General features: G+C 40.5%; 4 protein-coding genes across 5 annotated transcripts; all 4 read left to right on the plus strand.

The window, feature by feature from the left end:
- Positions 1-6,288: 6,288 nt before the first annotated feature.
- Positions 6,289-32,804, plus strand: LOC4331423 (callose synthase 9). The gene is made up of 51 exons (XM_066308540.1): positions 6,289-6,676; positions 7,927-8,024; positions 8,500-8,663; positions 8,819-8,942; positions 10,057-10,167; positions 10,264-10,389; positions 11,944-12,033; positions 12,284-12,381; positions 12,473-12,590; positions 13,927-14,052; positions 14,141-14,217; positions 14,304-14,382; positions 14,893-15,009; positions 15,504-15,606; positions 15,718-15,841; positions 16,085-16,262; positions 16,369-16,421; positions 16,511-16,568; positions 16,645-16,729; positions 16,999-17,048; positions 17,812-17,898; positions 18,279-18,364; positions 18,439-18,463; positions 19,387-19,481; positions 19,570-19,651; positions 19,766-19,926; positions 20,038-20,158; positions 21,288-21,385; positions 21,496-21,586; positions 21,698-21,858; positions 22,664-22,773; positions 23,011-23,145; positions 23,434-23,502; positions 23,586-23,766; positions 23,940-24,054; positions 24,442-24,561; positions 25,006-25,121; positions 25,213-25,296; positions 25,381-25,493; positions 26,044-26,096; positions 26,959-27,135; positions 28,505-28,552; positions 29,145-29,303; positions 29,701-29,814; positions 29,900-29,988; positions 30,064-30,222; positions 30,309-30,411; positions 30,951-31,070; positions 31,331-31,381; positions 31,472-31,654; positions 32,308-32,804. Exons 1-51 carry the CDS (start codon positions 6,478-6,480, stop codon positions 32,542-32,544), a joined length of 5,721 nt encoding a protein of 1,906 aa, XP_066164637.1. The 5' UTR covers positions 6,289-6,477; the 3' UTR covers positions 32,545-32,804.
- Positions 32,805-33,363: 559 nt separating this feature from the next.
- LOC4331425 (pentatricopeptide repeat-containing protein At3g56030, mitochondrial) lies at positions 33,364-36,570 on the plus strand. The gene has a single exon (XM_015775140.3). The coding sequence runs from the start codon at positions 33,390-33,392 to the stop codon at positions 34,662-34,664; it is 1,275 nt and encodes a 424-aa protein (XP_015630626.1). The 5' UTR covers positions 33,364-33,389; the 3' UTR covers positions 34,665-36,570.
- Positions 36,571-37,980: 1,410 nt separating this feature from the next.
- Positions 37,981-38,511, plus strand: LOC4331427 (histone H4). The gene has a single exon (XM_015773075.3). The coding sequence runs from the start codon at positions 38,050-38,052 to the stop codon at positions 38,359-38,361; it is 312 nt and encodes a 103-aa protein (XP_015628561.1). The 5' UTR covers positions 37,981-38,049; the 3' UTR covers positions 38,362-38,511.
- Positions 38,512-39,249: 738 nt separating this feature from the next.
- On the plus strand, positions 39,250-50,899 carry LOC9270943 (NAC domain-containing protein 54-like). 2 transcript variants are annotated; one of them, XM_066308309.1, is made up of 12 exons: positions 39,250-39,395; positions 40,061-40,103; positions 42,374-42,482; positions 42,643-42,744; positions 42,976-43,522; positions 45,647-46,383; positions 46,473-46,791; positions 48,282-48,559; positions 48,745-49,101; positions 49,205-49,618; positions 49,720-49,801; positions 49,928-50,899. In XM_066308309.1, the coding sequence occupies exons 7-12, from the start codon at positions 46,635-46,637 to the stop codon at positions 50,590-50,592; spliced, it is 1,953 nt and encodes a 650-aa protein (XP_066164406.1). In that variant the 5' UTR covers positions 39,250-39,395; positions 40,061-40,103; positions 42,374-42,482; positions 42,643-42,744; positions 42,976-43,522; positions 45,647-46,383; positions 46,473-46,634; the 3' UTR covers positions 50,593-50,899. The 2 variants fall into 2 exon arrangements, with proteins under 2 accessions (XP_066164406.1, XP_025879980.1); XM_026024195.2 differs by lacking the exons at positions 39,250-39,395; positions 40,061-40,103; positions 42,374-42,482; positions 42,643-42,744; positions 42,976-43,522 and having other exon boundaries at positions 49,921-50,899.
- Positions 50,900-51,123: the final 224 nt, after the last annotated feature.

Below are 51,123 nucleotides of genomic sequence, written 5' to 3' on the forward strand. Positions count from 1 at the left end.
AAAAATTAGATTGTAGTCTTTTTTTTAAAAAAAATTACAAATAGGTCCTAAGCGCTAATTTCTTAGGAGCTAACCCTTCTGTATCTCGGCTTATGGGGATGAGAGTGTCGTCACTAATATCGTTGATGCTCAGACGTTAGATCTCGGTGCCAGGATCACTGGCGGCAAGAAAAATATCTATTCCTAAAATAAGTTTTTTATGAATACATTTGTAAAATAATTTTTTAAAGAGAGCAAAATATATTTTAAAAAAATCCAGCATTTCCATTTCTCCCGTCTTCATCTCTTGCGCGGCGAGAGCTGCTTGTCGCTTTCACGAGCATCGATCTTGCATGCCCATCCTGTCCTGGAACAGCCGTCAGATGGAGACGCCCATACGACAAATAACGTCTGTCTACGAAAAACCATTCCAATTCAGCGGGGGTTGCTCGGTCATCAAAGACGGGAATGGAAGGCTGCCTACACTGCCAAACGCCAATGCAGCTGGCTAGCCATGCATCTGCTTGTTTGGTTGCGACTTCTTTTTCTATGCATGCGTGCCTCTGCTTTGGATGTGCATATCTTCATATGCATGCCCCGAATCGATCAAGCCGTGCAATATAATTGCACAGAAATTTACCGTGCCTCAAGAGGTAACATGTTCGGTTGTTACACTAAAAGTAACTTGGAGTTCATTTTCGGGAAAAAAAAACAGCTTGGAGCACTTCTCCTGGTACCAGAGGTAAATTACGATTTACTGTTTGTAAGTTGTATCGTGTCAGTCATGATGAAGAATAAAGGGGATGCTGCTGACGACGAGCGTTGCGTTTATCCATGCGGTTCTGTAGTTGCTTTCGCCACCTGAAAAGCTGTGTTAACTTTCAGTTTTTTGAGGAATGAATCGCTATGATTCAGACAAAAAAAGCAATTAATACTCCTACTACGAACTTTAAGCTACTATCTGTCCAAACAACGCCATTGTCGTCCAGCATCAGCTACTACTCATGAATCATGATCAGCTCCGTCGATTGATGCTTATAGTGCAAGAGGCCCACTGCATAGCGGAACGATATGCAAGGGGAGAAGACAGACAGACAGAGTCGCCTTCGCCAGCATTATGGCGATTCATCAGAAGAAATATACATTTGATGTCACTGCTCTCATAACTGATCACATTTTCGCGTCACAGTTGGCAGTAGTACAATACGGAGTACTACAGAGCAATAGTACTAGCTAGCAAAGTGACTGAGTTGAGTAGGGGTGTGGGACTTGCAGAAACTATCTTTGCAACTCTCCTACTCTCTCCGTCCTGAAAAAAAAACTCAATCCTGAGTTTGAATCTGGACATAGTGTACTCCCTTCGTCTCAAAAATAACTCAATCCTGTATTTGAATCTGGATTGGGTTTTTTTGGACGGAGAGAGTAGTCCTTTAGCTATGGAGCATGAGTGTTTGTTTGGGTTATTATTGGGTAAGGGCCAGTGTAATTTTCTTTCTGAAGTGACCATCGTCGAGATTATTGTGCATATCCTTTCAGGGTGTTCGATACTTTGATGTATATACGATAATACGACTTGGGGCTGTAGCATTACAACACCACTGCTCTAAGCTTGCTGCACTCGTGCAGGTTAAGCCAATAAGACTGCACCGGTAAACAGTTGTCTGACAGTAACTGAATAATTATTCTTTGGACACAATCAAGCGGTCAACTGTCTGTACAGCTTAATTGGTGTCCGAGAAGGAGAGTGTGTCATACTGTCATGTCATTATACGTCACAATGTGGGGTTTGAATCCAACGCATAAACGAGTAGAGTCCCATTGTTTGCTCATATTTTCTAGTAATAAGTTAAAATGGCTTATTAGAAAACAAAAATAATTTTATAGGTAAAACTTTTATATAAGTGTTCATGATAACTTAAAAATTAATGATAAAAAATAATGTTAAAAATATATTAAAATTAATATCAAAATTAAGTTTAAAATTCAAAATTTGACTTTTCCTTTAACTGAATAGGGTATCCGATGGGAGCCGTAGTCTGTAACCATGAAAATGGCTGTACCATACGTTTGCTACTCAACCATAAGATGAGCGGGTACAAACTGGCTAATAGTAGCCAACCTTCGTCTACGTGAAAGAGAGAGAAAGAGTGTGTGTGCTGGAGAGAGACGCTATGATCGAAGGTGTTTTCCCTTTCTTCTTGGACACCCCCGGCCCCAAGTCCCACTAACGCATATAAGAGTACTGTCCCTGTTGAGATTATAGGCATATAATGATTTAATATATTCCATAAATAAATCATGACATTACAGACGAAAACTAGCATGAACGCATTATTAGATCTACACATGTAAACTACACAATATAACATGAACAGATCAAATATGCGCAACATATTGAACACGTACCGAGGTGGCGGAAAGACCGGCTGTTCGGTCGAAACTTTTCGCAGGCGTCTACGAAGGCACGCAGCACGCGAGCGAAGAGGAAGACGAGCCGTCACGGACGAACAGGGAGCAGTCGCGCAAAGCGCTTCCCAAAAACCTTATTGCCGCCTTCTCTCGGTGCAGGACGTCGAAGGCAGAGGTTCCGGAGACCTGCTCTCCCAATCGCAGGTGCACGCCGGCGAGCAGGATGGAGTAATCTACGAGCGATGGCGCAGCACAGAGTAGGAGGCAAACCCTAGATTGATTTCGCGTGTGTTGCGTGAAGACGGCGGGTCGGTTTATATAGAGAAGGGTCGCTTGATCAGGGAGCCCGCACGATCTCCACTGCGCGTAACCGAACCGGATAAGTCACGCGTAACTTATCCGGACTCCACGCCGTTTGTACGCACCGGATTTTTTCGGAACGTTTCCAAAAACAAAAACGAATCCGAATTTGCAGCAAAACAAAACTGCAAAAGGAGGCTGCATCTGCGCAAGGTGAGGGACCAATTTTGGCGGACCATTCGACGCTTACGTCGTGCACGCGCGCCGCCTGCCCTGCGAGGTGAGCGAGCGCGCGCGTGTGTTCCCCCTCTTCTCTCCACCACACATGCTTCAAGTGGCTAGGAGGGCATCCTCCCTTTTAAGGAGGTTCCCCTATCCTAGAATAAGTAAGGTGGTACTAAACTCCACATGCATGTCATCCTACGAGGTGGGCTTTTGTGATTTTCCAAAGAATTAATTTTCAAGTGGGCTAAGGCCCATTCATTAATTCCAAAAGTCCCATGTATGAGTGATGATCTCTCGTACGGTAAGAATTTTTTGTTCCCAAAACCCTAATTTCTCCATCCCATGAAAACGTTTGAAGAAACTCGAAGGACAATTTCAAGCCCATTACAGGATGATCCACAACCAACTACCGTCGATGTCTTCGGCATCACTGGCAGCCAAGGAGGTGAAAAATTACGGCTAAGAGCGTAAGGGCTTCATGTTCTACATCCGGTCATTTTTAACCGCCAAGTTTCAATTAGATTACAGTTGGTGATCGGAGATCTTGAAACTCTCCGAATGCCACACACCAAATGGAACCTACCCAATTTTTTCCCTACAATGATAACGATATGTACTACAATTTTTCTTAGAATTTGTTATGATTATTTTTATTGGTGTAGATGAATTGTGCACCCAAAACTTTGCATAGGATGTGTTCCTACTTATCTGAAGGTCTAACGATAAGACTGGTCAACATTTGGAATAAGTCTACTTTGTCTCCCTCAACTCTTGCGCCTGGTTGAATCGCACCCCTCAACCGCAAAACAGGTTATAACCCATCCCTTAATTTCCAAAACCGTTGCAAATCGACTCTCTCGGCAGTTTCGTCCTACGTGGCCCTTATGTGGCGGGTTGACTTAGTCTTCATCCCATGTGGCATCGACATGGTATTAAAATAAAAACAAACCTGAATGGGAACCACATGTCAGTGAGTAAAATAATAAAATAAATTTTGGGCCCATCTGTCAGTCACCTTTCTCCTCCCTCTTTATCCCTAGCGGCGAGCGAGATGGAGAGAGTTGCGCAAGCTCGGCGGCAGAAGCGATGGAGCGGCGGGACCTGGAGTAGCAGGAGCTCGGCGGGAGCAGCAGGATAGTGGAGCGGCGGGGCGACGGGAGCTCGGCGGGAGCGGCGGGACGGCGGGAGCTCAGCGGAGCGGCAAGAGCTTGGCATGAGCGGAGAGAGAGAGAGAGAGCAGAGGTGAAGAAGCCTCGCCACCTCATCCCCATCCTCGCCTCCTCGGCATCGCCGTGGCCTCTTCTTCTCCCTCCCTGCCACCGCCGCCTCCCTTCTCACGCCTCTCCTCCGCCACCTCATTCACGTCATCGCCTTCTCCTGCGCACAAACCGGCATCCCGATAGAGACTGCCACACCAACATGTCCAACATAGCCTCGACGACGGCGGTGGGGTCACCTCCTATACTCTATCTGGGTCGATGAACCCTGACTCAGCATTGTTCGCCGCGCCGATGTTGTTGTTGTCGTCCTCCACCGCCTTGCCTCTCGCTTGTGCCGCGACCGCCACTTGCTGGAGCTGCGTGTGGAGCGCCGCCGCGGTGGACCGATTAGGCAAGCGCCTTCGTCCGTAGCCACGTCACACCGCATTCGAGGCCTCCGCCTCCTTCTCCCTCATCCGGCGTGCCTCCGCCGCGACGAGCAGCGACCGGTAGTGTCGCCACCTTACCTCGCCCAGCGCGCGGATGCGGTAGTGGACTGCGCATCACTGTTCCGACGCGGACGGAGCCGGAACACCGCCGCCGCAACCTCCCCGAGCTTTGGCGTCCTCCATCCGGCATTCGGCGCTTGTCTCGCTGCCGCCACGAGGGATGGAAAAGAGAATAGAGGAAGAGGCTGGTAGATGGGACTCACAAGCTGACTCAGCTAGTCATCGAAGTCAGCTGCCACGACATATGAAATCGCCCTCTAAACCACCAAGGGAGGTGATTTGCCCTGGTTTCAAAGCTGAAGGAGGTATTATACATGGTATTTCGGTTGAGGGACGTGATTCAACCAAAGACAAAAGTTGAGGGAGTACAAATAGACTTATTCCCCTAGCTTTTCCCGGTCGCCAGCCCACCGGGAGGAAAGCCTTGACGAACGAACTGTCTCGTGTTCCCATGATCCCATCCACCACACGACTTTTACGCACTCAAAATCCGCGTAGCTTTGGTCACGTCTTTATTGCGTGCCAATTATTTCGTACACTAGTCGCGGAAACACCACAAGTCCACAAGACACGCGTCATAGGTGGCACTGGCACAGATACACCACCTCTAAGAGCAAGTTTAATAGTATAGCCCATTACTAACTCCAATTTATCTATAGTCAATCTAATAGCTAATTTATACAATAGTTGCTTACTATACTATTAATATATGGTCCCACATGTCATACACACACTGTGTCTTGGAGTCCGTGCTGCAGCTGGCTACAGATCTGTAGCCCGCTGCTCTTCTCTCTTATCTTTTATCTCATTAAAATATGCTTATAGCTGGCTAATAGTCTGCTATTGTACCTGCTCTAAGAGCAAGGTCAATAGTATAGCCAGTAGTTGGCTCTAATTACATCCATGTCATTTTACAGTTAATAATAGAGCCAACCTATACAATAGAATGGCTATACTATGCTAATTACAGTTTCATAATCCGGGAATTAATTAAGCATGCACATACTTGCGTATGATCAAGAGTGAACTCTGTCTATGTAGGTAGTTGTGTTGTCGCCTGAAAATAAGTACCAGTGCCGCGCCATGGCATGAATCTGGCGCATGGGATCAAAAGGGGTGGTGATGAGGCCCACAATATGTGTTTTTAATCCGTGAGATCGACTGCACGCGAGCTTTCCGCATGGGAACTTGTGCTATCGCCGGGCTGCAGATATGTCGCTCGCTTTATTCTCTCTCCTTCGTTTTTCTCTTCTCCATGTAAGAATAGCATGACGTGGAAATTTTTGCAGCCTGCTGTGTCAGCTTATTGTACTGCTCTAATCGTCACGCGTCTAGGTAATCAACGATAATTCTACTAGTATACTGTTTATAAAGAACCTGTGAAGATTACATTACATTAATTAACCATATAAAAATTCCGCAAAACTCTTGCGCCCTAGACCCATTCTCGTGTGGGGACAGTTGACAGTGGGAGCGGGCTGCCCTGTGCGACGCGCGATGCGGCATCACATGCTGACACGCCCCCCGTTCCAGATCGCAGTCGCATCAAAAGGTTTCAAACCGTCTCGCGGTCTCGCCAAACGCGAAAAGGGCACTCTCAAAAAAAAAGGAGAAAAAAAAGTAGTCTCGGCATATCCCCAGTTCCCCACGCTTTCTTCCTCCTCTTCGTTTGAGCCCCTGAAACACGGCCACCTCCCTTCCCTGCGCGCCGAGAGCGGAAAACCCTAGCTCCGAATCTCCGATCTCCCATCCGCTTCGACGCGGAGGTCGATCGCAAGCAGCTTGGTGAGCAGGGGCTATGACGAGTGGCCTCTGAGTGTGCGAGCGAGCGTGTGGTTAGATCTGAGGGCCTCGTGATGGCGAGGGCGGCGGCGAACTGGGAGCGCCTGGTGCGGGCGGCGCTGCGGGGAGAGCGGTTGGCAGGCGCCTTCGGGGTGCCCGTCACCGGCATCGCCGGGAATGTGCCGTCGTCTCTCGGAAACAACGTCCACATCGACGAGGTGCTTCGCGCCGCCGACGAGATCCAGGATGAGGACCCTACCGTCGCCAGGATTCGTAAGTTTCGTTACCATTTCTCGCTCCGTTAGGCTTGTGAGCTGTATGGGTCGCCGCGGCTCAGAATTGCCCTACCTATACAGTTATTAGTAGTGTTCACTTAGTGGTGTTTTTCCTGGTATTTTCTGCAGTTAGCATCGGCTACACGAATTGATTATGCTAGTCCATTAGGAGTACTTTTGCTTTTTTTTTTGCTTGTTACAGCCTTTTGTACTACTAAATTTCGTCAACCGTTATGATCAGGCTTAGTACCATCTACCGTATTTAGGCCCTGTTTCTTTCAGCTTGGGATTATTATAATCCAGATTATTGGGAGCAAGTTGAAAGAAACAGACAACTTATTGAAGTAGCTTATTATAATCTGGAGTCCAGCTTATTATAATCTGATAAGCTCATTTAGGTGAGCTTTTTCCAGATTATTGGGTGAAAAATTACCCACCATGCCACCCCGCTCCCTCTTTAGACTTGCAAACCCAATAATCTATGCTCTAATAATTTAGGAAAGAAACAACTAACCGCTTATTCTACTACAGATTATAACAATCTAGCTTATAGTAATCTGACTCAATAATCTAGATCATAATAATCTTAAGCTGAAAGAAACATGGCCTTAGTTGTTACAGTCGGACTAATGCTTTACTGGTTTCGTGCTCCTACTCGCCTGAGTTTGCTATCAATCAACTCGTTGACATGGTTAAAGTGACTTTTCAAACTTGATTTGCTCTGATTGGATGTACACTGACCAATGTATGCTAGTGCCTTACAATCCGGCATTCTGCAATTAGCAATCTGCATCACCTGTCAGTCTTTAGTTCTTTTCATTAAGCTAAATTGAAAATCAGTCAACTTACTGAATCTGCTGCAAACAACCCATAATTAGTCCAGCTATGTTCTGAAATCTCTGTACTGGGATACTACTGCCTATGCTTTTGGCAATTTCTCCAGTCAGTTATTAATAGTAAACTTTTACTAACTCAAAGGAGATTAGTTAGTATTTATCCCTGTTTAGGTAAAAACCGATGTTAGCTTAAGGTTGTTTTATCGGTGAACTGTGCTTGGTTGCTTAAGGTTTTTTCCTGTTTTCAGCCACTAATCTGGCAATGAATTTTTTTATGGCTTTTGCTCCACAAAATCGAAGGGTATATCAACGATATGAATTGAGTCAGCTTTTAGCAACTGAATTCACTTTCCCATATGAAGTTTAAATGCAGTTCGGTGACAATTTCTTGTGTTTATACTTCAATGTGCAGTATGTGAGCATGCATACACACTAGCCCAAAATCTGGATCCAAATAGCGAAGGGAGAGGTGTACTGCAGTTCAAAACAGGTTTAATGTCAGTTATCAGGGTATGTTCATACTGTTCTATATGATTTATTATTATTTTTCATAATCACATGTTATTTTGTACATCTGGCACAACCTCCAAGATAGAACCTTATTGAGTTTCATATATACAGTCAAACCATGTCGGTAAAAGCCATACATAGAGAATACAATACAAATAAGTGATTTCACATCTTTGTTTTTTAAGAAGTAGAATGATAGTATGGACCTATGGTGTCAACCGCCACAATCTTATGCTCTACCAGCGCTACAAAAGTATATCATTTTGAACTGTTCTTGTGATGGATTTACAATGTTTATTTCATATGGCCAGCGCTCTAGTGTTTTAACATACAATATCGCCTTGTGAGTCCTCCTCATTTACAACACGTCACATCTCCGGAACCATGGCTTGTTGAATTATACAAATTAAGCAGATGGGTTTGACATTTAAATTTTATTTTTCTAAAAGTGATTATTTCTATCTCAATTTTTCAGCAAAAGCTAGCAAAAAGGGAAGGTGGTGCTATAGATCGAAGTCAGGATGTTGCTAAACTGCAGGAATTTTATAAGCTATACAGAGAAAAGCATAAAGTTGATGAATTGTGTGAAGATGAAATGAAGTTGAGAGAATCTGCTGTGTTCAGCGGTAACCTTGGAGAGTATGTATTTCTCTATGAAATTATGTCTGTCACTTAGCTAAAATGCTGAATTGGTAGTTTAATTTTTTTTCAAGATGCTTGTTTTTCAAGCACAATTGTTGAACATTAAATGTCACCCATAGTATGTGATTTAACCACCCTGATTGTTTGAGTAGGTTGGAACGCAAAACTCTGAAGCGCAAGAAAGTCCTTGCTACTTTGAAGGTCTTATGGTCAGTTATAGAGGAAATAACAAGGGAAATTTCACCTGAGGATGCAGAAAAGTTGATATCTGAAGAGGTTTTTGTTGCTCACCTTGATAATATATAGTTCATGCTATTTTTTTCCTACTAAATTTCAATTATGTTAAAAAAAAAGGAAACAAAAATAGGTCTGCTCTCCATGCCATGTATTTTGGTATTATGGTTGAGTGGTTAGTATGGAATGGGTTTTAACTACTGGTCTGCAGTAAGATACTGGTAAAGTGTTAGTGTATCAATGTATTCACTAAAATTATAAGAGTGAAGTGATGTACTTTTATGTGTATATAGATTTTCTTTTGAATGGAAACAGTGAGGGAGGCCCCCATGGTATTTTTTTCTTTATTCAAGCCTGAAATTCGCTCTCTTGGGGAGCCGAACCCAGGACCAGAAGTGCTACTTGAGCACTGTAACCGCTAGGCTATAGCCACTTTCGCATATGTATAGATTTTTTGTCATCATAGATAGTCTCCTCCGTCCCAAAATATAACATCTTTTAGCCTTTAGAATTTGTCCCAAAATGTAACAACTTCTGCAACATTCTCTTCCCAACCAATCACAACCCTCCATCATTCAATTTTCTCTCCGACCTCCACTTCTCATCTAATCACAACCTTCCCCCATTTAATTATACCTACTTTCTTAATAATTGTGTTCAACCCTAAAAATCCTTATATACTGGGACGCAGGTAGTAGCTTTTACTAGAAGACTATTGTAGTATTGTTCTAGTTGCAAATAAGTAAAATTAACAAGACAATTGCTCTGACAATCGGAATTCAACACGTTAGTATATTTACTGTCCATGCTATTTATAGAACATTCTTTAATAACACAACCCTTATGGACATAATGTTGTTTGTTGGTCAAAGTTGTATCTTCTGGTCTCTGAACAGTAAAAAGTAATAATTTCTGTCTGGCAAGGAATATTATTCTTTCTGACATTTTGTTGCTAGTATGATGTGTTGAATGCAAATAACCTCAGGTCCGCAGGCAGTAGTACCTTTTCTCGAATGTTTTGTTACCAGTTAACAGTGAGTTCAAACAGCACTGTTGAATGAATTCGTTTTGCTCCTTTTTTAACCCATTTTGAGATCAATAAAATGTTTCATATATTTTTTTGTGCATAAATAACATCCCTTTCTGTTATATTCAGATGAAAAGAGTCATGCAAAAAGATGCAGAAAGAACAGAGGATGTTGTGGCTTATAATATTATTCCTCTAGATGCTTTGTCTACAACTAATGACATTGTGAATTTTCCAGAGGTAAAATTTAGAGTCGATCCTTTTCGTTAGTATTTACCATTTTTTAGATATAACCGTGGTCTGTGGTTGTACTACTTCCATGTCGTTTCATCTCAGGTAAGGGCAGCTATATCAGCTTTGCAGTACCATAGGGAACTTCCAAGGCTCCCTGCCACCTTCTCTGTCCCTGATGCTAGGAATTCCGATATGCTGGATCTCTTGCACTGTGTATTTGGTTTTCAGGTCTGTACCTTTATGACGCACCTACTGTAGTAAACTATATGGATTGTGGTTTCAACCATAACCACAATCATATTGTAGGCTTATAACTTAGTGAGTCCATTGATGATACTGCTAACAGAAGATATGTTTTAATCACAAACTTAAGTGAAAAAGTTTCTGTTAGTATTAGTAATCACTACTGTATGTTATGCTGTTACTGACTTACTATCATGCATGATTCAGTTTGTTTTAATTGTAAATATGCTGTTCAATATGATTGAGGAAGTGCAGGTTCTCTCTTTTTTTGTAATTGAGTTTTGCCATTTGCAAAGTACTTCCTCCGTTTCATATTATAAGACTTTCTAGCATTGTCCACATTCATATATATGTTAATGAATCTAGACATATATGTGTGCCTAGATTCATTAACATCTATATGAATGTGGGCAATGCTAGAAAGTCTTATAACCTGAAATGGAGGTAGTAGTTTTATATTTGGATGCTCTGACTAACTGTTGGAGCATAGGTACCCCTATCCCCTAGACCTAGAGTGTTGGGAGTAGGCTAGAAACCCAATGGGAAATGTCCAAAGAGTATACTTGGAGGATATACCGATGGAGCATGCCCTGTATTTCGTACGATATACGAAATTATCCTTGCTTGGGCTGTGTAGTCAAGGGGCAGAAGGGGGATTTCCCCTTATGCCAACCTCTCTATGAATATAGGATGGTCGAACCCTAGAATGGGACACTCTCTCACTTTCCACATGACTTGGCTCTGTTCTTTCCCCTAAGTCCAAGGATACATGTACCCATCTGTTGTTTTATGTTACAACAGTAACCATGAAATTTATGTAGAAATGTGCAGCATATACATTTGAGATAGTTGAAACTGTACATTTCAACTAATTTCCTACCTGTAGTTTCTTCTTTATTTTGCTCCCTGATCTTGGATATTACATTCTGTCAACCAATATTATAATGTGATAGAAAACATAATGTAAGTTTCAATAAACCAGACTGTTGTAGAATGTGGTTTCTGAGCATGCCATTCTATATGGTCAGAAATGCTAAGAGCTAATAAACATCCATGGATGTAAACTCACATTTAGTTCAAGATTATGACCAAGATTTTATTAGACTGTTGAAGATGAGGGGAAAAGGAAAAAGAAAGAACATTTGCCGTAATTTCCTTGATCTTGATATTTTTCTTTTATTTTGTTCTCTGACTTGGACAATACATTCCAGCAAGCATTTAATTTTGATATAAAAAGAAAACATAATGTAGAGCGTTCTATATGGTCAGAAATGCTAAGAAGTAATAAAGATCCATGGATGTAAACAGCATCTAGTTAAAAATTATGATTAATATTACAGACGGTTGAAAATGAGGGGAAAAAGACAATAGATGTCAGCCTGTGTTATTCTGAAAATATTTAAGAAGGAAATGCGTCATGGGAGACAACCTTTTAGTGTGGATCTGCAGTTACAACTTCCTGGGTCATTCTTGATACATGCTGCAGTATTTCAGAATCTTGTTGCCTTCATGGAACTGAAATGTCACAATTGGTTGCAGAAAGACAATGTGACTAATCAACGGGAGCATGTTGTTCACCTGTTGGCAAATGAACAGTCCCGACTGGGGAAACTACCAGGGAATGAACCGGTATGCATACTTTGCACCCTAATTTTTTATGTCGTACAATATTTTTTTTGGGGGTAGAATTGGTTCCATGGCATAGAGTGATCCCTATTCTAGATATTTACTGGCAAAAGTTCTGGGTACTTTTTAATACCACTGAAATATTGCACCGTTTAATACCAGGCCTGGTGCAAAGAGTACTCAATTGCATGTTGCTTTATGTTGTTAATATTTTCATCCTTAGTTCGTTAGCATTGTTGTTATTTGTTGGCAGAAAATCGACGAGGGAGCTGTGCATGTTGTTTTCTCCAAGTCCCTTGATAACTACATCAAATGGTGTAATTATTTGCCGCTTCCCCCTGTCTGGAACAAGTATGATTTGTCATGTTGATCAACATATTTAATTTCTTATTCCTGTCTATATCTTATTTATCACCAAGAGATTTACCTGATTTTCTCTTAGCACCGAGTCATTGACGAAAGAAAAGAAGTTGCTATATGTGTGCTTATACTACCTTATTTGGGGAGAGGCTGCTAACGTACGATTTCTTCCAGAAGGTTTATGCTATATATTTCATCATGTAAGTTTGCAGAAGATTCTGCTCTGTACTATTTTTTGTGCATGCTTAATTGATTATTGCAAATGTTTACAATCGTGTAGTATTGCACCCAAAGAAGCTTTAGGTCGATCTGCGCCTGTTTTTCTACGAACATGCCTATGCCAGTTTAACATACAAAAATATTCTTCTTTGGTTCTTCCCTCCCTGATCTACTACTTTGTTGCCAAATTAGCGCACTGTTGTCTATGCTTGGAATTTGAATTGTTTTCCCCTAATCATTAGCATATTCTTCATTTTCAGTTTCTAAAGTGATCATGTCTTCTTCTAAGTAAAGAAATCTGCAAAATTCTGTTCATTCTGATGGTCTTCAATTCTTCTCTCTCTGTAGTCACCGATACTCGAAACACTTCTGGCCAAACTTTTCAAAGATTGACTATCAGTTTCCTTTAAATATTTTGAATTGGAATATGAAAGTCATGTGTAGATTTGTCTGTTTAGAGACAATATAATTTCAATATGTTTTTATAGCGTATAACAATAGAAATACTGTTCAAAATAATACTTATGAGGCCATTCAGATGTCCAAAATGACAAATATTTGTGATGTAGGGAATGGTTGTTAGTGTGACATATCCAATTGATATTGAATAACTAATCACCTTTGACTAACTTAATTTGTATAAGATATCAAATACTACCTCTGAAAATATAAAAAAAAAAGGGCTTGGACACAGGCATTAAAGAAGTAGGTGGAATTAAATAGGGTAAGATTGTGATTGGATGAGAAAAGGAAGTAGGTGGAGAAATTAAATGGGGGAAGGTTGTGATTAGTTGAGAAGAGAATGTAGGTGTTAGAACTTCAATGGTTACTCTCATTGAGAAGGGGATGGCACTCGAGATGGGGCAATTTTCTGGTTTTCTTCATTCACAAAACACAAAGCCATACCTTCCCGAGGGAGGTTGGATACATATATATAACCATAGCTGGCTGCAAGCCTATTGCTGCACCCTCCTAGTCTAAAAATTCGAAATTTGAATGGGATGCTGTCCTAGAGGGCATCCAAACTGAATAAAGCATAAAGGAGGCATAAAGGAGATGCTAATTGCTGCTGTCCTACTAACCGCAGCTGTCCTAGCAACTGAAAATATGCTAAAGGAGTAGATGCTGTCCTGAAAAGGTGAAACTACCCAAAAGCAAAAAGAAGAAATCAGGACCAAGGACCAAAGACTTATCCATCAGTAGGCGGAGAAGTTGCTATATTTCGGAACAAAATTTGAATGCTAGAAGTTACTATATTTTTGGATGGAGGGAATATAACTTTTATTGTTGAAATTCATGCTCCTATATTTCTTACAGCTAGCAAGAGAACTGGAGGAGATTATACGGAGACAGACTGCAGAGCCTGCTGAAAGCTGCATTTCAAATGGTGGCGTATCATTTCTTGACCAAGTCATTTCTCCTATGTATGAAATCATCGCAGCTGTAAGTGGGGTATCTGCTTGGAGCTACTTTAGCTTGCTACATTTGGTTGTACTTCTATTGAGTGGTTTGAATGCTGGGTACTCTACAGGAAGCAGCCAACAATGACAATGGGCGAGCGCCACATTCTGCGTGGAGAAACTATGATGATTTCAATGAGTTCTTCTGGTTGGTAGATCAATTGAGCTATTGAGTTCCATTAATTTGTTGTTATTTTCATTTTTTTCCATAAAGATCCACACTGTCCTTTTCAGGTCTCCGAAGTGTTTTCAGCTTGGTTGGCCATGGAAGATCAGCAATCCATTTTTCTCTAAACCTAGTAGGAAAGAGAAGGTTTCTTTCTGCTGATCATATACTTAATTGTTTGTATTTTGGCGGAACTACCAAGCTAATACTTGGACATCTCAGGATATCTTTTTTTTTTGTTATTTTTGTTGTGCACATCTTAAACATCACGTAGTTACTTGGAACACAGGGTTATTCGTGTTGAGGAACCGAGTGCACTACCTATTGAGAATATGGTATACTGGGGAAAGTCTTACTAGGTGCAGAAAAGTGACCCCAAAAAAATTACTAGGTTGATGATCTCAATTACATATGAAGCATTAATTACACAACATGAGTATCATGGATATTGCACTGTAGTTTTGTCCATGGAAGTTCTACAGAACCACCTAAAATTATCTTGCATATATAGGCTATTTGGATTGAGAGATTAGATCATCCATCCATTCAAGATTTTAGTGGGATGGCCCAATTTTCATTTTTCTACATGTGCTTTTGTGGGATGAGGTGGTGAAGACAACCCTTTCCCCCCTTACCAAACAGATGGTTCTTTTGCAGGGCTTGGTGGGTAGGAATCATCATTATGGAAAGACATCTTTTGTGGAGCACAGAACTTTTCTTCATCTTTACCATAGCTTTCATCGCCTTTGGATTTTTTTAGTTATGATGTTTCAGGTATAAATTTTTGTTCACAACTGGTCTCACTATCTTGCTTGACATTTGGCATCACATACTCACATTTAACCGTGTGCCTGAAAGTTGTTTTCATTTTCTTGAGCAACTGAGGTGCTAGATGCAAAATAAAGGGTTGTCTTTTGTCTATTTATTTTGGAATGGGAAATAATAAGGGGGGACCTGCCTTCCCGTGTGTTCAGTTTTTCTGGAGACATGTGACAGAATCTTAACTTTTGTCCGAACAAGTGCTTAATGTTTTTTGTATGTCACATTTTACATGGCATATATTTTACTGAGACTAACCACCATGTTAATCAACAACCATCTGGTGTTTCGTTCATGTACAACTTTTATAGTGAAAAGATGCTGCAAATGGTAGCTTAAAGCTGATGTTTTTAAGGAGAGTTGAACCTTTTATTATTCTTATTTGGTATGATATTTCCTTGGATGATTAGTTGCTCAATGTTAAACTAAGTGTTTTTGTGTTCATTCAGGGATTAATGATCATTGCTTTTAAGGATCGTAAATTTGACAAAAAAACAGTATTGACACTCCTCAGCCTGGGTCCAACCTATGTCATCATGAAATTTATTGAGAGTCAGTCACAGAACTTCTTATTTAGTTACTGTATTATGATCATCTGCACAATTTCTCTTCTAAGTGACTAATTTTTCTTGTTTCTTTTTCCCTTTTTTTTTTCTGTGGAAGGCATATTGGACATTCTGATGATGTATGGCGCCTATTCAACATCTCGTAGATCTGCAATTACCCGAGTTCTTTGGCGATTCTGTTGGTTCACCGCGGCTTCATTGGTTATTTGTTACCTATATATGTATGTTTTCTTTTCATATCTGAGACCAGAGGGATAATTGCCAAAAAAATTTCCGAAAAGCTTTTTTTTTTGTTCAACTATGAAAAAGAATACATGGGGTCTTTGCCCTAGTGAATTGCTAGACGTCCCCAACATTGATTTCAGAATTCAGGGGCTGGCGCACCAAATTCCAGGGGATGATACCTAACTCCTTTATGTGTATACCACTAATTTGGAATTTTTGGTTGCTTGATTGTTTCTCAGCAAAGCATTTCAAGATGGGACAAATTCGGCTACATTCAAGATATATGTCTTTGTAATTGGTGCATACGTGGGCGCCAAAATAATTATCGGCCTGCTTATGAGTGTTCCTTGCTGCCACGGTTTGACCGATTATTGCTACCGCTGGTCTGTTGTACGCCTTGGAAAGTGGATGCATCAGGTCTTGCTTGCTGCTGCATTTTGACTAACTAAAAGCTGTCTTTTGTTAAGTCATTGTAATCCAATATCTTTTGCTAATATTTTCTGACATTTGGTTTATATTGAAGGAGAACAATTATGTTGGGAGAGGCATGCATGAAAGACCTTCTGACTACATCAAGTAATCCTTTGGGACTTTGAATCACAGTGTTGTGATTTTTTTCTTCCAAAGTTGAATTCAGACTAGTGCTAACTTTATTTACCATGCAGATATGTTGCTTTCTGGCTTGCAATTCTTGGCGCAAAATTTTCATTCACTTATTTTCTCCAGGAAAGTTTTAGTTTATCTAGTTCCCCTCTGTTTTTTCCAGATCAACTTGCATTTCAAAATAGTGTTTCTTATGCAGATCGAACCTCTTGTTAAACCAACAATGGAAATAATCAATTTCAAACGCTTAGAGTATGCTTGGCATGACTTTGTTTCGAAGAGTAAGAATATCACATCCTCATACAACTTGATACCTAAATATTCCATATTCTTGTGTAGCTGAAAATAGTTGTTTGAGTCTTATCTCTTTCTAATATTCATGTTTTAAATAATTTTCTTAGTATGTTCTTTTAAGTTGCAACTGTCCTAGATGTTTGTGGGCAAAGCATGAAATCTACTTCTAGTTGTCTACCTTGTTTCCATAGGTTCCTTCATGTGTAATGATGCACTTTAATGTACTAATATTTGAAACTTTTCTTAATGCTTACAGATAACCATAATGCTCTAACTATTCTTTCTTTATGGGCTCCAGTGGTATCAGTAAGTAACCTTTTTTGCTCCTAACTTTGTCCTATACATTTATACTATGTCCCATCCCCTTATCTTGTTCTCTCTCAACTGTAGTGAGTTCAGGGTCATCATGTCCTTGCATTGAGTAAATAATCTAATTCTGGAGCAGTAATAATATCTACTCCCTCCATTTCATATTATAAGTCGCTTTGACTTTTTTCCTAGTCATTTTTTTTAAGTTTGACTAAGTTTGTAGAAAAATATAAAAACATTTCTAACACAAAACGAACATATTATCAAAATATATCTAATGTTACGTTTAATGAAACTAATATGATGTTGTAGATATTGCTAGATTTTTCTATAAACTTGGTCAACACTAAAGAAGTTTGTCTAGAAAAAAGTCAAAACGTCGTGCAAATATGAAACAGAGGGAGTAAATGACAACATGCCAAAGCAGCGCATAACTCCAGTGTGCTGAACCTGAAAGGATGGCAAATATATTTATAAGTTTTGTTCTTTAACATCCAACATGAGAGAGATACTTATACTTAGTTAAATCTAATGTAGCTAACAAATAAATAGGAAACAACTTGCCGATACACTATTCAACACAATCAGAAGTAAAAAATCAAACTGGGCAAGTTCACATTCTAGTTGTTTAACATTTCATCCGCTTTGCTTATCCCACACTTACTCGTATTTCTTACGCTTATTTGTGCTACAGGAAGCTGCTGAATTTGCAGTGAACATAGGAAAAATGCATCTCTAAAGAGAAATTTCATTTATGCAGATTTACCTTTTGGATATCCATGTATTTTACACCGTGATGTCTGCTATATGTGGGTTTCTCCTTGGTGCACGCGATCGCCTGGGAGAGGTTTAGCTTCTTGACTTTTAACTTTTGAGCTATTGCAATGTGATTCTCTCTTGTGTGTAAAATTGTTATTGTTTATGCGAGGAAATCTTTGCTTGTTTACCAAATCCCAAATTCTCCAGCATATTGAAATGTTCAGGATGTTTCTACCTATGAAAATGCATTATTTGTGGAAAGGCACTTGAAAATAATTTTGTACTATTAACATGCACATATGAAAGTAATTGTACCAATTTTGTTAAGCCCATTTATGTAAAATGCATGTTTTTTTCTAGACCATTTTCCTTGGCTCTTCATCTGTGTATAGCTAGTACTTCGATTGTTATTTTGCTTTTTTTTTTTTTGTCAATTTTTCTTATCTGGTGGTTGTATGCCATTTTCAGATTAGGTCTGTTGAAGCAGTTCACAGATTCTTTGAGAAGTTCCCTGAAGCATTCATGGATAAACTCCATGTTGCTGTACCGAAAAGGTCTTTGATGTTTTTATTGTTTTTGATTTATACTTGAGTGGTATACACTAAAGTGGTTCTAATCTGTTATACAGGAAGCAGCTGCTATCATCGAGTCAGGTACTATTATCTTGTTACCTGTATTTTGCTTGTTTACTTATTCTATCTTTTCTGTTGGTGGAGCTGTGGGACATTATTTGTTATCTTTCAATAACGCTCTTAAGTTGCTTTATTTATATGATATTGTCCTTTAGTAAAAAACTTGTACTTTCAAACCAGCTTTGGCTAACTGCCATCCGACAATATAAGAAAGTTCGAAAAACGAATTCGGAGGGATTTCTATGATGAAAGCACTTTCGTGATGAGCATGCCCAATTTTCTTATAGCTCCTAGTATTTGTAAACGGATATGCGGTTAAAGTAATTGTTCCATTTTGCTTGAATTTCTACATTTGTGGAGTATTTCCCCCCTAGTTTTTTATTTTAAAAAACAGAACTAGAGTACTACTCCGCTAATTTTATACTAGGTAATAAGAAGTATGGCATTGTGGTTCCATTTGTGTATTTCCATTAAAAGATTCACTTAAGTAGATAGGCATTCCTGAATGTTGTGTATTTCCACATAACTGTCTTTTTCCTCTGAATGTTGTTTCATGATTACTCTCGTCCTAACCCCCTCGATTACCAGTCATCTGCTGCTTTTGCCTTAAGTCACATCCTCCCTTAATGGCATTTTTTTAGCATTTTAGTATTTGCAGGTTATCTGATACAGTTTTTTTTTATAAATATTTTGTTTTCGGTTGTCCTGCTTGTATGCATGTGCTATGTAGCCATGATTTGTTGAATGAAATATCTTTGTATTGATTTGAGCTCAGATCAGTTGAGCTGTTCCTGAGTGTTTTCATCTTGACTGCTATGCGTGTTTAGAGTTTAGACAAGCTAGAGAGATCTTTTGTTGTTCATAAATTATAGATATAGCATGCTTTCTTCCAGTTCTTTATCTTTACTTCCAATAAGTTGACACTGGTATTCACAATTTAACAGCATCCAGAATTAAACAAGTTTGATGCATCTAAATTTGCTCCCTTTTGGAACGAAATTGTGAGGAATATGAGGGAAGAGGATTATATTAATAACACGTAAGTAAAGTTTCTTGGAATACTATGTTACTGTTCTTTCAAACGTCTTAATTAGATATGAGTTTTTTCTGATCTTTCATCCTTACAGTGAACTGGATTTACTCTTGATGCCTAAGAATAATGGATCTCTTCCAATTGTGCAGTGGCCTCTCTTTTTGCTTGCTAGCAAGGTCAAAAGTCAAAACTTATTTTAGCTTTTAAAAAGCTCTCCCTGCATGATTTGATGATTTCCGCATCTTATGTTCGTTTTGTCACTTTGGCGACCACTTCCATTTTCATTGCAGGTTTTCTTAGCCAAAGATATTGCAATTGATTGTAAAGACTCACAAGAGGAACTATGGCTAAGGATATCAAAGGATGAATACATGCAATATGCTGTTGTAGAGTGCTATCACAGCATTTATTATATTCTGACATCTATACTAGATAAAGAAGGACGTCTCTGGTAAGGGATTTTATTTATGTTCATCCTGTTCCTTACTTCTTTTCATCTAGTTCAACAGATGTTTTTTTATCCGTGGGAGGGATGTGTTGGTGATGATTTTATTTTTTTTAGGGTGGAGAGGATTTATGTTGGTATCCGAGAAAGCATTTCCAAGAGGAACATTCAGAGTGATCTTCATTTCAGCAGATTGCCCAATGTCATTGCCAAGTTAGTTGCTGTAGCAGGAATTTTGGTAATTACTACCCCCCCTATAGCTACAAATCGTAATAAAGTTCTTGTATGACCTAGCAAGGTTGAAATATAAAAAGGTTGACTGTAAAGATTCTAAAACATAGAAGAAAAATGGAGGCTGGAGTGAGTATAATGTTAAAAAACTTGAGGCTTCCATCTGCCATTTTTATACTGTTTGCCAGCCTTCCAGTGTGAAATATGATATATTTATGTTGTTTATTTGTTGTCTGCTGGAACTCTAATAACCTTGAAGTTTTTTTGTGGTTCATCGTATAGACATGAGTTATCAACACTAGCATGCCTTTTTTGTTCTGAACCTTGAATTATTTTTGTCTGCGGCTGGGCTGGACCAAAGTCCTGTACTTCAGAGATACATATTTATAAAAAAGTTTGTTATAGTTACTAAGGGCATGCGTGATTGAATACCTACGGGATATACCCCTGTGGGTTTGATTGCCTGGTTTGGGGATCCACATGGTGAATAGTTTCCCACATGGCCTAGCCCAGAAAAATCACAGATAAATTTCCTTTTTCTGGGGCCAGTACAGTGAGATGCCAGGTTAAGACAATATATGACATGCTTAGTGCACAGTAAGGGTTATTATTTTATATTAAGTTGGAAAACAAGGGTATTAAATTTTATTAATTATTTAATACTAAATAGATATCTTCTTACGTTAACTAGTGTTTCCTACATTCCTGATGATCCAAACAAACACCATCGCACACCAACTCACGATCTCATGTAAAGCAACCAAACCACATCTCTTGCATTGCATCTCTGAAGTTCCCTCCATCATTGACGATTTTTCTTTGTACATTTTAATGAATCATCAGGACTTATGGTAATATCCACATACGCACAAATCTATTTCCAGATGGTTAAACCACTATGAAATTGAGCCTTAAAGGTTATAATATATTGATACTGACTTCTAGAATTGTGAAGGTTAGATACCTGGTTTAAAGCTCAGGGGACCCAGTCTTTTTGGAAGTACTGTAGGGGATGATATGAATCTTAAATATTTTAGAAGTTTGTAAAAGTTATTTTCTGTTTTATGCCTTTTTAGGCTTGAAAATTTTATCCAGGCTCCTCTAGTATTTGTTAATGTTAAGATGCTGCTTTTTAGAAAGAAACCGAGTCTGCTGATCTGAGGAAAGGGGCAATTAATGCTATTCAAGATCTATATGAAGTTGTTCATCATGAAGTGCTGTCTGTTGATATGAGGTCTGTTTTTTTTTACAATTTATCCTGTTCTAATGTTCTGTTTATAATATTTCAAAGCTGTGTTCTGTTTATAATATTTCATTCCTAATTCTTTTGTTTATGAATTCTAGTGGCAATATTGATGAATGGGAACAGATTAAGCAAGCAAGAGCTGAAGGCCGTCTCTTCAATAATCTCAAGTGGCCAACTGACTCTGGATTGGTATTTTGTCTTAACACTGGTTTTTCTTGTTAAATTTTAATGTTCTTACATTATCTGCTTGTGAATCTTTATAACCATTAATTTAATCTGTGTTGGTTTCATGGAATTTAGAAGGACTTGATCAAACGATTGTACTCTCTTCTGACCATCAAGGAGTCAGCTGCAAATGTTCCTAAAAACCTGGAAGCTAGACGGAGATTGGAGTTCTTTACAAACTCTCTGTTCATGCAAATGCCTGTTGCAAGACCTGTTTCAGAAATGCTTTCTTTCAGGTGAGACTTCTCTACAGTTTTCTGCTTGTTCTATCAGTTCAGAGTTGCTTCTGTTCAGTGTCTCATCCTACAGAAATGTGCCGATAGTCTGTAGAAACAGCCTATAACCAGCCTCCCCTTAATTTATTTTCTTTTTCTTAGACTAGTACTCACTCATGTGTTTAATTGCTGGAATCAAAGAATAATGATAAACCTGGTTAGTAATGTGTTCAAAGTTGACCACAAGTCGCTTCAGACCTTGCATTCTTGAGTCTGCTGGCCATCATGGGCAACCTTCGTTGCCTTGACGCCTAGTCTGACCTTGCCCACCTTACCAACTTGATGCCCTTGGCGCCTTTTTGTCTCATCCTGTGGCAACGTTGGTGCGTATGCGATTTTAGCGTCCACCAACATATTCTGAGACTGAGTATGACTTTGAAGGGTAGTTGTGGTCAAAGAGGTGGGTGGTATGGCACACTATAGGGTGCCTAAGGTCATAAGCGATGTTTTTGGAGGTAGGGCATGATGATGCATGTGGTAGTGGCACGGTGTGCCGGTATGGCGATATGGGGGCTCATCGTGCAACTCTGCTAAAATTTTTTGCTGATGAAATTTAGGAAGGAACGCCATATAGATATGAATTCCTGATATTATTCTATATACAAATTATTTTTTTGTTCAAAGCCATGTTGAGATGACTAAATCTCGTGAATCTTGATGTTAAAATTTCTATTATTTGCCGAGCATTCCTTTTTGTGTGTCTATTTTTCTTGGTTCAGTTGCTCCTGTTTTCTGTGCCTATGATATGCACCACTTCGTTTTGCAGCGTATTTACTCCATACTACTCCGAGACTGTTCTTTATAGTAAAGATGAACTCCAGAAGAGAAATGAAGATGGTATAAGTACACTATTTTATCTACAGAAGATTTATCCAGGTTTGTTCACTCTCCCTCCACTGTTACTATTGAAAGCATTGTTTGGATTTCTCTTGTAAGATGGCTTTCCTACAGTTTGCTCTAGAAGGAAAAATTGTGGCATCTACTGCCAATGCCTAAAAGTTAGTGCAAGTGCCTGCTGCTATCTGTGATTTGTGCTTGAAGGATGCAATGCAATGTAATTACCTCTTCCTTATTATGGTTGCACAGTCTAATGAAGTTGGCTTATGTAAACAGATGAATGGAAGAACTTCCTTGCTCGCATTAACAGGGATGAAAACACAACTGACTCCGAACTTTTTAGTAGCCCTAATGACATGATGGAACTACGTCTGTGGGCTTCTTACCGTGGACAGACCTTAGCACGAACTGGTTTGTTATCTTTCGAAACCTATATGGTCATGCCATATACTATTTTGCTAGTGTTTCGTTTCCATGGTATTTATTTCTTACTAGCATGATTTTTTGATGATTTGCCACCCCAAAGGTTCACACTTGTTAAACCGTGAAAATTGTGTCCATTATATACTTTTTAAAAATATTAATTGTGGTGATTTGAAGATACATTCATTTACTGTTCTTTTATCTGATGAAAGAAAACCTTTTGGTTCTACAAGTTCTTCAAAATGTCACTGTTTTTGAACTATGTTAATCCTGCAGTTCGTGGGATGATGTACTATAGGAAAGCCCTTATGCTGCAAAGTTATTTGGAGAAGTTGCAATCTGAAGGTATTTCTACTACTGCCCTGTAAGAAACATTAATGTTGTTTATGAAGTAATAAATAACCTGCTGTGTTGTTTTCCTTTGCTAGATATTGAATCTGCAGTTGCTACAACTGGTCTTGGTCTGGCTGATATACATTTTGAGCTGTCTCCTGAGGCACGTGCTCAGGCTGATTTGAAATTTACATATGTGGTTACTTGCCAAATATATGGGGTACAGAAGGCAGAGAGGAAACCAGAAGCTGCAGACATAGCTCTACTAATGCAAAGGTACTCTTCACTTTATATGTTAGACATATTTGCACTCTTTACTTGCTTTCATGCTAAATGAAACTTTCCTCCACTTTGTAGAATCTGGGGAGCTCTTTGCTCTCCTTTTATTTTGTGCGTGTTTCATAGTACTACAGTGCGTATAAGATTTGTTTTATTATTATCTTTCTCAGAAATGAAGCACTCAGAGTTGCTTACGTTGATATTGTTGAGAGCGTTAAGAATGGAAAGCCTAGCACCGAGTATTACTCAAAGCTTGTTAAAGCTGACATTCATGGAAAGGACAAGGTCAGTATAAATTAATTTTAAGTTTGTTTTCTCCGCCTAATTGTTGTTTACCCTTATCTTATCTATTGAAAGAACCTTCTCCATTAACACTATTAATTGTTTTATTAGGTTTCAGACGTTATTTTGCCTTTGTACACTCTTACTGCTAACAATGTATTCTGCTGCTTAAGTTAGTTTTAATGCCTTCTGTGCATTGTTTTTCATACTGTTTTCATTGTATCCAACTTGACACTTGATATCCATAAAATTGTTTATTTATGCTCTCCTATAGTAGTATACCATTCTTTCCCTTGTTAAGTAAATATCATCAGCTAAAGTAGTTTATATCATGTTTGGTTATTTGAGTAACGTATTAATTCTTCTATGCACCAAATAACTTGGCTGCAGGAAATTTATTCCATTAAATTGCCTGGCAATTTTAAGCTGGGTGAGGGGAAGCCAGAAAACCAAAATCATGCCATAATATTCACCCGTGGAAATGCAGTGCAAACCATTGATATGAATCAGGTATGCTGTTGTCTTTATATTTTGATTATTGACGAGCTCTCGTACGAAGTTTGGTCCTTATACATATAGGAGCAAATATTATGTATATTATATTTATTTGATGGACCTTCCTTGGTTTTCCCCAATATTTAAATAAAAGCACTTGCTCAGCTCATTTCTTTGTAATCCCTTACTATATGTTTAGCCTCTTTTATTGAATGGTACAGATCTAAGGTGACTCAATATATATCAATACAATGTTTTTCACATTTTTTGAAGTTTTTATTATGCGCATATTTTTTTTATTTCTAAAAAGGCTATAGTTATGGGAAAAAATGTTATTGAAATAGCTCCTATACCGCACCTCTTCTTACTATTGCCAAGATACCATTTTTGTTTCTGAAATAGCTCCTGACTTCTTTGTTCCATCAGTTTTGAGTTTTTCTTTTGGTTGTCCTATTGAAGGATAACTATTTTGAGGAGGCACTCAAAATGAGAAACCTGCTTGAGGAATTCTATCAGAATCATGGCAAGCACAAGCCTTCAATTCTTGGTGTTAGAGAACACGTGTTCACGGGAAGGTGTTGTTTCACTAGATTTTTGTTCAGTCGTTTTGTTGTGGCTTTACTTCAGTAGTCATCTCAGTTCAAACTTACAATCTCTCTTTTGTAGTGTTTCTTCGCTGGCCTCGTTTATGTCCAATCAGGAAACTAGTTTTGTCACATTGGGACAGCGTGTTCTGGCCAATCCACTGAAGTAAGTGCTTTTACATAATATATATTTTCTATTTCATGAGTCATTTCAAGTTACATACTGTCAACATTTGGAATTCTTTTGCAGAGTAAGAATGCATTATGGCCATCCAGATGTTTTTGATAGAATTTTTCATATAACGAGGGGTGGAATAAGTAAGGCCTCCCGTGTCATCAATATCAGTGAGGATATTTATGCAGGTAGGGCTAGTGGCCTTATTATTCTGTCTTTTTCTCAATTCTGGTTGTTGCATGTTTAGTCTATTTCAGGTTGCATTATTAATAATAGCCCATTACATTCTGTGAAATTGGCATTTGCTGTGTGGACAGCCTGTGTGCTAGTTAGTAGGGCAAAAATGACTTTATACCTCTCTTCTCGCTAGTGAATTCGATGTAGTATTATTCTAATGCTCAGCGTGTGTTTCTGTAAATGAGGCTATTTGGTAACCTAGAGACTAAAAAATGAGTATAAGCTGCTTGCGCATTGTAAACTATCATATTTTTACCTGTAGTTCTCTGTGTTGTTAATGCTGTGCATATTCTTATATTGTTTTAGTTGTAGGGGGTCTCTCTCTCAGGTTCTGTCAATGCATATTTTTGTTTGGTTATAACCATATCACTTTGTCCATATATGCTCAATAATCTTCCTGTTTCTGCCTACCATTTACAAATTGCAGACCACAACAGTTAGCTGTAATTTAGTTACATTCATGGTATTGTATCTTTTTACTGATGCATCTATGAACTCCAGGGTTCAACTCAACTCTGCGCTTAGGGAACATAACTCATCATGAATATATTCAGGTCTGAATTTTCTTCATTCGTGTTTTGAATTTTCTGCGCTAACATCTAGCTTATCAGTCAAGAATACCTTAATCTCTGAATGGTAGGCCAGAAAAATCTTAAAAAGGAAATTCCATTTGTTATCGCCTATTTGTCAATTGGTCTCATAATCTGTTTACTTTTTTTTTTTTTTTGGGGGGGGGGAGGATGTTTTGGTATTTAAAAGTAACATAACAGAGGATTGATTTAATAGCAAAAGTGAATTGACTCATTTACCTTTGGAAGAAGTATGTCATACATCATTGATGTTCATGTAAAATGAGATAGTTAAAACTCTTGATCTGAGGTCATCCAGTAATGTGAAGAAGTATTATCTTCCATTTGGTGACAGCTAGCTATCGCTATCAGTATCTGAGGAAAATTCACAATGCCAGAGTTCTCTGTAATTGGACAAATTCTGGGGTTTCTTACATTTGGGAGTTAATATTCTCAGTAAACTCAAGACTACATCGATTTGCCCTTGATTTGTTGGCGATTCCAACATCGCACTGTTGATTTGCTATCCAAAATTGTTCGTGGCGTTACCACAAATACTAATTATTGTTCGTGGTGATTTTTTTCCCGAACTAATTGTTGCTGGTGATTAGGGAGAGAATTGGTGGGAAAAGCCTTGTTCACCTGGTTCAAAATGTTTTATTACCTGCAACCTTCTATTCTGTATGTACACCAGGAGTTCTATGCTGATATTGTTTCACAGGCTCTCCTGCTACCAATGTGAAACAAACTTGTTCGCTGCACCATCTACTCTAGCATTATATAACTGTTGCCAACACTCTTGCTGTCTTGCGAGCATTATATTGATGTTCCAAACATAATTCTGTAGGTTGGAAAGGGAAGAGACGTTGGTCTTAATCAGATTGCACTGTTCGAAGGAAAAGTTGCTGGAGGAAATGGTGAGCAAGTGCTCAGCCGGGATATATACAGACTTGGACAGCTTTTTGACTTTTTCAGGATGTTGTCCTTCTATGTGACAACTATTGGGTTCTACTTCTGCACCATGGTAATTAGATTTTCCTTGCTTGTTATTCCCTCATTCACGAATAGATGTCACTTTAGAATGTCTTTAGTTGAACTTTTAAAAGTTTGGCTACCTCCATTTTTTATATGGCGTAATGGTGTTGATTAGTTCAATGATGCTAAACATCATATAAAAAATGGAGTATAATGCAAAATTGAAGTCAGTAGATTCTCTTTTTTTTTTCTTTTGAAATAGAGAGGTCTGATCTCCATTTCAGTAGAACTGGTAACGGCCATCAGGTTACAGCTCAAGAGGAAAAACAAAACCAAAATGCCAGCAGCTTGTCACAATTGTGATGCCATCCGATCCCTGTCACAACTATTGATGCCAACAAGACTAAGAAAACTCAATAAAGTTGCTACAAACACAACCTGGGACGATCTGAAAGCAAACCAGAAGTAATTCTGGGGGACTGGTGGTTGATCACATGATTATCCTGGGCAACTAAATATCTCAAGGCCTTCGATACCTTGTGCCTGATGATCTATTGGTTAATTTGGAAAGAAAGAAATGCACATATCTTCAACCTGAAGTACAAAACAGCGAATCAACCTGTGGCTGAGATCGCAGATGATATTTTAGTCTGGAGAGAAGCAGGTCTTTTCACTTTAGAAAATGACTAATCTTGCTGCTTGAGGCTGTGGGGGTGCTGGTGCTGACCTGGGCACTGCCTTGTAATTTCTCTCTCGACAGCTTACTGTTTGTCCTCTTTAAATTTTCTCCCACAATCTTAATCTATTAGGTTGGCCTGTTCTTCGGCCAACCCAGCTAAAAAAGATTTGAAATTCAACTAGACAACCAAAGGAACAATAAGCCCAGCAACTACTTCCCAGGCAGACAAACAGCAGCATCTTTCAGTAATTTCTAATTTTTACCTCTCTGCCTTCGGGCTCCATCCATCATTCCAGCCATCTAGCCCCTGGTCTCCATCCAAATCTTGATAATTAGACCTCATCTGCTACCTTGATTAGTAGCATGATGCCCCAACGTAGCTTTTCTGCCCTTTCTTGCGACATCTTCAGTATTGACCAGGAGGAAATCTAAAAACATATGAATCTAATCAGCTCAATTGGGTGATTTAGAACATATGAATTAAAACATGCATTATTCCTTGACTTCAGATTGCCCACAATACAGCAGCTTGACCTAAAACAATTAATATATGCATAGGATTTTGAACGGTACCATTTTTATTATATTATTAAGTACATGCATAAAATTAAATTTGTACAAAAATAGATTATTGATGCTACATATTGATCTTGTTGTAGGTGCTATCCCCCTGAATCTGCAATCATGATTCTATTATTCTAAAATAAATTCTGATCTTAAGTTGTTTGCTCTTTTGCAGCTAACTGTTTGGACCGTGTACATATTTCTCTATGGGAAAACCTATCTGGTAAGGCAGAAAATCAGTTCTACTTTCTTTGATATTAACATCTCTCTATAATAACATGTCACTTTACTTGCTTATTGTCCACCTTTTGTAATGACTTCACTCAGATTGCTCTATGCTGTCAATTGTATGAAGTTTGTTATTAAGATTTTTTTTTGGTAATTAACGCATCTTGCTTGCATTGTTCTATGTCTGCTATGTTCTTTATTTTATCTTTTGTATATTAAGTTGGAAACATTCCTAACCACGCAAGACAATATATTTTTTAAGTAAAATGTGCTGGAGGCATAAGCACTGTTTTATTGGGTGGTGCAACGCTTGCATGCTGTGTGCCTTCTATATTCTACTTTTGCACCTGTAAAGCTAATAGATGTTATAACGCACGTTAACTTTCTTGCTAGTACCTTCTAGAAAATCCTGTTATAAATGTTCACTCAGTGTGTTCCTTTTATGTTCTACCCTTTCACGATTTTGCACTTTCGTTACCTTACGTTCCAGTTTCTTGGGTTCAGTTTGTGACATTTTTTTTCTGCCATATCTGACCAGGATATTATATTGTACTAGTTGACATATTCCTTCTATATTTGTTTCGTAGGCTTTGTCTGGAGTTGGAGAATCAATTCAGAATAGGGTGGATATATTGCAGAACACAGCCTTGAATGCAGCTCTGAACACACAGTTTCTTTTCCAGATTGGTGTATTTACTGCTATTCCTATGATTCTGGGTTTCATCCTGGAATTTGGTGTCTTGACGGTATTCCTTTTATCTTGCCAACAAATAACCTAAGCTGTTCCATCTGAGCACTCATGGTCAATTATCTTCCATGGAATTATTTTCCTAAGAAATGTTTTCAACATCTTCTTAATGCAACACAGTATTTGATATAACTCAAGTCATTTTTCTTCTGGTATCAACAAAGTCTTCATTTATTCAATCTTGTGTTTTTGAATTCAATGTGCTTCACTGCAACATAAAGAGTCTTCACCTATTGGCTGTTGTAATAAAGTTGGTTGTTGTTGAGTGGAGCTTACCTTTCTAATCTCGTATAGATTTTTCTGCATTTGTTAGCTTTATTTGCCTATGTTGTTTTTTATTGTCTAATATATTTTGCCTGGAGAAATGCATTTTTACATTTGAATGTGTGACACAGGCTTTTGTCAGCTTCATCACGATGCAGTTCCAACTTTGCTCTGTATTTTTTACTTTCTCCCTGGGTACAAGGACCCACTATTTTGGCCGCACAATACTACATGGTGGTGCAAAGGTAGGGTCCTTTGTTTTTAAGTGATGCTTATCTACTTCTGATTTTTACTCTGTATTGATCTGATGTGTTTCTTCTGGATTACCAGTATAGAGCAACCGGTAGGGGTTTTGTGGTACGACATATCAAATTTGCTGAAAACTACCGTCTTTATTCCAGGAGCCATTTTGTGAAAGGGTTTGTTATCACCTGATTTTGCTCTCAAAATTGTGTGCAACTACAGTCTGTGATGATTGCTTTTGTTTTTCACAGGTTGGAGGTTGCTCTTTTGTTAGTGATCTTTTTAGCGTATGGTTTTAACAATGGTGGAGCAGTTGGCTACATTTTGCTTTCCATAAGTAGCTGGTTTATGGCAGTTTCTTGGCTTTTTGCTCCATACATATTCAATCCATCTGGATTTGAATGGCAGAAGTAAGCTGCTAAGCATTCTATGCATGTGTTACTCTGCGTAATTATATTTGAAATTCGAATTATCAGGATTAAAATACCTCTCTCAGGGTCGTTGAGGATTTCAGAGACTGGACGAATTGGCTGTTTTACCGAGGTGGTATTGGGGTTAAGGGAGAAGAAAGTTGGGAAGCCTGGTGGGATGAAGAACTGGTAACTGAATTTTGCCTGTATATGATTAGCATTTTTAATTGTGTCTAATATTTTGTTCCATACAATGGAAAAACTAGTTCTTTTCACTAGTTCATATGTCCACAAATGTAAGCATTCCAGAGTGCTACTTGTCACATAAATCACCTCTCACTCAAATTTATTCCCATCTTACCCCCAACCATCCTCCCATCTCCATCCATCCCTCATTTAAGGAGGGCCACCAAAGTCTTTTCTCCTCAACCTTAATATCTACTAAACAGCTTAGAAATGCTTATATTCGTGGACGGAGGGAGTAATCTTATTGCAGCTTGACAGTATCATGAGAATCTACTGTCACATTTGTTGTAAGGTCTTGAGGCCACTTTTGTTATTCTTTTCGTTGATTCCTCTTCTGCAGTTACTGGCACTTATATTGGCTTCTATTTCTACTCTTAGCATATGACTGAATTGACGAAAGTAATGATGAGCTCCAAAATGGATGCTTTTACCAAGCTTGAAGTCATTGAATGATAGTTAATATCAGAACATTTCTTTTTCAGGCACATATTCACAATGTTGGTGGGAGGATACTGGAAACTGTACTGAGTTTAAGATTTTTCATCTTCCAGTATGGAGTTGTTTACCATATGGATGCAAGCGAATCAAGTAAAGCACTATTGGTATGTTTTCAGCATCCATTTGATTTGCTTGTTGGCATGAAATTCGTTGACCAAATATGTTTCAGTTTTTTTTTTTTTACTTTCTGAAAGTATTTTTTTTATTTGAATGTGCTATTAATACTCTGATATTGAACACAAAGAACTGATATATTTTTGTAATCAGAAATTTGGTAACATACTATTTGATTATATATTTTGATCTTCACTTATTGGTCTAGTTAATGGAGACAATATAATGGAACATTTAATTTGATTTGTAGATATATTGGATATCATGGGCTGTGCTTGGTGGCCTTTTTGTCCTCTTACTGGTATGTGAATTCCTTATTACTGTATGAGGTATCTGAGTAATATCACATATCTGGATATTAACTTGTTTTCTTTATTGTATTAATCTGCAGGTATTCGGTTTGAATCCCAAGGCGATGGTGCATTTCCAGTTGTTCCTCCGACTTATCAAAAGCATTGCGCTACTGATGGTTTTGGCGGGCTTGGTTGTGGCAGTTGTGTTTACAAGCCTTAGTGTCAAAGATGTGTTTGCTGCCATCTTAGCATTTGTGCCAACTGGCTGGGGAGTTCTTTCGGTGAGTTTCTATAGAAACATCAATGTCCATCTGAGACAGGATGGTGCAAAAGTGAACTCAGTTTTGAAAATTGTTCCTGCGTAGCAGATAATATGTTTCATGAAGTTCACTATTCTCCTAAAGTATTTCACAGAAGTACTCAACCTCCCAAATTTCTTTTGGCCTTACTCCTTGCACTATTAAAGCTGCTTTCTCTGGTCAAATCCCTAGCGTTTGATGTTTTCCAGATAAACTTTGGAAGCTTTGAGTATCAATAAATCGTGAAGTGCTTGGTTTGAAAACATAAAATTGGTAGTATAGATTTGTCTTGGAAACTACGCATAATCTCATATTTTAGATTTTATAAACTCGCCTCGAAGACAGTAAAAATAAAGTCGAGCTTCCTATATTTTTCTATACTGTTAACCGGAGGGAGTAGTTATTTACCCAATGCCAATTGTCCTTTTTACTTCTCTTTATACAAGTGGTATTTTAAGTTTAAATTTTGTACTATTTTCTTTGTTTGAAGCACCTAACACCTACCCCCTCCGTCCCAAAAAAAAACCCAATCCGGTTGGATTCTTTTTGGGATGGAGTAGTACTTCATGTTCCTTTTTGTATTTGTTTTCTATCATTAATATTCGTGCCCATGCTTTTTTTTATATATAATACAGATCGCTGTGGCGTGGAAACCTATTGTGAAGAAACTAGGTCTATGGAAAACAGTGCGCTCTCTAGCTCGCCTGTACGATGCTGGCACAGGAATGATCATTTTTGTCCCGATAGCCATCTTTTCCTGGTTTCCTTTCATATCCACCTTCCAGACCCGACTTCTATTTAACCAGGCTTTCAGCAGAGGTTTGGAGATCTCTCTCATTCTTGCTGGCAACAATCCAAATGCGGGAGTATGACTGTAGCTGCTCCCATCCATCTAAGCATCTCCATTCAGATCGTGGAGCTTTACAATCACTGTTGTTCTCTCTTAGCAGTAGGATGTATATATTTCATGGACGGGGAGTCGTGGATGTATCCTGTTGGCCACATTGTTGTATTGATCTTAGTGCTTCTAATTGTGATTGCTACTGTTGTTTTGTAGCTTTAGTTGTGGAGTTAGCTTTTCATGTTTGCTAATACAACTGATTATATTATCCTATTAGATTTTGTTGATGTATTTCTTTTGATCGTTAATATTTTGATACGTAGAATGAACAACCATTTTATTAACTTAGAGAATGATTTTTTCGAAGTTCAAATTACCTATGGCTCCAAAATGTTCTTTTTTTCGGATTGCATGTAAAACGTTGACCTTGCGACTGTTTCCTGTTCTTACTACTCTACGGGCGAAGCGAAATTCCCAAATTCCTAGCGAAGCTATTTTCGCATGGCTGTTATATAAGCATAGTGTGCCAAACTACGGAAAATATCTAATTACCGTGTTTTTCTCTAAAAGTGAGTTTGGGCAGTGTCCTACGACTAAAACCATAGAATAACAATGTCCTGTAGCAAAATTTACCACAATTTGATCATACCTTGCAAAAAAAATTTAATCACGTAACTAAGGCGAGGTTTTGACCCTATAATCATATAGTAGTAAGTAAAATGTGTCAAATTGAATTTTAGTTTTTTTTTAACGGAGGGAGTACACACCTTTGTGACACTGACATGCGAGAGGGCTCAGCTCATGCGCGTGACCTTCGCTATTTCTCGTGCGCGGCGGTAGAGCTGCGTTCGTGTCCACTCTCCACTCTCCTTCTCTATGTTCCGCCTCCCGCCGCTCCACCGCGCCGCCGCCGTCTTCCTCCGCCTCCGCCTCGCCTCTCCCCGCGCAACCTTCTCCTCCAAACCCGCCAATCCCCGCACCAGCAGCGTTGCCTCCGCCGCCGCCCCCGCCGCCGCCGCGGTCTCAGATGCGATCGTTCGCCTCGTCGCGGCCGGCGGCAGGAGCCTCGAGGCCGACCTTGACCGCCTCGACCCCGCCCTCTCCCACCCCATCGTGTCGGCCACCCTCCGCGCGCTCACCGACCGCGGCCTCCCCGCGGCCCGCTTCTTCGACTGGCTCGCGCTCCGCAGGGGCTTCTCCCCGAGCGCCCACGCCCACAACCTGCTCGTCGAGAATGCCGGCAGCCTCGCGGACTATCGGGCCATGTCCCGCGCCATGGAGAGCATGTCTACGCGGCGGGTTCCCCTGACCGAACGGGCGTTCGCCTTCTTGAACACGTCCCAGGGCAGCGCCAGGGATACGGCGATAGCGATTCTAGCGACGCTGGATGAAGTCGGGGGCCCTTGCCGTGCGTCCGGCGTGTTCTCGCTCGTCAAGGCGCTAGCTTCGATCGGTGAGTTCGACGCGGCGATGTCTGTGATCCAGGAGACGGCGAGGGGGGCACGTTACTACAACGCCCTCATCGCCGTGAAGTGCAAAACTGGGGACTTCCATGGCGCCCGCGAGGTGTTCGACGAAATGAGGAGGTCGGGCTTCGGCCCGAATTCTAACTCCTGGAACTACCTCCTCGGGTGCCTGCTGAAGAACGGCAGGGTTGCAGAAGCTTGTGAGCTTGTTGAGGCCATGGAGAGGTCTGAACACAACGACATCCCGAACTCGCTGACCTACGAGATTCTAGCATACCATGCGTGCAAAGCGGGGAGGATGGATTCAGCCATGCGGATTCTTGATCAGATGTTCTTGGAGAAATTGACACCGAGGATTACGATTCACACAGCCTTCATCAAGGGGTACTTATACGCTGGAAGAATAGATGATGCTTGCAGATATGTCAGTGCTATGAGCACCAGGGACAGGCGCTCAGTGAACAGGAACTACAGCCTGCTAGCCAAGCTACTGTGTAAGGCAGGGATGATCGTTGATGCAGGAAGAATTCTGTATGAATTGATGGAGAAGGAGGCACTCTTGCCTGACCATTCTGCTTACATTAGAGTGATCAAAGATTTGCACAAGATTGGCAAGGGAGATCTGGCTGCTGAATTGAACTTGATTTTGCAGAAGCTCAGTGTACATGCAGAATCAGCGGGATGAAATTTCAAGTAGTCTTGGAGCAAGTGATGAGTCTTGTCTTGCGTCATTTCTGTCCTCTCTCTATGATGTGGATGTCAGAAGGACTTGATGTAAATCAGAGTCACCTGGCTGATAAAGAGGAGAGCAGACATGAATCATGCACAAATGGTGCAAGCTGTTGTCATGTAGAGAGAGGACCATGTGATTTCCTGCAGAAAAAAAAAGACAGTCACTAGGCAAAGCCAAACAATCGTACCACTGGATTGCCACATTGCTTCCTTGGATTTTAACTCCAGTTTCGGTAGTTTTTTCCTACTGAAGGTAGACAGAATTTGGTACTTCTATGTGCAAATTCTTTGATAGGGACATTACTTATCTACAGGATTGCAGTACAAATGAAGATGAGTGGAACAAGTACTTGAATATGCAAATTCTTTGATAGGAAAATTACTTGTGTTCCATACTGCCATTACATTCAGCCTGTAGATGGTTAAGGACAGGTGAACATTTGTGTGACACTGTTTTCCTTTTCCATCACTGATTAGAATAGTGAATCTGTGTTGAAGTGTAATGTGGTAGGAAATCACATTCACAGGCGAAATTTCTGCTCGAAAAATAATTCACAAGGAGGCACTCTTGCCTGACCATTCTGCTTACACTAGAGTTATCAAAGATTTGCACAAGATTGGCAAGGGCGATCTGGATGCTGAATTGAAGTTGATTTTTCAGAAGCTCACTGTACATGCAGAATCAGCACAATGAATCTTGTCTTGATGTCCTCTCCCTGAGATGTTCTGTGATGTAGATGTCAAGAGGTCTTGCCGTAAATCAGTCACCTGGCTGTTATAGAGAAGAGGGCAGACATGATCAGGAACAAATGGTGATATGAAAATCACCATCGCCAGGCAAAGCCAGACATTCATACCACTGGATTGACTTAGGGTGTGTTTGGTTCTCTGCATCGCACCTGGCTCGCATCCACGGGTGCAGGCCTTTGGTGTTTGGTTGCCTGCACGGCCACCCGAGCCTGGCTCCACGCGTGCAAATCGGGCTTCCGAGCCAGGTCCGAGAGAAACGGTCGATCTGAGCTTCGCTCCTCATCCGGGCTGAGCGCGTGCAGGCGGGGGACGCGTGGGTGCAAGCTCGGGGACGCGCAGGTGCAGGAGGCGAGAGGGGTTCCAGCTTCTGCTCACCTTCCCATCTCATTTGTCGCTCGGTGCCTCCCGTCTCCATCGCCGCACCGTCGCCGTCATCTCCATCATCGTGCCATATTCGACAAAGCCATCGAAGCTTCCTCAACCAGAACCGCTAGAGCCCCTCCCCTCGAAGCCGCCGCCGCCGCCAAATCCAGCCCCGCTTGAAGCCGTCGAAGTCGAATCCGGCTCCTACCAAAGATGCCACTTGCTCTTCTTCATCCGAATCCAGATGTGACGACGAGAGAGGGTTGTCACTGCTGACGCCCGGATCTTCCTCCTAGTCGCCGCTGTCACCGCCACCATCGCCACCGCCTTCGTCTATAGCTGCTGCATCGGGCCCTCTTCCTCTCCCTTCTTCCGTCAGATCCAGAGCCCAGGAGCTCGATCTGGTGGCCTCAGGCTTCTGGTTGCCGGATCCGGACGTACTGATGGCGGCGAAAATCGTCAGGATCCCGCTATTGCCGGATCTACGCCCTGCCACCGCGGCGTAGTTGGCTGTCTCGGCGACGAGGCCACAGTCACCTGCCTTCTTTTTCCTTTTATTTATTTGCTGTTTTTTCTCACCACTTGGATGAATTAATTGAACATAACAAAGTTGATGCAATACTGTAGCACCCGATGTGGTTCATATACTATTTTATTCGTCAGTGTAAGAAATCCAATGACTTGATTTTATATACAGTGATACACTGACTAATACAATCCTATGCATATTTCGCATTTGTTAAAAATCGATATCATATACTGTAAAACGATCAGCTTTGAGATGATAGAAAATTTCATCCATTAGTTATAGACGGTAATCTTACCCTCAAAGAAAGGAGGTATCCATACCTCCAATCTATAACAACCAAACAGCTACATATGTATCCCCTCAACCAGATCAAACTAAGCCAGGATGGGAGAGATGAGCCAGGCTAGATGGATACGAGCAAACAAACACACCCGTATTGTTCTTTTGGATCGTGCCAAAAGCTACAGAAGATATTTTTTTTTAGATAATGGAAAGAACATGGCCTCTACATCTATTTCGGATGTACACAGCCAAAACCTTCAGAAGTTAGATAGAATCTGGTACTTCTATATGCAAATTCTTTGATAGGCACATCATGTATCCGCTGGACAACTGAAGATGAGTGGAGTAAGTACTTGAGTATGCAAGTACTTGAGAAGCCAAACACTCATACCAAATTACCTATTGAGATTAACTTCAGTAGTATTCTCGTTTTATTTTTCTTGTGGGTATAGCATTCCCAGTTCTTACTTGGACTGTATCATCAGTTTCAGTAGTTCTTCTATGTACTGAAGATGGGTAATATCTGGTATCTGTATATGCAAATACTTTGATAGACTAGGTACTTGTTTGCAATACAAAGCTGAATATGAGTACAATTTCGTACTTTCTCTGAGAGGTGTAGAATACATCACTAGACTATGCACTCTTTGATATACCAATTTGCTGTCTGTGTACATAGCTGTTGTCTCTTATGTGTACATGAGAAGTAGAGAACTTTGGATAGTTCTCTTCAAAATATGTTATGCGTTTTGGCAAATGCTTGAATCATCTACTGACCATATCTTCAGATGGCAATCCATGGATGGTCATAACAAACATTTCACAGTTTTTTGACACAGTTTTCGTTTTCCATCACTAACTAGAAGTGTGAATCTGTGATCAAGTGTAGTTTTTTTTTTTTTGAAATGAAGGCAAGAAATTTGCCTCATATACTGATAGAAAAGAAGTGAAAAGGTGCACAAGTATTTACAAAGAGTAGAACAAGTACCCAACCAAAGCAAGAGTAGATGCAAGCCCACAGCTAAAAGCCCAAGTCCAAAGGAGAAATCACGAATTCCAGCCCAAGTTTTGAGCCCGGTCTTCACAAATCCGATGACGCCACGTCATCTATCCGGCCTTCTCACGTCTAACCAATCACTTCTCTCCATTTACGAACCACACGGATCGAACCCCTCCTCCCCGCCACGTCACCGATCCGTCCTCCCAAGCCGTACCCAATCATACCCGTCCATTTCCGATCCATCGCGCGAAACCCCCACCTCCCACGGATCGCTCCATTTTCACCTCCGCGCCCAAACGCCTCCTCCCACCGCTATAAATACCCCGCCCATCTCCTCCGCATCTCACAAGCAAAATCCCCAAATCCTCCAGATCGTCTTCGTCTTCCACCTCGAGCTCTTACGCATCGTCAGCCATGTCGGGCCGCGGCAAGGGAGGCAAGGGTCTTGGCAAGGGCGGCGCGAAGCGGCACAGGAAGGTGCTGCGCGACAACATCCAGGGCATCACCAAGCCGGCGATCCGGCGGCTGGCGAGGAGGGGCGGCGTGAAGCGCATCTCCGGGCTGATCTACGAGGAGACCCGCGGCGTGCTCAAGATCTTCCTCGAGAACGTCATCCGCGACGCCGTCACCTACACGGAGCACGCCCGCCGCAAGACCGTCACCGCCATGGACGTCGTCTACGCGCTCAAGCGCCAGGGCCGCACCCTCTACGGCTTCGGCGGCTGAGTTCCCGGCCCCCTGTGCTCGATCCAGATCTGATGCCGTTAGCGTTGCTTAGGGTTTCGTTGCGGAAATTGTACTACTTCGTTGTTTCTGCTTGTGCAAAGTGAATGGATGGTTGGATTAAATGAATCATTTTCTCTCTTGATTAGTACATCCGACTTGCTGTCTTCCAAAAAATGATCCATTGGTCGCTTTGAAATGTTGTATGCGCTGATCCATTTTTGAATTTGAGAGGCGGCTATCTTGAAAATTTCGTTGCAAACTGCGCAATTTCGCGCTCCATGTGAATGCTCGTAATTTGAACGATGTATCAGCTGAGTGGTCTATTGGCTTTCAAAATTCGAGATTCGAACTGGCGGTTTTCCTCCAAAAAAAGTTCAACGGGTGGGTGGGAAAAATCCAAATTGGGCTCTTCGGGACTCGTTGGTATCTGGGCCGAAAGCCCAACTGGGAGTCCAAGCCCACAGCCTCGTTGCCGAATTTTGCCACCTCCCCGTCGCGGCGGCGACAGAGGCAGCGATCACCCCCACCGGCGACCACCGCCGGCTGCGCCGCCGCCGCTCCGGTGTTCCACCCCCATTCTCTCCCCTCGTTTGCCCATCTCCAAGGGACCCGCCGCACAGGCAGAGACTGCGCCTTGACGCCGCGAAACGGAACCCTCGCTGCAAGGGCACGTGGCCTCCTGCTGCTCGGCGCTCTCGCGCCGCCGGGCGATTGTGGGTGGCGCCGGATTTCTCTTCGCCTCCTCGTATGCCGGCGCGACTGTGTTCGGGCTGGCTCAGCGTGGCCGCTCGTCTCCCTCCCCTTTGCATCCCCACTCCTCTCCGGCCTCCATTGCCACTCCCAGGAGGATAGTAGATCGGTCGCTTTGGCTTCCGAGTCTCATCTCGGGCCAGCCGCGCTGGTCTCCTCAGCGAGTGAACTCCCCTCATGCCTCGCGGCCCCAATCCGAATGCTCTCGCTGTTACCGGAGGTGGGGTGCAGGAGGCATATTGTGCCGCCGATCGAACAACAATGACGGTTGCGTACTGGAACAGGTATGCTGCTACACCCATCACCTCTTTCTTTCTTTAATTTGGGGCTGTCAATGCAGCTTGCAGGTATTTGATTCTCAGTTGGGCACGAAATTAGCTCTGAAATATGAAGTACTGTATGGGTTATTTGGCATGAGGTTGTGGCACTTTAGCATCTCCGACATTGTTGCATATGGGCGAAATGAGAAAATGGGATGTCGGATAGTATTTCAAGAAAACAACTGCCCATTGCCTTTTTGATTTGGTTATGCAGAGACGTTCTCTGAATTAAGTGTGTGTTGCACTGATGCTTGATGTCGATTCAAATTAACTGTAACTTGTTGTAAGTGACCTATTCAATCTTTAGCTGCAAAATTTAGGGACCATTTGCATTGTCTTTACGAAGAATGTGGATTTCAAGCCATGTCTATAATATTAAGGATTTGTAGTTGTACTTGTCTATTTAGAAGGTTAACTAAAAAAGGTAACCTTATTTAACTCTTGCTCACAGCTGTGCTTTGCCACATATCACCATTTTGATAACTGTCCTGAACCAAATTTATCCATATCTGGATGTCTGATTCAGCATGAAGTATGTAATGCGAATATGTGATACATTATACTTGTAAGGTATCACAAACAGAAGGAAGGCGCACTGATAACATACCGCGCACTTCTATCTTTTGCAGAATATCTCACAGCTTTCCACTGGTTGGTGGGTCGGCATGACTGGTGAGTGGTGGCTGCTGTGACAGTTTTTGAACACGTCCGCTTTCCAATTTTTCCTTCTGCTAAATCCATGATAATTTCCAGTTTGTACAATTGGTTTGTGCGAGCTAACATATGCCAATCAAATATGGGGACCAAGTTTTTCTGGTGCATCTGCTTACTTTGATGGCATATAACTTGTTTTAGATGTGTACTGTTATCTCACTGCATGGTTGAAGCCAGTTGAAAATTGCTGTGCACCTCATATACATGAACGAGAGCTGCCATTGTTATCAATTACAATTTAGTTCCATGTCTGTATAGCCACAGTTTTTCGTGTAGTGTTTAGTCAGCGTCAGGCCTCACTGTAATGTATCAACATAATAAAGAAGTACCAATCAGTGCGCTAAGAGTTGTGGGTGGTCCTTGCATAAGATAAATTCTCCTGGCTATGGAAATTTCCATGAAAGTGACTTATCTTTGAGAGAGAGAAAAAATGTGTGTACATAAGCTAACTATGATCATTTTAGACAGTTTAAATGTTTAATTGTTATTTTGATGCATAAACTTGTACTTGCACAACTGGATCTTAAAGGGGGAGACTTGTATTGCCATGCAAGGGTATGATAGGAAAATATCAGTTGTTTAATCTATTATAGTTTGAATGTATGTTAGCAGTCATGAGAAAGCTATGAAGTATCCATAATGTAGGATATAAACATCATTACACATCACATATAATTTTAACCGAGAACATGACTGGTATATGGAAAAACAAAAGAACATTGTGGACTGGTTCATAATCTAGCCTTTTAAACTTTATAACTCTACATATAACTTGAGGCGAAGTCACTCTTTATGTTTGAAAGCGTAAATATAATATTCAGAAAACCTGGGTTTATAACGTAAGTTGCATGCATTTTGAAGAAATCTGCTTGTTCACAGGGTAGTTACGGACTTGCGGAGTTATATTGCAGACTTAGCTGCAGGCTGCCAGCCTACCACAATTGTTTCATCGTTCTTGTGTTAAGTTGAACTTTTTTTCTTATGTTAGTCTGGAAAGAAAACCGGAAGTGCTAAGGGTAATGTGGGCAAATATAAGCCCTCTTAACTTATGTGTTTGGATAATAGCAGAGATTGAACATTACCATAATAAGCATGCAAGTAGGAGTTGTTTATAGTAATCGCTTGGGGCTGTATATCTTCTTATATAAGGTTTTAGTAGAATCTTCTGAGTACATCTAAAATCAATGTGTTTGTTGATTAAGTTCAATTTGTGCTTCTAGGATCACGAAATCATGGCCAAAACACATGTGAAAGCCCTGCTGATGGCTTCTCATACAGAAATTCTAAATTCTAGTACTTGAACATAAGTATTGTTTAAAATTCAATTCAGTGGATTGTAGTTTTTTTTTTAAAAAAAATTAATGAATTCTGAGTTTCTGACAGTTATTAAACACAAGAAAATTCTGAAATTAGAAATGTAACAGACTATCAGTGTAAACTTTTTGAACTGTTCACTCTATTTAGGAACTTAATTTAACATGTCATTTACTTTGATATTTGATTTATTGGTTTATTTCCTTAACCGCAATATGAGTCCATTCTTCTTGTTTTAATGCTCTATCCTATTTAACAAGGTGGGTTTATTTCTTTGCCTCAGAACTGAAAATGACGGTTCCTTTTCACCACTACCAATTTTCCCCCTTTTCATTTTAGCTATATATATACTATGATGATGCCGGTTATCAACTTATCATGATGCTTTTTTCAAGAGGTTTCACAATGATAAAACTAATAGACAGAGTGCTCTGGTAGCACATTGTTCGTTTCACCTTGAACTGTATCATATTCAAATTTCAGAAGCTCACAAGATATCTTGCTTTCTCAAATTGTCAAGAGAAAAGGAAGCATGCTAAACATGTGCAGGTTCCTTTATTATAGCTTAGAAGCCTGCAGTATCCAATGAACAAAGACAATTATTCTAACTTTTGGTTCGATAGCGACCTCAGTTCTATAATTGCTTTTTTCCTGTTGAAGATTGCATTTTGACATGTTTTCCTCCATTTTTGTGCTTGCGTTTACCTGCTGCAAGCTCCAAAAACCTGCATCTCTGTGTTCCAAGTTATTCTGTTTAATTGTGCTAAACAAGACATACAATGAGAACGGACCAACCGACCAAGTTTATTCCCTCCCTGTATATGTATTTGTTATGATGTTTGCATAACTTAGCTTCAAAGTATACTGTACAATGCTGTAAATGGTAAATTTCCTGTCTTCTCTTACTTTTGCAGTTTCTACCACCAGATATGAAGCTGGCAAGCAGAACTGCAGTAGTCTGAACTGGAAACTGATTGAAGTTAATGACAATTTATGCTGTGTCTTTTGGCTCTCCAATGCTATGTAAGATTTTCCTTGACATACATCGGATCGAGCTAGTGTTCTAGGCTCCTAGCTGCAATGATATAGAGCCAAGATAATGGTCCAATTCTGAATTTAGAATATCAGAATTTGATCTTTTTTTTGTCATCTATTAAGGAAGATACAATAAATTATGGTACAGAGTGGATGGGCTGCCAGGAAGATAATGGTCCAGCAGGCAGCAGCAAGGTTAAATCAGAACATGAGTTCTTAATTCAGATTACCTCTGAGCAATGCTGTCAGAGTGAGTCCTCAAACTTGGCTTATTAGATTTAGTGTAGTAAGTGAGCCACACCTTCTGACTTCTGAGTGTTGGTTCCTACTGTTAGTGCTGCTATAAAAGTGCTATTACTGATTCTTGCACTCACTATGGCCAGCAAATCAGAGATAATAAACCATGTGAAAGCCTCACGTAGTGACTGGACATGACATAAGCAAATTCTTTGCGAGTTGTCTAAACTACTTTACTTTACAGGGTACTTATCGTCTTATGGATTTTAATCATCAGTCGAGAAAATGACACTGGTGGGAACTGAATTTGGAGTTTTGGACTGCTACAGGAGAAATACGAACTTTATGTCTTATGGATTGAACAGCAGGAACTGTCTACAATGGAAACAGATAAAGTTTTCTGCCCTGGTTATATTATCATCATAATATTTCTTCAGGTATTCAGATTTCTTTCCTTGTCTGGGTACAAGAAGATTCTTGTGGAAGGTACTATACTTGAACAAGGGCTTACTTTTTGGGCTTTCAAAAGTTGGGAGGCTAAGGGTGGCCTATCCTTTCGGCTACACTGTTCTGTTTTCTTTTCTTTTGATTCCTCTTCACCTATAATCAGAACCGACACTGCATTCAGCTCTGCAACCTTTGTGATTAAATAACTTTTGTGAAATGCTTTTGAATGGAATATATCTCAGCATATCTTAATTCTAACTATTTCCGTATCCAGGTTGAAGTACTTTGCTTGCCTCTGGCAGAGGCCACTGATCTATCCGTGGATGACAATGTGGGCACTCAAGGTCTGATCCCAACACCCCCTTCAATGTTCTAAGAATTATTCTTTGGCACAGTTAATCTATTGCGGGTCAGTTATTTTTCATCAAAACTGGTACTGCTGGCAAGCTAGCTATCTGAACGGTGAACTGAATTGTGTAGTCCTCAGGGGAAATATATCGAAAGTTGAAGTTCTATAGCCAGTTACGCTTATTCCTCAAATTACATTACGATGTTTAAGACTATATGTCATCCAATTGTAGGCTTGGTGTTTAAGAATAAGACAAAAATAAAGATAGGTTGTGTGTTATCATACAAAGGCAAACAGTTTAGATGTAGCTATCATAGAACAGGCTCTAGTAAAGACCTTAAGCCCCTAATCATTAGTTTGATCAGAACGTAATTTGTCTCTGGCAATCTGTCATCATTGTTAAGATACATTAGCTGATTTGCTGGGTCCAGGTGGGCTAAATTCTCCCTTTATCTGCTCTTATTCCTTAAAAGCCATGTGAAGTTGTGGAGATTTGTGCCTCCTTTACTAATCAAGCTGGTTGATCGTACTTCACCATTTCATAATATTAAGTAAATACTAAATCACTGCACTTTTATATTTTAAATAGATTGCGTCATGTGTGTCCTTCCTGGTCACTCTAAGCTGTCGGATCGACCGACTTGTTTTACCATTCATGTTACATTACATTGGACACCTTGTTCCTTTTTCGTATCATATCGTTGCCACAAATCATAGACTCAGTTAAAGTTGTGCCATTATTCGTATTTACTAATGTACTTGTACATGATACGCTTGAGGCAGGAGGGAGCTAGATACGTAGAATAGCTTCCGATGGGATGGTTTTGGAGATACTCGCTATGTGTGGTGGGGAGAAGCATAAACTCGAAAAGGGGAAAGGAACCTAAAGCTGGGGCGGATGGATTGATAAAAAGGAAAAGTGGCCCACAAGCTATGCATCAGCAGCCGCAAGTTGGAGGGCCTCAAAAGCGCCCGGGACCCAGCTCTTGCACTTGCCATGTAGGCTTAGCAGAGGAACGTGTCGAAAGCCTGGCTATCACAGTACATTTGTTGGATAACCACCTTTTCTTTTTGATAGCTGCTGAGAGATCGTCACCATCATTGGTTCATTGCATACCTAGCTAGAATGAATTGGAGAGTATAATTCGATCATGGACCAACCAATTGTGTTGTCCCTAACCATAGTTCAAACGCATCCTAATCAGTGATCTCTTTTATTCTGATATGCCCATGTTTGTAGGATAAAATGGCTCTTTTAGCAGGCTCTTGCTGACTTCAGTAAAAGGACGGTGGTTTGTGGATATATTATATTTACTGAAAACCATAGTAAAATGAGATAACTGTGGGTCAAATGTGAACGAAATCATTTTGGTATTAGTGGGTCCTATTTTCACCTTGGATTTCTGGTTGCTCACTAGATCCAACAGAAGCCTTTTTCAATCCTTTCAGTGTGGACAGTTGTGAGCACAATCTTTAGAGCAAGTTTAATAGTATAGCCAAGTACTAGCTCCAAATCATCTAGAGCCAATGTAATAGCCAATTCATACAATAATTGCTTACTATACTATTAATACCCGGTCTCACCTGTCATACACTCGTTACGTCTTGGAGTCCGTGCTGCAGCTGGCTACAGATCTGTAGCCCGCTGCTCTTCCCTCTCTTCCTTTATCTCTTTAAAATATGTTTATAGCTGGTTTATAGCCCGCTATTGTACCTGCTCTTATTAGGGTCCTTTGTTTCTGGCAAATGGGCTTGCCAAATTTGTCACCTTGGATGGATGCTTGCCAAACTGTGAAAACTGAACAATGCAAGTGTCATTTGATTCCTTGATCTCATGGCTGTTGCATTTTTTTAGGGTCATGGCTATTGCATTCTAGTGTTATGGCTGTTGCATTTTTCATAATATATGTTGTTTATGTACTATTTTAAATCGTAAGCCAGCTCCTTGAAGTAGTTTTATGAGCATTCACCAATTATATCTTGACTTCCACTGCATGCATGCATGCATGCATGCATGCATGCACATTCGTTCAGAGTACTAACCTGAAGTTTGCACAATATACAGAAATCAATCAAAATATATTCAACACTAACTTTTCTCTTGATAGTATCTCCACAGGTGACCAGCTTAGTAGCTTACTGTCGGCCAGCAGGCTGCATCCATCACATCGGTTACCGAGCATGGCATCCACTCTTAAACACCCAGAACGGAAGAATGTACAGGTAAACTTGAGCTCAGCATTGTGCTTCTCAGTTGAGAGACAGTTAATCAGCTCCTTGACAAAGTATTAGTACTATAGTACATGGATTAGCTGCTAATCATGCAGGGCACACGCATCGAGGCAGGGCCCCCGGCAAAATCTACATGGGGGCGCGTGTGTGAACGTGACGTAAACCGTCAAAGGGAAGGGGGGGAGGCTGCCAGGGGCAAAAAAGCGCGCGAATCGAGTACCAACCTTGGGCCCCTCACTCTTTCCAACGAGAGCTGACTAGGCACAGCCATGGTGGCCCCACAAAGCAACCAATGGCATCTCTCCATCTCTGGAGCTACAGGGCCTCACTTTATTGGCAGCCAAAGACAAGGAGAGAAGATTGGGATATTTCTCTATTCACCGCTAAAGCTAACTGACACAAGACAACAGAAAGCAAAAGCACCCAAGGTGAGAGAGAGAGACATAGAGAGCGAGAGAGCTGTACATGGAGGAGTAGTAGCTTCTTGAGAAAGTTGGCAAGAATCCAAACATATACATAAAATACTCTCGGAAAACTTGCTATAAAGCACACTCCCTCCCGCAGCCCCTTTCCCTCCCTCTCTTGTTCTTCCTCTCTCATGTGCCATTAGCCAATAGCATCAAGGTCTCCTCTCTTCCTCCTCGATCCTCTTCATTTTGTCTTACTTGCATGACATTCTTGTTAACTCATCTATGTGTTATTGTATGTTGCAGGTTTTTGTACATTGTAGCTGATTATAATTCATTCATATAGCTATTCAAACAAGTTCGGTGGCTGTCCACATTTTAGCTTTGGATAGCCGGCTTGCCAGCTGCCTGCCTAGCTCTAAGCATCTCTTGCTGTTGGAGTTTTGAGAGGAAGGCTAGAGGAAGCATATGGCGCCCGTGAGTTTGCCTCCAGGTTTCAGGTTCCACCCCACCGATGAAGAACTAATCATCTACTACCTTAAGCGGAAGATCAACGGAAGACAGATAGAACTCGAAATCATTCCAGAGGTTGATCTTTACAAGTGTGAGCCTTGGGATCTGCCTGGTATGTTCTTAGTTTGCTTGTTCTAAAGATATCTATTCCTAGTTTTTATGTTGCTTGTTGGTGGTAGAAGTTAGAATGCTGTAGCCCATGCTAGGATATATATATTTCAATCCAACCCTAGGCCCATGCAGCTATCACCAATTGGCGTTCTTATATATCATTCTCTTGCTATATAGGAGTAACAGTTTCTTTCTTTTTGTTTTAAGGGTAGGAATAGCAGTTTCATGATATATAATTTGTATGAGACTTTTGTATAAATGCTATAAGGACAAGTTTTAAGTTTATATGCATGTTAAAATTCAGGTTAACAATTAACTATAGGCAAGCATGCACCTTTATTGTTCTCCAAGGAAAGCACATATATAGGTCCAGTATGTTTATTGGATGCCGTGTTATGTAGACACTAAGCAATCTTATTCAATTCTTATACTATTATGCCCTCCCAAGAAACACCAGTGCCTACACTACTTGAGGAAAGAATAACCACATGTTCCCTTCTTGATGAGCACTTCATCTAGCTATTTGTAGTTGAAATGTATGTAATAATAATCACTAATTAATCCTGGCTATAAATGTGTAGCTCTATCTGTTGTTTTAGTTTTTCTTTTATTTCACATAAGTAGCTTTTATGTCATTTATGTCACAAAAGAAAAGGTTTCCATGATTAATTCGTAAATTTTGGTACATTTGAATTGCTAGTTATATCAAAGCATATTTGATTTTTTTTCTCTTTATATATAAAAAATCAAGCATTGTCAAAAGCGATGTTTCACTGTCATAGCTTTGTGTGAAAACAAGATTAATCATACTGTGAAATTTGCTTTACTTTCAAACATCTTATGCACACCGAAAGGAGGGATATTGATAGATCTTGATCCTTTTGTCAAAAGAAATTTACCTTCAAAAAGAAACGTCAAATTTCTGCCAAGTGTAAAGGTGACATTATATACGTCCATGCACTGAGATACTTGAAATGGAAAATAAATCCTTTATATCAGTAACATCAAAGTTAAAGTTTATATATTTTGGACCATGTCACAATCACAGAGAGATTTGAGGAAAAGATATATTCTCTCTTTATCCACTTGCTGTTTGCTTTCAAGCTTGACAGTTTACTACAAAAACACCATGTAGCATTCAACATTCTACGAAGCGAGTGCTGTAAAAATATCGAATAAAAAGAGAAAATAAAGATGAGCCTTTTTTCTTGGGGTGACAAAATAAAGCAAGAAACTAAGAAAGGAACTTGTGATGAACATATAGGTCAAGAAGATGAACAAAAGTCCGCACAGCCTCCAAGAGATATAAAGTGACCTTGGTCTAATTTTCTTTCAGCTATGGTGGGCTATCATGTTAAATAGCCATATCTTAACTCTGTCATTAGATCCAATCATGATAGTAGACAAGTACTTCAATGTTTATGCTGCATGCATGATTATGTATGACTTTTTGTTTGTATGACACCCCCTAACTGATCGTTCAATATTCAGAAAAATCCTTTCTTCCGAGTAAAGATCTCGAATGGTACTTCTTCAGCCCTAGAGACCGCAAGTACCCAAATGGATCAAGGACGAACCGTGCAACAAAAGCCGGATACTGGAAGGCAACTGGGAAAGATCGAAAAGTGAACTCACAGAGGCGTGCAGTTGGTATGAAGAAGACTCTTGTGTACTACCGTGGTCGAGCTCCACATGGTTCTCGCACCGATTGGGTCATGCACGAGTACCGCCTCGATGAGAGGGAATGCGAGACTGACACTGGCTTACAGGTGTGTTACTATTAATCTTGTTGCATTTTTAAATCTACAACCATAATATATGGATAAACCATATATGTTATATTTAGCCCTTCTTTTCTGAAATTATAAACCTAGAGTAAAATATGTTACTAGCTGCTTGACATGGACGCGGCCTCTGATATGCAACCTCTTTGCATTTGTGTGTCTATATGTAGGATGCATATGCTTTATGCCGGGTGTTCAAGAAGACAGCGCCCGGGCCAAAGATCATAGAGCATTATGGTGTGGTGCACCACCATGTCGAGCAACCTCAATGGATGACGAGCAGTATCGATCGCTCCCCAACGTTGGACGTGTCGTGTGATGGAAGAGGTGATGACTTTGAGAGCAGCAGCTTCTCTTTCCCAACAGAGACGCCAATGGACTCCATGCACGGTGGGTTTGGAATGCAGATGAGTGCACCTCACGAGGATGGCAAATGGATGCAGTTTCTGAGTGAAGATGCCTTCAACGCCACCAATCCATTCTTGACGAACCCAGTTTCTGCCAACTTCTCATGCCTTCCATCCAAGGTACATATACATATATAGTCAAAAATGAAGGTTACTTACTGGTACAGATGACATGTATATTCAGGCAATGAGTTCTTACCGGTGCAATGATATTCATATGCAGGTGGATGTTGCACTGGAATGTGCGAGGCTGCAGCACAGGCTCACCTTGCCTCCCTTGGAGGTGGAGGATTTCCCACAGGACGTCAGCCTTGACACGAAGATTGGCATACTTCGCAGTAACCCCAACGAAGTTGACATTCTCCAAGAATTCCTGTCAGTTGCGACTGCCTCTCAGGAGCTAATTAATGGCTCCACCAGTAGCTACCCTGAAATGTGGTTAGGAGCTAGCACAAGCAGTGCTAGCTACGTCAATGAACTGTCCTCTCTAGTTGAGATGGGCGGCGTTGGCACTTCTAACCACCACGAATCCGCAAGGCTACAGGTCGAGATCGCTGACATGGAGGTGTTCAAGGACGAGAAGAAGCGGGTGGAGAACCTTAGAGGAGTCAAGTTGGTGAACAATGACCTTGGGGAGGTAATTGTTTGCATCATACCTATACAAGTATATTCCCATCATTATATATATACTACATCTCATGAGACTGATTACTTTCATGCTTCATTTGTCTCAAGCAGATTGTTGTAGAAGGAGATGAAAGCAATCCAACAGAAGACATCATCGCGCAGTACCCTATAAAAGTCACTGCAGATAATTCAGGTATGTAATATTTAATTTTGGCTGTTTTACATGGGCTCCACAGAAGTAATTAGCAGTATTCCATATTCGATACAGACTGTATACAGATACAGTTCTTGCATGCACTAACTCAGAGCTAGATTGCAGGAGAAGCCGGTCATCGCATGACCGATCCCACTGACGTAGGCGGCATCGACACTGCCCCGATCTTCTCGCAATCTCAACCTGACGACTTTGCTGCTGGTTTCGACGACGTCAACCCTAATGCATCTTTCGATCTGTACGAGAAGGTTGACGTCAACCACAGGCTATTCGTTTCAAGGGTCGCTGCGGCGAAGACATTCTTCCACCGCATTGAGCCATCGAAGAAGGTCAGCTTCCACTCGAACCCGGCAGCAACCGCCGTCAGTAAGGCGACCGAGAAGTTCCATTTCCCCGTTACGACCAAAGTTAGTGGTAGGGTTTCCATTTTTAGCAAGTTCAAGGCACTCATAAGGGACAAGTTCTTGATGATGAGGCCATCACATTCATACCAAAGGTTGGGCAGCAAAGAAACCACAGTGAATGAGCTGCTGCAGATTGTGTCACTCCTTTTAGCACCGAAGCAAATCAATGGCTGCCCTACTGAGCAAGAGCTGGTCAAGAAGAAGGCGAAAGAAGTGATGAAGCCGGGATGGGGTCGTGAAGGGAGCAACAAATTGTGGCTTCCGCTCTCCAAAGGGAAGGGCATTTCCAGCATGTTTTTGAGTGGGAAATGGACGTTTCTAACCTCCGCGTTGGCCATCAGCACTCCAGCTGAGTGCGATCACTAAAAGGTCTTTTCCATGACTGTCAATTAATGACACTACTGTTATATAATCTGCTATAACCTCAGTAGCGCGAGCCTAGCTAGTGCATGAAGAGAAGGTTAACATTAATTAACTGTCTTCGTGTCTCTGTTATTAACTGGTGTATAACTGGAGAATGTATGTCAATTAATTATTATTTGTTCGTCGTCCATTCTAAGTCTAACCCTGTTGTATCAAAATACTATCGTTAATTTGTAAGTGCAAATACAGATGTATACATATATATACATGTAAACACACATAATGTTCAATATTAATTGTATTTGTTTCATTCACGGTGGCGGCCAATTTGAGCTCTGAATGTCGTGATAATGGTTGGCATTGTATTTGGCGGTCTACTGAATGAGAGATGCCCTCTTGGTCAAAGCTAGACTCACATTGACTGTAGCATGTTTGATCTTAGCTAGATGTACTCGTCTGCAGCAAGCGGTGCAGATGTTCTAGTGCTAGTGCGGCTGATCGATTTGTTTGGTTTTCACGATTCGCACACCACAC

Source organism: Oryza sativa, chromosome 3, assembly GCF_034140825.1.
Source record: "Oryza sativa Japonica Group chromosome 3, ASM3414082v1".
Classification (NCBI taxonomy): domain Eukaryota; kingdom Viridiplantae; phylum Streptophyta; class Magnoliopsida; order Poales; family Poaceae; genus Oryza; species Oryza sativa.

Bases quoted from the DNA above. Each gene is read 5' to 3' on its own strand.
- LOC4331423 (XM_066308540.1), top strand. From the start codon at position 6,478: ATGGCGAGGGCGGCGGCGAACTGGGAGCGCCTGGTGCGGGCGGCGCTG. The intron at 15,010-15,503 runs GTATAAATTTTT...GTGTTCATTCAG, and splicing joins TTTTAGTTATGATGTTTCAG to GGATTAATGATCATTGCTTT. The intron at 21,859-22,663 runs GTGAGACTTCTC...TTCGTTTTGCAG, and splicing joins TCAGAAATGCTTTCTTTCAG to CGTATTTACTCCATACTACT.
- LOC4331425 (XM_015775140.3), top strand. From the start codon at position 33,390: ATGTTCCGCCTCCCGCCGCTCCACCGCGCCGCCGCCGTCTTCCTCCGC.
- LOC4331427 (XM_015773075.3), top strand. From the start codon at position 38,050: ATGTCGGGCCGCGGCAAGGGAGGCAAGGGTCTTGGCAAGGGCGGCGCG.
- LOC9270943 (XM_066308309.1), top strand. From the start codon at position 46,635: ATGGCGCCCGTGAGTTTGCCTCCAGGTTTCAGGTTCCACCCCACCGAT. The intron at 46,792-48,281 runs GTATGTTCTTAG...TTCAATATTCAG, and splicing joins TGAGCCTTGGGATCTGCCTG to AAAAATCCTTTCTTCCGAGT. The intron at 49,802-49,927 runs GTATGTAATATT...GCTAGATTGCAG, and splicing joins AGTCACTGCAGATAATTCAG to GAGAAGCCGGTCATCGCATG.